The sequence below is a fragment of the Aedes aegypti genome, chromosome 2 (assembly GCF_002204515.2).
Source record: "Aedes aegypti strain LVP_AGWG chromosome 2, AaegL5.0 Primary Assembly, whole genome shotgun sequence".
NCBI lineage: Eukaryota > Metazoa > Arthropoda > Insecta > Diptera > Culicidae > Aedes > Aedes aegypti.
Window position 1 is genome coordinate 92303288 of NC_035108.1, and position 60948 is coordinate 92364235.

Below are 60948 nucleotides of genomic sequence, written 5' to 3' on the forward strand. Positions count from 1 at the left end.
AGGACTCAGACCTTCCTTGAAAAATATCTAAAAGAATCTTTGGAGAAATTCCTGGGTAATTTCTATAGTTATCCTTGTCAAAATCCAGGTTATATTCTTCAAATATCCAAAACAAAATTATTGGAGAAATTCCTTTAAAAAATTCTTGGATGTATTCCACAGGAAATAATAATTTAATCTTCAGAATAATCTCCTACCTAAATTCTGACGAAATTTCTATAAAACATCAAGAAAAAATACATACAGTAATGGGAGCAGTAACACTGTTGTAATGAAGAATAATAAAAAAAGAAAAGTCTGGCCTGATTCTCTTTTCTATTTTTCATTTTAGGTTACATTTTGTTTTTCTGATTCCTGCTTGATCCATTTTTGGTCTATTTGTGTTTAGTGTCTGGTCTCATTTTGGTCCATATTTTCAATTAAGAGTTCTCTGAAGTTCCTATATTCAAGGCACTTAAACGCTATCAGGTCTACAATATGATCCAAAGAATAATTTTAAAAATAAATAATTATATAATAAGGTCCTTTACATGATCTGCAGATATATAAATTGCATTCGAACCTAGTCTTGAACTTCGTTGAGAGAGCTTTCGTTGTAGTTGGAAAAGTCATGTTAAGAATTTCTTTCTTCGTTATAAATTCGTTATAAATGTAAGCAAAAGGATGGTACTCCACTTGTTTATCCAAATCGTTTCTGAATCTTCCTTGATATTCTTATTTCTTGTAAAGACAACAAAATCCCATTCTGAATGTTTGAATATTTTGTTTTAAAAATTTTACATATTAAACTTTATTTCAAAAACTTTCGCCATTATAACGGATTTATTGAAAAAAAAAATTATTTAAAATCATATGATGCGTTTCCTAAAAGTATTTACTATTGCATTGATTCTTATTATTCGTGAAAGTTTAACCATATATTTTTTGTCGAGATTTGTGGGGGCCCGGGGGCCATGCCCTTCGGCCCCCCCGTAAATGCGGCCCTCGGCAACACTGTCATTCTTATTTGGTGAGACTTAATAAGGCAATTATTGACATTTTATGGTGCACACATAATATTTCATTTAACGCAACATGAGTTTCACAGGTGAATTGAATTTACCTGTTCATAAGATAAATAAACACTTTTTAATGATCCTTAAGCTAACATAACCTTAACTTAACCTTAGTCACAACAGAAGATTTTGTAACGCGAATAGTCGCGCATTTTAATTGTACAACACTTTATATTCAACATGAAATATCTCGCGATCTAGATTAAATATAGAAAAACCATCTTCATCAGAAAGTCTAGGGAGTGTAGAACTAGCCCTCGTGCGTTAAAATACACTCTAATAAAGATTTTAAAAAAAAAAAAAAAAAAAAAAAGAAAGTCTAGGGATGACATGCGGTAATCATTCAAATTGCAAATCCCACCATAAGGTGGCGCTAGTGTGAATGAAACTAGTTTTGCAAATATCTCAGGAGTATGTCCACTTAGGTTAATGGCGTCTTCGACAATGTTGATTATTAACACAAGGGCTATCCTTGTTCAAGCTGGTTGATTCTAAATATCGCCTTTCGCTTACCGAACAACTTTTTCGAAAACGTCATCCTCCCAATGGTCAGGCTTCGGAGATATCTGGAAAATAAAAGAATCATGCTCACTAGCGGCGCTCGGTGGCAAAATTATTAATTAAATAGCTCGAAGTTCTTGACTTGCCGAACGCTGTCGCTGAAAAAAAACGCGTTGATTTTGGGGAGTCTTAAATGGCAAGGATCCTGAATTATATGCAGATCAAAAGTTTCATGCTCACTAGCGGCGCCTGGTGGCAAAATCTCGAATTTCTGGCTAAAATAATGATAACTCTTGAGCTACTGAACAAATTTGACGAAGACGCCATCTTTCCAAGTGGTCAGGCTTTTAGAAAACAAAAGATGCATGCTCACTAGCACCGTCTAGTGACAAAGTGATTTTGATATATACCAGTTTCAAATTGTAGTATAATCGAATCGAATATAGTGCGTTCATAATTATGCGTATGTCCTGTAGATACTCATGGGTGATGGAGCTTTCATAGCAATTATTTTGTGTTTCGGTAATTATCTCTGATAATTTAGGATGCTGGTAGATTTTGATAGGAATATGTAAGAAAATCTTTATAATAATTATTGACATTGGCGCAGCTAGGATTTTTCCGGAGGGGCCTAGAAGGGGCCCACCCAAGTAATCATTAGCTCGCTAATTCACCTTTTTGAGCTTATAGGGCTGTTATAATATAGAGCATGTCAGCTCTATAATTGCCCTATATTAGCACGGAGAGCGAATTATAGTGCTATTTAATTACCTGGGTAGTAAGCTCTTGTTTAACAGAAATAATGTCGGTCACAATAACCACGATTTTCACATTTTTTTTAATTTTAACAGATTTGTATTAAATTCATTTATTTATTATTTTGTCTCATTTCGCGGCACATCAGGTATTTTTGTATATTTCAATTTTCGGTACGAAAAAAGATTCATTCTTTTTGTAATTCAATCAAAAATCTTTCAAGAATTATATCAAAACAAACTTGCAAGGAATGTCCTTTGTGTTTCTTCCTTGATCTTTTCAGATATTCAACCATGTGCTTTAAAGAGATTCTTATGAGAATTGTTACGAGAATTTCTTAATGAATTATGTTCGTACTTTTCATTGCTTTCTCCAGTTTTCACTGAGTTGGATCTCACAGAAAATCATTCCAAGACTTTCTGATCTCACCAGAAAATTTCTTGAAAAAACTCTATCGAATTTCACCAAGCAAATGTTCATTCCACCAACAGTTTTTCCAACTTTGCTTTTTAAGTTTATTCTAAAGTTTCTCTATAGAATTGTTTGGAAAAATCGCAGCAAAAATCATCCAGACTTCCTGCAAAACAAATTATATGAGTCTTCCAGTAACACTTTAAGGATTCCTTATAATATTCCACAAGAATTTCATGAAAAATATTACTCACGATTTCTCAGAGAAGCTCTTTGCAAAGCTATCTATATTTTTCCACAGTTCGCATATTTATTTTTTAGATTTATCTGAAACCAAAGAGCAACATCTTGCATTCCTTCAAAACCCTCTCCATTTTTTTTTTATTTGTCAAAAATGCCTCACTAAGAAATGTTTAAAGAATTGTAACATTCCTATAAAATTTCTAGCGGAATACGTTCAACTGTTCTTTCAAAAACTTTTCTGCGTAATACTGAAAGATCTCCTAAGTAATTTGTTCAAGAATTTCTCAGAGAATTATATTATTGTTTCCCTAAGACTTTTCCGAAAAATTTACCAGAGATACATCTTAGCATTTTCTAGAGATTTTTTTTTCTTTAAACCGCACTAACGATTATTTGGGATTTTTTTGGAGAAATTTTTCACCAGACTTACCAAGATTTTGCAATTCAGACTTGAACTTCTCAAAAAAAAAAAAAAAAAAAAAAAAACAGATCTCCAGCATTTCTAACAGGTATTCTTTCAGATTCTAGAAATAACTCCATTGTTTTTAGAATAGTAATCTCAGGATTCTTTCAAAATAACATTTAAAAATTTATCCACTCTCCATTTTTTGGTTCAAAAACTTCTCCAGGAATAACTCAATATTTTTTTTAGGTATTGCTTTACAAATTCCTTTACATTTATATCTATACTCCGTATCAGATTTCTAAGGAAACACATACAAATAAGGGTTTGGAAGAACTTTGTTTTAATCTTTTTAATGATTACAGCTTAAACATTATTCGAAATAAAAATAAAACTCAATTTCTGACGTAAGGTGCAAAAATTGAACCGCAGAATTTCTGAAACTTGTTGATATACCTCACAGAAAGACCTAAGTGGTCCTTGTAGGATTTACTACAAATATTGTTTCTTTTACGTCTTAATATATGAAATATGGAATGTTTGCTGCAAGTATTTGAAACTCAAATCTTAGATAATATTTTGTATGAACTCCGAAGTTTCATGATACTATGGTACATATTTATGTAGAACCCATTTTTTCGTACCTCTAGAAATTCCAAACAAACTTTTTGAAGGGTCTATTATCGACTATTTTATAATATGTACTGTAGAAGTTTAACGCAAAAATGTAAAATTTTAATGAATATAAATCTTAGTGGAAACTTTTACAGATTACTCTGAAAATTTGTTGAAAAATTCTTGTTGGACTTTCAGGAATCAGGAACCATACGTATGTATAAGAATTCTGCAATTTGCAACTCCTATCTTCTTCTTCTTTCTGGCGTTACGTCCCCACTGGGACAAAGCCTGTTTCTCAGCTTATGAGCACTTCCACAGTTATTAACTGAGAGCTTACTGTGCCAATGACCATTTTTCCATGCGTATATCGTGTGGCAGGTACGATGATACTTTATGCCCTGAGAAGTCGAGAAAATTTCCAACCCGAAAAGATCCTCGACCGGTGGGATTCGAACCCACAACCCTCAGCTTGGTCTTGCTGAATAGCTGCGCGTTTACCGTCACGGCTATCTGGGCCCCGATCAACTCCTATAATTTACCTTATTTTAGATTCTTTAAAATGTTGCTTTTTGGAGTATGGAAAGATTTTTGTACGAAGCGCAAAGCGCAAAGAAGATCGCAGTAGGCTGTGCGTACGGATGGATGTGTTTTGCTTTTGCTGTCACGTTTTATCTCGGTTCCTATAGACCAATCCAGTTGCCTGCGTAGTAGTGCAATGTTGACAAAATTTTCTTTGTTTGCTGTGAGAACTGTCACAACATTGCTTTTGTTTGCTGTGAGAATCCAAATATAAACAGAATTGCTGCAAAACAACCACTTCCTTTTTGGCCTGCCGTTGACCGAAAGCTCAATAACGTCAAACAGACATCGATACGTTTTCATTCTGAGGAAATCGACTTGTGTAAGATTGATTGTGCGTTGGTGTTCGTGGCAGTTTGGTTGGAGACCTCTATTTTTTTCTAATTCGGCACGTGATTAAAGCCATTCGGAAGTTTATCAAATTGTGAGAAAAAAGTGTTGATTTACGAAAGAGTTCATATCGATTCCGCGTCATTTACATGTTCGCCCGGATGAAAATTGAAATGCCACCCCGCAAATGATGTGTAGAATGTTGATTTGTGAAGTGACAACAAATGCTTGTGAAAACATGAAATGTTCATAAAAACGAAATTCTGCATAATGTTTAAGTGTTTTTTTCGGCGCTGACATTTTTTTCTCACTGTTTTGTTTTAACTTATGAAGAATGCTTCAGATTAAGTTGTCCGGAATAGCTGAAGCGGCGGGGTTATTTTCGTTTTCCTGTGAGAATTTTCTTCTCGATTACCACGTTTGGATCGTGCATGATGAAGCGTGTTTGCCGTTTGCGTCTCCGAGCGAAACACAAGGTTGTTAGACAGTTTAACGATTAATTTAATAGGGACTTCGAAGGAAAAATTCGATGAGGTTGTACGATAACTGTTTGATTGTTCGTGTTTGTGCTTGCTTTTTAATTTTCGATTCGGGAAATGTGAACTCCTTTTAGATATCCATCTGATATCTGAGTGTTTTCATGCGGGGCTTGCTGTAGTAAAAACGACCTCAGAATGTGTGTGTATGAACAACCATCCTTGAAATGGGTCGTTGGAATTGCAGTAGCCTTCCATCTGTAGGGCTAAAGTTGTATGCATTTATATAGAAATCTAAATGTCTCGAGTGGGGTTCTGGTAATTTTCTCCAGGTTTCTGGAAAAGTTCCATTGTCACACGGACGTTAAACATAAGTCTAGCTTTTTCTAAAGCTTTAATATTATTTAGATCTTTTTTGTTAAAGTTAACTAATTAATATTCTTGAGAAAGCCCTTTTCCGAACAATGGCAGATTGGGTTCTCTTTTTCGTAATGATTACTTGGACTGGGAAAATCCAAGTAAATCATTAATTCCACTTTTGATCTCTTCAGGTGACTTATAGTCACTTGAGAGACCTTTCAAGACGACTTTGAACAAACGTTCAGTTTTGTCGTCATAAGTAAAAAAAAATGTGCTTTTTCTCTTCAAGATGTTTGAGAAGACGTTCGCGAACTTTAAGAGTTGCCGGCAAAACGCGACAGTGTTCTTTCTTTATGATTTGGAAGGAGACCTTGATTCCCCTAACAGAGTTTACGATCTCCTGCCTAAATCCCGCGAATTCGGAACAACTGACCACGATAGGCGGCACTCTTTGTTTCCTCATTTGAATCAAAAAGCCTGGGTTAGAGACTGCTTCGATTTGGTGTTCGGAAAATTTGTCTAGAGCATCGAACTTAACATTTCGACGCAATTATCAACATTATTCATTTCACCATTGAAACAAAGTTCGCATTCTGGAGAAACGTCCTTTCTTCCATTCTTGCCACGTTTAATGACAGTTTTAAATCCCACCAGTGTTGCGATGGATCTTCTTCGTGAACAATGATCGACGCATCTTCGCGATCCAACATTCGCCAAAATTCATTTTTCATTTTTGAGTCACAAAGAGCATCGCAAAAAGCGAACGGATGCAACGCCGAAGAAGCAAATGGAAAACACCGATGGTCTAATCCAGCGGTGTACTAAATTCACTCGGTCTGAGAATTGTGACACTTGAGCGGGCACGCTTCCGTATGCTTCCCCACGTGATCTGGACCCGCTCTAGTGTCAAAATTCTTCGACCGAGTCAGTTTAGTACACCAGTGGATAAGACCATAAGTGGTTCGCGAAGCCTTTCCACTCGTAGGATTCATTTATCCACGCGCTGTTCATTCTGGTGATTCATTGCAAGGTTGCTTCTTCTCGTAAAGTCAAGCAAACACAACACGCTAAGCCAGCTCCACGCAGTGCATGTGTTACAACTACACAGAATGAGGCAACCAATGCAGAACTGGCTGACTGAGTGAAAATTCTGTGTAGGTCGCACTCATTCTGTGAGTTGCCGACGTGTTGGCCTTCGGTTGTGCGGGGATCGATGGAAACGGAACTGTCAATGATCTCCCACGCGGCAGCAAACAGTTGACCGTTGGTAAGATGGGGAGTTTTCTGATATGTTTTCTAGCGAAAAGCCGGAAGATGGTCGCAAATGCGAAAGTTTTTTCCCCATTTGCTTCCACTTCGGCTATTCAAATGAAAAAATCTCTAAAAAACTTTAAAATTGGATCTGAATTCCGCATTCCAAGCGTTCCTCCTCTGTGCTCATTTCACTCATTCAGTATTGTTTACCACCGTTTGCACAAAACTGTGTAGAGTAAAGTGGGGCAAAAGTTCGAGTGGGGCAAGAGTTTCTTTTTAAGATTTCTAGCTCAAACCAAATCAAAACTTAGAAATGTCGAGGTGGTTTGAATGCTATTCAAGTAAGAGACTTTCACTCCAAATATCATAAAAATCGATTGAGATTTGGAAAAGTTATGGCTATTTGTTGTTTTTCGACGTAAATATTGTAATATTTGGTCAAACTTTCGATGCATGGGACCAAATGAAGATAAGATATTTTTCAATATTTTATGTAAGGGCGTTTCTAGGCCTATTATAAGGATGCTTTGACGTGTATTAGTTTTTCCATAAATAGTTGGAATCAATTTTTGGCCCATAGCGGGGTAAAAGTTCGAATCTGCGGGGCAAAAGTTCGACCCATGTATAAACCTACGGAAAATTTTTCAAATTTCCTGATACCTACATATTATCTTCAAATTTAGAGAAATTTGCCTGATCGTGCGAAAAATGTCACAAAAATTTTACATTTCCACTTAGTTTTGCGAAAAACTGCTATTTTTTGGGTGTATTACAATTAACAATTTGGGCATTTTTTGATGAAAATTTAGTGTGTATTTTTCGGCAAACATAAGTTTACGGCTGGTATAAAGTATGCCTGGCATAAAAGTATTGATATTTTGTGTTTTAGCCAACGAACTTTTGCCCCACACTGGATTCGAACTTTTGCCCCACCGGTGGGGCAAAAGTTCGTTTAAGACAATCAATTTTGAAACTGTTATAACTAAAAATGGGTAAATATTTTGACACAAGTTTGTTCAGCAAAATTAAAGCCAATATGTTGAAGGTTCGCTGTATGGTATTTGTTTTGTTTCATCTGCTATTATTTTGCTGGAAACTTTGATTATACCACTAAGGTCGAACTTTTGCCCCACCTTACTCTACAGCCCCTTTGTACAGAATCTGTGCTGCACGAAAAGGGGCCAATTTTGTGCGCTCGGCACTCATTTTTGAGGGGAGCAAGTTTAGCGTGATTGTTGCAAGCCCGTTTGAAGATGATCGAAATGAATATTTTCCTGCTCTTCGCGAAGAACAGGCAGTGTGGATCGTACCGTTCGCATTACCGAGCGATGGAAAATCACCCGATGATACCGTCGGGAGAAACAGCGATCCGAAAATGAAACACGAACGAATGAAGCGCCCGAACGGTTGTTAGTGTTTATTCGCAGATTCTGTTTTGATGCCACGAAAATTCATCGTGCTTCGCGTTTCCGATCGCTGTTCAGCAACATTGAATCCCACTTTTTTGGAAGGAAGATATGAATTCAGAAATTCACCCTTCCTCTTGTTTGTAGTTGCAACCATGTTTAGTGAATAAACGAAAGAAGACGAGACATCCTAAGAGGTTTTTTTTCCCCAAGATGGTGTCCAAGAAGGATTACCACCGCTTGCTTTCGCCAACGGGTTCAACGAAAAATCGAAGGCACGGGTCCAAACAAGGATCGTAAAGGGATCAATAGTAGAAAAAATAGTACTGAAAAGTATTGTTTTAGTAGCACTAAAAATTACTGTTTTAAAGCACTGAAAACTACTGTTTTATTACTTCAGGTAGTTTAAAAAAACTTCCAAGAGAGGAGAGAATTCGTGTACGCACAGCACGAAGGTACGATGCGCACTGATCATCAATCTTATTCTTTACTCACTACTCCACCATTTCTTCGAACAATTGCTTCGCCAATCCAATATAAAGTAACCACATTACCTGATAATGAAGGCTTGTCGTTTGTTACTTAATTGCACTCTTTGGTGTACAAGCCAGTAATGGCGAAATAAGGCCACACATCAAATAAACTAAAGTTATTGCAAAAACTTTCGCGCAACATATGATAAACACCATTCTCTTTGAAAGATATTACGCGTGTTACTTGGGTCATTTTTTTTCGCAAAAAAAAAAACTATTCAAATCGAAATAACTTTTTTGTTTCTCGATATTTTTGCACCATTTTTTCACAAGATTTTAAAAAATCCTTCGAGTTTGAGAACCCGTGCCGATATTGATCATTTGTGATCGAGTTTGGAAGATATTCCGATGTTCTTTGGGGGACCAACATTTTCTATATAAAATGTTTTTGGCGGCCATTTTGTTTTTTGTCCATTAATCAGAAAAATAAAATATGTACTATACAATGCCAGGTAATAAAGAGCTGCTCTGAAAAAATCATACAAATCGGTTCAGTATTGTTGGAGAAATCTGAAAATTACGATATGATGTTTTTTTGAGTTTTCAAGATCTTCATTTGTCCAGCGTGTTACCAGAAACATAAATGCTCATTACTCAAAGACGGCTGCAGTTGGGGGTCACGTGGCGCAGTTGGCTACACTTCTGCTTTGATATGCAGATGGTCATGGGTTTGATTCCCAGCCCCTCCAACAAAAAACTCTCGTCCGGTTACTCGAGATGCATCACGGAGGATAGACACTGTATGGATGGGACAGAATCTCCTCTCGAAAACACACCGAAAGTAATTGCGACACTGGCATTTCTTCGTGAATAATAAAAATCCTCATCACACCGAACTATGGATATGGACCTTCACGCTATGAACGCTGGCAATGCATACGGACGAATGGATTGTGGAGCGATCATCAGCAAAAACAAAAAACAGCTCGAATAATAATTCTTCCTACCTACTCGATAATTCCAATCGAGCGTGGATTGTGAAGTAGGCAAAGTAAATACACAATAGTGTATAAACAAGCAATAGGGCATCTAATAATATAATCTGTATGGCTAGGAGTAATCAAACAGATACAGAAAGAAACTCGGCACAGTAGCAGTTGAATAACATGGAGTGCCTACCAAATAAGGCTGATACAAATATTAATTTTCTTTTTTGTCCGAGACCACTTGGAAGGTACGATAGTTGTTAAACTTTTTCCAATCGTCATCTGGATCATTATTTTACCTGGTTTTTAAACAAAAAATTAAAAAAAACCTAACTGATGGCAAATAAATGATTAATCTTTTTTTTTCTCCCCTTCAAAATTTTCGGATTTTTGAAGGGGGGGGGGGGGTGACATAAAAGAAAATTAATATTTGTATCAACCTAAAGATAGAAAAAAAAGACGGCTGCGCACCACATTGCTTCATTTTTCCCAAGCAGCACAGTTTGTTGCAACTCAAGAATAAAACTATCTCTTGAAACTCATCAGAGTTGTCAATTGTTGCAAATATGACTTACAATTACACTGAATAGCAATGCAAAAAGCGCAAGAGGCGGATCTATTTGCAACATATTTAAGTGATATCGAAATTCCTTATTTGTTGCAAAATACTTAACAGAGGAAAAAAATGAAAACAAAAATATGAACGAGAATCGAACTTCCGAGCTCAAGATCACCAATCTTCTCCTACTCCACCAGTTCTTCGAACAATTGCTTCGCCAATGCACTATAAAAGCGACCACATGGCTCATTAATCAAAGCTTGTTGGTTATAACTTGACTGCACCTTTCGGAATACAAGTTCATTACTGGCGAAATTAGGCCACGCCTGAAATAATCTAAACTTTTCGCAAAAACATCCGCGCAACTGATGAGAAACACCTTTTAAACAAACAAACTGTTGCTAGACCATGTTTCCATTGTTGTGCAATTCAACCATATTACAACTGGATTGAAACAAACAAACTTCTAGCTGTCATACACGAAGTTTATTGCAACTTTCTCGCAACTGGGATGAATCTTCTTGAGTTGTGTATTGGAACGAAAATTGAATGCAAGTTGCGGATGCTTTAAATGAAAGTAATTTGAAACATAACATTAAAACCGGCATTTTGGGAGAAGTTTCAAGAGTTTGTTTGAAAAGTTGCTGAAAACATCTTGATAAATTTGACTTTATTGCTATTTGCAAGGGACATTTGCAGCAAATCTTGTCGCTTCAAAAGTGTTGAACGTCAAACGAGGAGTGGAATGCATGTTCATTGGAACGGCAATTAAACTTTATGAGCCTTAATATTGATATGCAACCTAACTAGAACCAGGTAAGTTACAGATGCTTTTATTGATACGCGATTGAAACCATTTTTGAAAAGCGTTTCTTTGGAAGATGTTTCGCGTGCTACTTGGGTTTTTCGCAACCTACTCGTATTGATAAATCATTCCGAGGAGTGAATATCCGAATACGATAAAAATTCTGTAGCCTGGGATATTTACCCGGGTTATGGCTACGCGTCGGCCCCCCCAGGAATTTGGGAATATCTCCGGATCCAGATAATCAAATATCAATATCGACACAGATTCTAAAATTAGAAGAGTTTTTTTTTGAGAGCTTGTGAAAATGGTGCAAAAATATCAAGAAACAAAAAAGTTATCGCGTTTTGAATATTTTTTTAGTGGTAAAAATAGAGCAGCAGGTAGAGGGGTTAATGACCAAATGCTGTTTTTCTATACAAAATGACCATGATTGAGGCTGTGTATCTCAGCTTATTCTTCTTCTTCTTCTTGGCATTAACGTCCTCACTGGGACAGAGCCTGCTTCTCAACTTAGTGTTCTTATGAGTACTTCTACAGTTATTGTAGATTTCTTTGCCAAAGTTGCCATTTTCGCATTCGTATATCGTGCGGCAGGTACGATGATACTCTATGCCCAGGAAAGTCAAGGAAATTTCCATTACGAAAAGATCCTGGACCGACCTGGAATCGAACCCAGACACCTTCAGCACGGCTTTGCTTTGTAGCCGCGGACTCTGGAAGTCCGAATAAGCTGCATCACTGACTGAATGACTTAACTTAAAGTTTAATCTATTGTGTGTCCATGATATTGCAATAATTTTTCAAAGAGTTTCAGAGGGTTGTATAAAGACAAAATTAATCTATCAAAAGATTTTGAATGTAACACATAAACATGTTTTTGAATATAATTAAAACAAAAACTGATGGCTAACTATTGTCTTTGATTTCATATTATTTAAAATCAATACAATGTAATTGCAAACTAAATTTCAGATGATGTGTAGTTTGTCATTGAAGTTTTAATTACCCCCAGGTAACCAATAAGCATTTGAATAAGCCGCCTAGTAGAATGCTTATAGCACTTTATCTGCTTTATGTTTTATTTGAGCAGTTTGATTGCTTAGCTGTCTTAAATCAGCAGAAGCATTGCTATCTAAAATCACTCTGTTGTAAATCAGCTTTTTCACTGCAAGATGTGTTTTCATTCCTGAGCACCTGAAATGCTAGTTTGTTACTGTACGAGTGTCAGAAAGAAGAGTACAGATTATATGTTACTGATTATATAAGCATTCTGTCTCTCTCATGCCTATGCCTAGTGTGTGGGATGGCTCTGCCATCTGATGAAATAGGAGAAGGAATATTGAAAATAAGCAATATTGCTATTGGAAAAAGCAGCGCGTAAATACTTTTCGTTTTCTCACGCACGCGGGTTCTGCAACAAAATAATTTCGCCTGATTTAAGAGCCCTACAATGAAATAAAATGATTTCTTACTATGAATTGTACATCAAATTCAATTTCATTAATATGCGTCGGCATCAAGCTCACTGAAGCAAATTCTGCATCCAACTCCTAAATCTGCCTTGGAACAAATCAACGGGTGTAGCTTAAGTAGGGTATTAAATCAACGCTGAGCAAAAAATCGTCTGTGGGTTAATCTGTAGAGCGGAGCATCATCATCAGTTCACCAGTTCGTGATTTCGTATCGCAATCTAGGAAAATTCAACAAAAAACTGCACCACAACAACAATACAAATCAAAGAGAGCAACGGTGACAGAAAAATAGAGGAGAAAGAGAAGGAGGGAAATCTACAGTATTTTTGTTTTGTTTTGCTCTTCACGGGTGGCGTTACTCTTTTTTGACAGCAATATGCAACGTTTCTGAAGGAGTAGCATCAAAGCAGCCCGTTATTTCGCCAAAACCTGCATTGGCGAAGCACTAAAGGCAGCTATAAGATCAAAGAGCATTTAATGCATTGCATGAATGCTAGTTGAAATGCTTATTGGTTACTTGGGCCGTCAAACGGAGTATCTTGCGACAGGGGTGAAACTTGCAACACCTCGACATGTAACCGAATTTTCATTTCGTTCAGCATTGAATTAAATTATTATAATTTATTTCGCCGTTTATTGACCTTAAGTATACAACGGAAGATTTTGGCGAGGGTTTGAACATTGTTTAGTTTTTGGTTGGTTTGCTGGAGATGAAAATCAAATTACACATTGGATTGTATGAAATTAATGCTGAAGAACGTTCCTCGTACCACACAAACGGTAGAAATATGTCATTCGAGGCATTTACTATCAGTTACAGTACTTAGTAGTGAACAAATTGACAAAATAAAAGTTTTGATAATTTGATGCTTGAACACTATAAAAATTAAAAACGATATTGTCTACCCTTATGGGGTAACTTGCAACAGCAATTTTGATCTCAATCGTTTGATATTTCTTGCCGGTTGTCATCGAAAGCACATGAAAAGCCAAAGTTGAACATATTTGTTCCGTAACATTAAAATTTTTATACCTCAATCAATTTAATGCACGTTCGGTACTAAATATAATAAAAATATTGAATAATTTGAAAAATCTGTATAAAATTAACTTGCAGATTTGCCATTGGGAACTTTCTGCATGAAATATGATGAAAATTATATCAAAACTCCAACATAGACCATTTTAAGACATAATATCAATATGTGCCACGTCGCTTAGATTTAAATATGTATAAAAAATAAATTATGTGAAGGAAAACCTTAAATACCATTGTATTTGTAGAAACATCGAATTAAAACGTTTTATTGGCTTTCCAATAACTGTCAAGTCAACTTATGATGTTCTGGAATTTCTCCGTGTGGACACCCTATGCAATGCCAATGGAAGGAATTTCAATCGAATTAGTCTAATACTCATAATTCAATCAATAATAATTAGTTTTCTTAGAAAAGAGTAGCCTGTTTCTGATTATTGTCATGCTTTTACTGCAGAAAATTATTAAATGATCATAATAATATACGATATAGGATAAGTTTTTAATAGTGTACTTTAGGTAGCACTGTGTGTTGCATATAATTATATATATACCCACATCAGGGATAGCATTGAAAATGCATATTTTTCGTCTCTCCTGATCCCAGAATACCAAATACTGATAAAATTGATACCGCGTGGTATTCTTTATGTGGCGATTAGGGTAACAAATGGTTTTTGTCTCACATGAATACTAAAATTTTTCATCTATATAGCTTTGAAGTTGAAAATTGTTGCAAGTTACCCCGTTTAACGGTACTAATTTTTGATAATGACCATACCTTTCATTTTCAGATTTCCATTATAGAGCTCATAAAATCGATCAAATTAACTCCCCTGTGGGCTGTGATTAGTTGTTCGAGAAACGCTTTCGTAACTCATCTACGATTGTCTTATTGCTAAACGACCCAACCACCCTGAATCAGTTAAGCATCAAGCGAAATGATTTTTTTTTATCATTGCTAGTGCCCCCTCGTCAGCCGTCAAGCTCTGTGATAAGACACAGTCTTGGTTATGGTGTAGTGTGCCATTGAGGAAGGTTCTCCATTTCGCACAGGTACCACACACATCGTAGGGGAAGGGGGTGCAAAATACTACTTCAAGAAAATAAATCTTCGAGCTATTTACTGCTCATAATCAATAATATTTGTAACATTCGACAAAAGTAGGCATTGAGTAAATGGAATACAAGGTGTGCATTTTTAAGGCAGCATGGGAAGAAACTAAGGTTTCTAAAAATAATCAAGAGCTCAAAGATGCTTCCTCCTTCCTCCTTCTGTCGGGTGTGAGATCACTGCGTCCATTTTTTTTAGAACTATTGTGATATACCCTTTTGCTTTTACAAAGACCCTCAGTGGCGGGAACGCCACCGGAATACTTTGCGCGGTGACTGAACTTTTGGCCATCTGCCATTGATGGGCAGAAGTCCTAAGTTGCAGCATTGTGAATCCCCCAATCTGGTACGATCAGCCTGATAAAGCCGACCACTTCCCTGGGAGATGCGTTCCAAATATCGGCCGGCTCCAAAAAGGGCTTGCCAAATATTTTGGATCTTCGTTGTATATGTGCACTGCAGGAGCAGAGAAGGTGTTGTGAGGTTTCGCACGTTTCACTACAGAAACGGCAATTTGGGTTTTGGATGGCTCCGATCTTTTGTAAATGGTATCTGCTGGGGCAGTGTCCAGTTATAAGACCGGTGTAGGTGCTGAGGTCCCTTTTGTTGAGACCAATGAGTTTTTGTGTTTGTTTCGAATTAATTGTGACGAATCTTTTAGATTGATTCGCATTGGAAACTGTATTCCAATTGGATATAATTTGCCTGGACAACCAGCTGTTCAGTTCAATATTTAGTGAGCAGTTTGATATGCCAAAGAATGGCTCAGGACCAATGAATGTATTGGCCGATCCATTCCTGGCTAGCTCATCGGCAATTTCATTACCCTCTAGACCCGTATGCCCGGGGATCCAATATAGTTTAACTCGATTGCGGATGGCTAGGGTTTTTAGAGCAAGAGCACATTCCCACACTAATTTTGAGTTAAAAGTGTAAGCTTTCAGAGCATGAAGAGCTGCTTGGCTGTCGGAGAAAATACAGATTGTGGCATTTCTGTAATTCCTCTTTATGCTGAGCTGCACACATTCAATGATAGCATACACTTCAGCCTGAAAAACTGTAGGCCACTGTCCGAGAGGGACAGAGATTTTGGTTCTTGGTCCGTGCACTCCAGATCCAGAACGATTGTTCATTCTCGATCCATCAGTGTAGAATTTGATTGAACCTGGAGGAATACTCGGTCCACCTTCTTGCCACTCTTGGCGAGAAGGAATGAACACCGTATATGATATGTCATAATTCACAACCATTTCCATCCAGTCACTGCATTTTTCTACAATTGGATTTATAGAAAATTCGTTTAGTATACTTAGGTGACCGGTTAAATCACCTGGCAGAAGGTTTATTGATCGTTTTAGCCTCAGAGCGCTTTTCTCAGCATCCAGCTTTATGAATTGATCTAGCCGGGGCAGATTAAGCAATGCATCTAGGGCGAATGAAGGGGTGCTGCGAACTGCACCAGTAATGGCGACGCACGCGGCGCGTTGGATTTTGTTCAGCTTGGCTCTAGCCGTAACCTCGCTTGTTTTTGGCCACCAAACAAGGGAAGCGTAGGCTATTCTAGGCCGAACGATGGTTTTATATATCCACATGATCATATTAGGTTTTAGGCCCCACTTTTTTCCACAGGTCTTTGAGCAGACCCACAGAGAATTGAGACCTTTATTTACCATGTTTTGAAGATGTGTGTTCCAATTGAGTTTAGCATCAAGCGTAATGCCAAGGTATTTGACTTCATTTGAGTAAACCAATTGTGTTTGATTAAGGAAAAGAGGTTGCAGCTGTACCTTTCTGCGCTTTGTGAAAGGAACAATCGTAGTTTTTGAAGGATTTATCCCCAGTTTCTCTTTCAGACACCAGGAGAGCGTGTAATCGAGAGCTGATTGCATTCTTGCAAGGACAACGCTTTCAAATTTGCCGCGTACAATGATGACAACATCATCAGCGTAGCCAACAACCTCGAATCCTCTTTTTTCCAGGCTATTAAGTAGATCATCCACCACTAGAGACCATAGCAAAGGTGAAAGTACCCCTCCTTGAGGACACCCCTTTGTGGCCATGACAGTGGCACACGATCCGCTCAACTCGGATGAGATTCGGCGATTTGCTAGCATAGCATGTACCCAGGTAGCAATGCATGGGTCAAATTTCCTCCTATGCATTGCTGACACTATAGACGAATAGGAAGCGTTATCGAATGCACCCTCAATGTCAAGAAATGCCACGATGGCGATTTCCTTTGCATGAAAAGTTTTCTCGATCTTGTTGACTAGCATGTGTAGTGCTGAGATCGTAGATTTTCCACTTTGGTAAGCGAATTGGTATTTGGAAAGAGGCATTGCTTCCATAAATTTTGAATTTATGAACTCTCCTAAGACCTTTTCCATTATTTTAAGCATCACTGACGACAGACTTATCGGTCTGTATGCTTTGGGATTGGTTTTGTCTTTTTTTCCCGGCTTCGGGATAAAGACAACTCGAACTTGACGCCAGTCATCTGGAATATGTCCTAAGACTAAACTGGCCTTAAAAATCTCTATCATGGGAGGAATAAGCGTTTGCTCCTCTTTCTGGATAAGCGCTGGGAAAATTCCATCCATGCCAGCAGATTTGAATGGCTCAAAGGATCTCACTGCCCTTTCCACCCTCTCTCGCGTAAAGGCTTCTTTGGCAACCTTCAATGCGTCTCTTTTGGTACTTGAGTCCCATGACAGGAGCTCTTGTTGACCAGAGACGCCATGTCTGTTGCCATTAGCGTTCACGATCGCGTCAGGGATTGAATCAGGGAAGTGAGTCCTCAGCATTTCACTCAGTGTTTCTGTGGGATCCACAGTGAGCGAACCGTCAGTCTTTCGGAGAGTTCCCAGACCATTGGAGTGGTCTTTCGATAGAGTTTTTTGAAGTCTGGCAGCTACGGGAGTCTTCTCAATGCTTTCACACATGAGGACCCATGATTTCCGCTTAGCTAGCCTTATTTCCTTGTTGTAGTCTGTCAGAGCCTTTCGGTATAGGCTCCAATCAGTAGAGCGTTTGGCACGGTTGAACTCCCTCCGTGCAGTTTTCCTAAGCATTTCAAGATGGTTGTTCCACCAAGGAACATCTCTGCTCGACCTAACAGTTTTAGTCGGACAGCTTTTATATGCATTAAGAATTTTGGTTTTTATAGAGTCAGAAGCCATTTCTAACTCTAGTACTGTTTTGATATTAGGATTTATGATGTAGTCTTCGGATCGGAGAGTGGCTGAATAGGTTTCCCAATCAGTCTTCTTAGGATCTTTAAACGATTTTGCAATAGTTAGACCCCCTTCCCATTCAAAGACTATGTGTTTGTGGTCTGACATAGATATTTCATCAGAAACATGCCAGTTTGTTATTTTGTGGGAGATGGACTGACTACATAAAGTCAGATCCAGCACTTCCTGTCGTATGGCGTTTTCATATGTAGGCTTGTCACCTGTGTGACATATGTCTATGTTGTTTGAGGATAGAAACTGTAAAAGGTACTCACCTCGAGGATTTATATTTGTACTTCCCCATACAGTGTGATGCGCATTCGCGTCACATCCGATGACAAGGGGAATGTTTTTTGTTTCACAGTAAGAGGTTAGCGCAGCAATCTCTGGAGGAGGAACATCTTCCGCGTCGCCTGGAAAATAAGCCGAGACCATGACGATATCAGCCTTCCCTCTATCGGTAGGAACCTCCACCCTGACTGCTACGATGTCGCGTTTAATGAATTCTGTAATTGGAAAGCATTTAGTGTCATTGCGTATTAGAATAGCTGCTCTTGGAGAGAGCTGGCTGTCATCATATACCAACTTGCATGAGTTTACATGAATACCCTGTATTCGAGATTGGTTGACCCATGGCTCCTGGATAAGAGCCACAGTGAACAGTTCTTTTGTGAATCTCCGGCAAAGCACATCCGTTGCGCTTCGAGCATGATGGAGATTCACTTGAATGATCTTAGTCATTTTTAGGTGTGCCGCAGTTTCCAGGACGGAGGTCGTCCTTCTTTGGATGCTGCGGATAATCTTGTATTTGTTTTGGATGATGTTTCGGGTGTTCGTGTTTGTCAATCTTCTTCCCTAGACCAGCCTTTTTTGTCTCTGTAGTCGAATTCAATCTTTTACCAGATCCACTGCTCTTAGATGGCACCAATCTGCCACCGCTAGAGCTAGGAGTTTGGTTGGAGCTTGAATCTTTAGAGACAGGCAGACTGGCCTTTTTAATGGGGTTTGATTGTGGGTTTTTGCTAGAGGCTGCCTTAGATTTCTCTTGAGGCACCCTATTAGTTGAATTTTCGTTCGACTGAGTGGTTTTGCCCTTTATTTTTCTCAGCTGTATTTCGCCAAAGCGATAGTTGAGGATAAAGTTGGATTTTGTTAGGTTCGCCATAGACGGCCCATCAACCGTAAATATCCACTCGACATGGATATCGTTTGGTGTGCTTCTTTGGAGAATACGCCAACTAGAGGTTGTGATCTTGTTTTGACTCTCGATGAGCGTTTTTATGCGCTCATCACAGTATTTTGCACTTTGTGGAAAGAACGCACGAATTGGTTCTGGACGCTGAATTTTCTCCTCGTCCATTGCTTCCAACTCGGCACCTTCCCAAGGGATGAGTGAAGGAGTTATTTCTTTTACCCAGTCTGCAGTCTCGAGATCCTTGCAGACAAGAACCATGTATCCAGACTTGTAGAGCAGGTTGCAGAATTTTGGTTTCATCGGCTCATTACGCTGTTTCTCCACTTTTAGCAGCAGGGCCTCCTGAAGAGCATCAAGCTGAGTCGTGGAAAGATGGGATGTGGGAAAGTGTTTCGGAACAACTCCGACCTTCCTACGATTGGACATGTCACTGTAGCTATGACCAGCCGTTTGGTTTTCTCCACTATTTTGGTGACCGTCACTTGACTGCTGAGCCATTGGGCCATCGTGGTTGGATTGCTCAGCTCGATCTCTGGGATCCAGGCGTTTCTTGGTTCGTTTCTGCTTGGGGACGTCCTCACTGGTAGCCGAGTTGTCTAGGTCCGTCCTGCCACGTTTAGAGGAAGCTAGCTCATCTTTGCCCTTCCCGAGTTGAATGAGGGCTTCAGATCGACTCACGCCGCTCTGCATCAGTACTTTAAACTTCTTCCTTTGTCCTCTCGTGAGGTTTATTTTTGTCGTCTGTTGGTCATTCGCGTTGTTCGGATGACATGAAGGATCCGTTTTGAATTCAGATCCTGATGGTTGAGATTCTGAGATGTTGATGATAACATTTATACCATCGTTATTATCGTCGTCCATGTCCAGTTGGGTGTCCGGATACGGATGGTTTGTTGATTTTTTGTTGCTTACTTCGGTTGCATCGGTAAGCATATCCTCCTGTGAACTTGCGAGTAACTGCTCTTCGGTTAGCTCAGTATTGCTCTGCACGTCCTCCACTACCATTGGCTCCGACTGAGAGAGGCAGTCGACACCTTCAAGATTGTTGTTGTTTTGATTTGTACTCATATTTGTTCCCACGAGTCGCTGGGGAATAACGGTCCGCTGCATCATTGCCCCGCCATAATGCAGTAAGAGCTACATACTGGAGAGTTCGCCCTGGTGCTCTCCAGGCTCCGTTAGCGGTTGAGCATATTTTAAACCCCCTCAACCATTCATCCATCAGCACGGGTCGCATCACACCTTGGGATTGGGGTTACCTGATTAGTAGATTTTTACTACAGGATCAAGCAATCCGTAGTGTTATTCTTAGCCAGTTGAGACAACCACTACCGACACTACACGGCTATCTAGGCTGCTTGGAAAAGAAGATAACATTGAATATTAACTTCTATGGACGACCAAGCAGCCGTCAAAGATGCTTATTTGAAGCTGAAATTTTGAATAGCTCATATAGTATATAGTCATAAAGTCAGAAAATATTTCTAAAATAAATTTCTTTGCTACTAAATACCGAGACCTCCTGATCCGTTTTAAAAACGTGAGGAGAAGGCAATTTCAATGCACTTGCGATCCTGCTATGAAAATTATATGGCAGGATTTGCAGAAAGAAATAAAAAACGATTTTCACAACTAAGAAACATAGATTTTGAAAATAAAGTTTCTCAATTGGACCCTGGCTCTGATCCCTTTTGGAAATTATCTTAAATTAAAAAAAAAACTCAGAAGCCAATACGGCTTTGAAGGAAGAAAACAAATCATTACTAACTAATTGCGAAAAAGCTCAAAAACTTGCTATACAGTTTGAAAGCGCGCACAATTTTAATTTGAGACTGACTAGTCCAATAGAGAATCAAGTTACTCAGGACTTCGAAAACATTCTCGGTCAAGATAATGTTTTCGAAAATTCCTGGGAGACTGATGTGGAAGAACTGAGAACTATTATTAGGAAAATCAAAACTATGAAAGCTCCTGATGATGATGGAATTTTCTACATCCTCATGATGAAACTTCCAGAAAGTAGCTTATCATTCATAGTTTATATATTTAACAAATGTTTTCAGTTGGCTTATTTTCCTGACAAATGGAAAAATGCTGAGGGGAAGACGGGGTAAGAGCGCCCACCGGGTAAGACGGACCACCTCCAGTTTGGCATGAAAATTGTGGTTTTCTTGAAAGTTCACCAAGCACTTTGCATAAACACATGATTGTTGACATTCCAAAGCGTAATGGAAATTTCCTTGACTTCCCTGGGCACAGAGTATCATCTTACCTGCCGCACGATATACGAATGCGAAAATGGCAACTTTGGCAAAGAAAGCTCTCAGTTAATAACTGTGGAAGTGCTCGTCAGAACACTAAGCTGAGAAGCAGGCTCTATTCCAGTGAGGACGTTAATGCCAAGAAGAAGAAGAAGAGATACAAGAAATGAATGCAATGATTGGAATGATACTAAAAAATACAAATCATTCGAAAGTGTATCAATCTACTGAAAATGTTGGAAGACAATTTTTTAGGTTCTGTCCACCCATTCGCTACTGTGCGTATTGGGCCATCCCACCCTACCCACAGCTGGCTTCCTCTCAACACACACACGAGGGCCTCCCATAACCGCAACAAGGCGGCACAGTCGATGACAGCTTTCGTCGCGAAGTGGAAGAACCGATCAGTGTTTACCGCGGATTTGTAACGAAGTGAGGTGTTGAAATGTATCGCCGCTCCAACCGAACCGCCGATTGACCTTGGAGACCAATTGCCCTGTGCGCTGATTGAGAGTGTTAATAACTGTGTTATTTTTTTCCTAAGTGGAGTGAAGCTGTAATTTTCGGTGATTTGAAGTCGGAGTGGAAATATTTACAAACGATTGAGTAAACAGTTGATAATTGACGCGTGTGTGATGATCTATCTGAAAAAAAAAACAATTACTAGTTTGGAAGATTTATATTGTTTTCGTTAATCGTGGTCTGAGTCATCTTGACATCAGTGAGGAGAATCGTTTTACCGGTTGAAGGTGGTAACAGTCTTTAAACGTGAGTAACTGACGATCGTTAAATTTGAATTTATTAAGTATGTGCATGCAAAGATTTGCTTCAACTCGGATATTCAAATTAATAGTACGATGCAGTCATACTTCTGGGAATGGATGGCTATTGGCGTTCGAAGAATACTTATCAGAGGAGCACCGTGGTGAAAAGTTAGACCGAAGGTACCCAATGATAAAACGTTATCTCGCCTATCTCATTTTGCTCAACCCAACAACAAACACATTGCGTTGCCGTCTGTACTTAACGGTGACGGTAAAATGGGAACCCCAGCCATGAGATCAATAATAAATTACGAGTACCGCTCAGAATATGTGATAAAATTTGATTCAAACAAACGTTTGCCCGCAAATAACTATAATGAATCTATGCTGTTTTTGGGAAGCACCCAAATAGAACGTGATGCAGTTTCTCTATCGAAACATTAGCAAGGTTACAACAACGCTATATAGAGCTGCGATACAGAACTGCAGTGAAGCCTTGGGTCGTGCTTCACGACGTTGACAACGTTCAAGGGGAAGGTTGTCACGCTGTCACCGTGTCGTCCATATGGTAGAACTCCATGCAAGCACTGATAGATAGAGGTGGTGAGAACACGGCCGGCGTATAAGGGTAGATACAGTACACGTCAAAAGTATGTAATCGCTTATTCGAGTATGGCCACATTAGTTTTAAATATTCAGGCATTAAATTTAGAATAACCGGTATGCATAGGTTACCGTTGTAGTGATTATCAACTTTTCGAGGAGTATTGCAATACTCGGTGGAGTGAATCCAAACTTTTGGCAGGTAATGTATATTGATTCAAGGTGTGCAATTTGAAACGGCTTGCGGAATGTTATCGTTTTACAAGTGGCGTTAGAGCGTTGTAAGTATGGCATTTAGGTGAAGAGGTCAGGACATGTGGTTTTATGTTTCACTCTGCATGCAGCAGATTAAATTTTGCAGTTTAGATATGATTGGGAGTTAAGATATATTGCCAAACAGTTTTAATGTAAAAAAATAAGTACAAAAACTGGTCAGATCATCTATTGGTGTTTTAATATATGTTAATAATACTTATGAGTAGGTTTAGGAAATACTATTGTATTTCAGATTATATTCAAATTTACTCATTGCAGTTCCTTTAAATTTCTTTTATCAACAAAAAAAGGTAAAACGGTTTCTGATCGATAAATTTTTTTTTGAAAACTTTCATTGATGAACAAGCAATTTTTGAAAAAAATAAATAAAAAAATTGTCAAATTTATCAGCCAATTTCAAATAATCATTGATTTTGATAACCTTCAAAATCTACCATTCTAAACGTTGTTCCTTATTCCTGAGAAATTCTATTATTTTGGTGGCAACATCGTACATTTACAAAACATCGAACTATGTACAGAACATCGACTGCGATTTCATTGGTAAATTGAAAAGATATAGCATGCGTAAGGTGACAACTTGATAAAATAAACAGTCCTTACATGGAAAATTACTTACTAAGTACTTATTGGAAATACGGTGACATACGTATGAAATCCACACACAAGCACATACACGTACATGCACAACACATACTTGTTTGCGCATACAAACTTTCATATATGCGCACAATTAGCCGTAGTAGTCGTATTCTCCTCAAGAATAGTTAGTATAAAATGGTTCCAGAATCAAAAATTATTAATTTACCATGAATATAGATTGGCTTTGGAAAAAATGCGACACTTAGTTTTGGGTGTAACTTTTTATCGCGTGGGTAAAAATAATGATTTTTGGGTAATGGTAGTTTAGAGTGCTATGTTGTTTATGTGTGTAAAATCGTGATCTGTCAAGTAGTTTTCAAGATGAATTCGATAAAAGAAGAGCTACGCCAGCAAATCTTGGGCGCGGTGATCGATAATCCTGGTCAGTCGCACAGATGGATCGGCAAAAGGCTTGGAATCCACCATTCCACCGTGCCCCGCGATGTGAAGATGTTCCAGGAGATAAAGACCATCGAGCAGCGCGCATGAAGCGGCTAAAACCCGAAAACGGAATACCCAGAGAAGGCGCGGAAAATAAGGCAGTACATTGAGAATAACCCGAACCTTTCCACCCGAGACGTGGCCAAAAAGGTTCATTCGTCGAAGTGGTTCGTCCAGCAGACCATGAAGCGGGCTGAGCTACATGTTTTTAAGGTCAGGAAGGACCCACAGACACGGACTGACAAGCAAAATACGGTGGCCAAATTGCGTGCGCGGAAGCTGTACCGTAAGTGGCTGGTCAATCCAAGCTGTCACGTCATGGACGACGAGACATATATCAAGGCGGACACCAAACAAATTCCCGGCCTCGAGTTTTTTGTCGATCCGTCGCGCATGGAGGTTCTGGAAGAGAAAGATGGACAAATTCGCGAAGAAGTACCTGTTGTGGAAGGCGATCTGCGAGTGCGGACGGTATAGCAAGCCGTTCGTTACAACTGGCTCCATAAACGGGCAGATTTATCGAGAGGAATGCTTGCAGAAGCGCTTGCTGCCCATTCTTCCACTCTCACCGTGGTCCCACGCTGTTCTGGCCAGATCTCGCTTCGTGCCATTACGCCCAGCCTGTGATGGATTGCTACGAAGCGAAGGGCATTAATGTTGTCTTGGGCTATAATGAAGATGTTGAAGAAAAGCGGAAAAAACATTCAAAACCGATGAAGCTTCGAAAAAAAACTGGGAGAAATTGTGTAAGAAATATGGGCTAAGCCTCGCCCAAGAACTTATGCGAAGTTAATAATAATGTACGAGCATTCAGCTTGGGAGATGAAATTCAATAAAAATCATTCTCATGTCAATATAGGGCGCAGAGCTACTTGGGCACTTCCATGATTCACTTTGGCATGGGGAGTTTTTCTCGGCTGATTAGTCTGAAACTTTGCAATAAGAAGCACTCTAGTACAACAAACAAATACAAGCTCTGTACCTTACAAAAAACCCCACTGCCGAAGTGAATCAAAAGTGCCAAGAATAGGATCCGGCTCCCTATATTTCATTCGATCGCACAAACGGCAAATGTTTGCGAAGCAGGATTGAAATCCTGTAGCAGTAAAGTTTAAGTATTGTCTCACCAACTTTTCAAAACTTAGAAAACAACAAATAATTTCACCAACCATTTAAAAATAAGCTGTCAACCAAATTTCCATTCAACTAAACGTCATTCCAGAAAAAAAGTTCCAGAGCAATTCGACCAAATGTCCATTTGACCAATTGTCCTTTCGACCAAATGTACTTTCGACCAAATGTCATTCAACCAAACGTCATTCGACCAAATGTCATTCGACGAAATGTCCGAATTTTTAAACATAGTCAACTGAAAACCAACAAAAATGTCACTTAAACCCTTCCACTTTGGGATTTTTCAAGTTTAGTCAAATGCAATTTCCAGCCTCCCAGGGTTAAAAATTTTCTTAGCTTCACTGTGCACAAAATATTTGTCAGTGTTTGTGAAGTGGACGCACCTCTGGTTTAAACCTGAAAACTGGATCGAAAATTACAACTTTCACTTGAAACAAAAACAAATAGCCATAACTTCTCCAAATTGTCTTATACTCGAAGCATATCGAACCACCATGCAATTCATAACATTTGTTTCGAATTGAGCACGGAACCTCAAAAAAAACTTTTGAGCCCCAAAAAGTCTTACTCTGTAACCCTGAAAGTGCATCCAAACTATAACAGAAGGTACTGTAAGTATATCTTTAACTCAGTTTAAATGGTGATTTAACCTTTCAGTCATCGCGCGCTCTACCACCTCCAGAACCACCACGCTGATGCTGTGTATGGAGAGCGAGCTTTTTTCACCAGTGTTGTACTAAACACAGCAGCGTGACGACCGAAGTGTTAAATTATCATCTATCGATTAACGCACCGGCGTTTATTGATGATTGACGTTAATAAGCTTGTGAGAAACTGTTAATTTTTCATGGATCAGTATGATCTTCATTGCTCTTAGAAAGCCGCTACTCCTCCATGGCAAATGGTGTTTTAAAACAATGGACATCGCAATAATTTTCTACCGTGTAATTAACATATTTGCTTTGCACTTCATCCACGTATCAGGAAAATCAACGGCATTGATAAATCTAACCGTTCCCACCCAAAACATTCCATCATAAGCACCTCTCCTGTACAGACGTTGATTATTCCGTAGACGTTGATAGCAAAGCAAGTTCAGTGTAACCAAACAAGCATGAAATCTCAGCACTGATAGAACTAGTGTGTTTGGTGATGCCATAAGCATTCGTTTGGTACAACCAAGAACGCAAAGAAAAACACCCCTCACATACTCTCCCATATATATAGCAGGTAAGCAATATTTACTTTTTCCAGTGGACGTAATTAATAGAGCATGAAAACTTCTATTCATCTCGTAGCGAGGAACCTACCTAACAGATCGATTGTTGGTGCTCTCCTAAAATAGACAACTCGTACAATATGTCACGAGAGGCAGAGGACATAAAACGATGTATCTGTGCACTACCTTCCCTTTGATTGCTGTGGATGCTCTCATTAAATGTATGACGAGAAATATGTAACGTTGTTTGAAAGTTATAATTGACCTGCCACCAATAGTTCAGTATCATATACAGAGATAGTCTTCTTCTTCTTCTTTACATTGCGTCCTCACTGGGACAAAGCCTGCTTCTCAGCTTAGTGTTCATTGAGCACCTCCACGGTTATTAACTGAGAGCTTTCTTCACCAAAGTGGCCATTTTCGCATTCGTATCTGGTGTGGAAAGCACGATGATACTTTATGCCCAGGGAAGTCAATGAAATTTGTTCCGTTGTGATAATACTTAAAAGCTGCTTTTCCATGCTGCTCCATGAACAAGCTCTAATCGGTCCTTGGCGGAATCATACCACGGACAATTCAAGCACAACCAGTGCAGGGAAAATTCGATTTTATCTATAAATAAACATTAATCCATTATCGGCCTTCTCCCCATCGAACGTTACCACTGCTATCAGGAGATTGATGCAAAACCGACATTCTCTCAGCACTTTTATGATACCGTGCACCCCCGCTAATCTGAACGGTACCTCATGCAAACCATCGGGGTTCATTTTGAATTTGAACTACTAGTCACTCTACGAACAACAGAAAATCGTACTTTTGGTTACCCTTTTGGCTGTTTTGTTTTGATTCTGCGATCCATTCAACAGCGTTCCATTTCACTTTACTCCGTTCCATGAGCTGAATGACGTTTGAACCATTTTTAATCTGAACGATGTGGAAATTAGCGGCGTACAAATTAAATAGTGATCAGATTAAATGTGGTCAAACCAACGGGGGTACTCGGTACTATCGGGACCTATCCCTTCGTACAATACTCGCGATGTTTATCATGCGGTCGTGATTTCGACGGACCTACGACAAAAGGTCTAAAATCTAACGGTCGAAATGATAAAAGGTCGAAGAACGAAAATCTTTTGTTCTTTCGAACTTCAGTCCATAATCCTTCCTTGTACCATTTAATTCCAACTAGAATTTGTATTCTTTAACGTATTTCGACTGCAAAGCCATACTTAGTTCATTAATTCCACCTCATTATATTTTGTTGATCAATATGGAGGATTAGGTTGCAGCACTCCTATACAACTCGGAATCACAATGGGCCGATTTGTGACCCTACTCACGTTTTCAAAGGCACCAAACTGAAGCAATCGTTCACTTGAATTTAAAGCTTTCTAGTGCACTAATCCAAAAAAAAAGTGCACTGTTGTCGGATGCTTTCTTAGCGAGGTAAGTGCCCTTGAAGTTTCAGTGCAATCTTAGAAGTTAGATTCAAAACTGCTTCACCTTAAATGATCCATGCAATTGTGATAAAAGTAAAATGTGACGAAGTTTATTTTAAATTCACATAAACGTCGAAATGATATTGCACTCGAATATCGTCATTCACAAGCTCACATAGACCAAAGCGCGAAGCAAACGTTTGTTTGGGCTTGTGATTATTATCCCTATCACGCCTCTGCCATATCACGATTGGCTCGTGTTGGATGGGATGCTCCGTTCACAAGTACCTAAGTATAGAGTCACAGTTTAGTACATTTCGAAGGGATGTCGTCATTCGATATTCGCGACGATGATTGGAGCTGAGTAAGACTTTATCGATTTGGTAGTGATGTTTGCGATCTGATTGCCGGTATCACTATCTTGAATGGACGTTTGTTTATCACGCGACAGCAAGTAGACATGGGAGTAGTCTGGTTGTAGGCTGAGATTGAGCGTAGTAAAATGTTAAAGCTGTGAAATCTAGGGTTGTTTCAATCATAAACTGAGTGTCTCTTTGAAAAAAACATACCTCTGTTGTGGAAAAAGTTTACCCATAAGCACCGTCGTCCAGTTTTTGAGAATCTTTCCGTTCTGTTGACTATTTACTATTTCAAAATGTGTATAGATCGTAATGTTTTGTTGTCGAACTTTACTGCTTGAACTATTCGTGTCATTCAAGTGTTTGTTTATTAGGTCCCCACCCTTCAATCGTGACAAGTTCATTTATCAAGATGATCTCATTCTTATCTTTTCATATCTCGCCTTGCAACAAGTAAACTTTGCAAATAAGCTTCGTTTTCCTCATTTTTTTTCTAATAATGTTTTTTTTCCGAGCGTTCTCTAAGAATTTCCCAAGAAATTTTCATAATGGAACTGACAAACATGCATAATGAAACTCCCTGGTTTAAGTCGCTATTTCTCGCAGAGATTTAAACAGTCTACTTTCCGGGAAACATTCCCAAGAATGATTTAAGCGATGCTTAAGACATTTATACATCGGGAAAGTACTGACCTGTAATCGAATTCCGAAGAACAACACCTACAAAAGATATCATCTGAAATCGTTACAAGCAGTTTTCCTTGGGTTATCTTTATAATTTATACATTTTTTTCTTTGCAAATAATTTGGGATTTCTGTAAATTTTAATATGTAATTTTTAAGAAGTCTGAAATTCAATATTATATGAATTTATCTGAGAATTCCATCAGAGATTCTACTGAAAAGTTAAGCCAAATAGTTAAAAAATATCATGTATAATATGATAGTATAATATATGTTAAGGATCGCAGATGGAGATGTAGAGATATAGGGACGAATGTCCCTTAATTGACCTAAATTTTGAGCTCTTGATTTGTCCACATTGATAATGATAAGCTAATCACAACCCAAGTAACCGTGAAGTCCTATATGAATACACTATTTCTGCTTTACATTGCACTATAAAATTATGAGTTAGGGTAATATTATCCTATAGAGCTCAATAAAGTACAAATAAAGTTGAAAAAGGCCCCACAATAGTTGTTTTAATGCAATACATGCAGGCATGATTGCTGCCATTGCTAATGCAATATAAAAGCACAAGCTTCAATAAAACTTTTGAGTATGCATACTTAGTGCATGACGTATATGTGCTTTAGAAAGTGCTCACTTAAAGTTAACCAAAACAAAATAAACAAAAAATGCTCTCACTGTCGTTATTCGATCTGCAAGTATTTATTGTTCTTCAAGTAAGGCTCGGAACGGGATTCGAACTCAGGTTGCTGATGTGATGCTGATCGATGTAGTGAATTTCTGGTGCGCTGTTCCTCGATGCCATAAGTGCTGCTGGAATCTGATGTTCTAAACACACTATTTAAGTTACGTTCTTTAAACAAGGGTTGTTAGAATTATTATTCTGAGAAAAAAATAGAGAAAGAAGAAAGTTCAAACAAATTGAAATTGTGATGTCGGGTCCATTGATTTTCATAGGTTTCTCCATTATTAGGCCTCCGTTTAAGCCTGTTACGATCTGCTATGTTTCGGAAAAAATCACGATACAAAATCGCCAAACCATTTGGCTATCCCGTTTACGCCAGCAAAATCAAATGGGCCATGGATTTGAACGAATAGGGAATAGGATTCGATCGAAAATTGGATCCGCCGTGAACATGAATGAAGGTGCACAACAAGCACCCTACAGAACTTTTCTGCAAGCAGGGGTCAATTAATTTTCAGATTAGTTCGGCTTTGGCTTCAAGTTCAACCACTTCTAACGAACGGGTTGTACAAATTATGTCAAATGTCATGTTAGTATGAGAAACTGTTCTTCAGCGTTTTTGTTTTGAACATGATCATAATTTTTATTTTTTCTTTCATTTTTTTATTATGCTAAATATAAACATTGAAAGCATTAGCTATGGGTTTTATAGTGCAATAAATGCATGCAAATTTTAGGACGATGAAGCATTAATGCCATCATGCAATGTTAATGCAACTAAAAAACATGCAACGATTTGACACTTTTGTAATGCAGTTTTAAAGTATCATTGCTAAACATATGCTAATAAAAAGCAACTTGGCAATACAGATGCTAATTTAAAATCAAATTGGGGCAATGATATAATGCATGTGGTTACTTGGGAAGTTCTAGTCCATCACGGAATGCAACTATGAAGCGGTCATCAATGCTCGTGCTCATGATCTCCAACATAAACTGAATTTTTCACGTGATTTAAAAAAGAACAATCTATTCCCAGACAACCAGAATATACATGTAACGAAATCACGTTTTGCGTTATGGGATGCTTGTATGTTTAAAGTTTCCGTATATGAAGTCTTCGATAGGCCTTCTACGTACAAAATTGGAGGCGATATTTTATGTGATGAAAGTTGGCATGCAATGCGAGTGTCTAGATTTAATTATGATACATCACATGATTTGACTGATGCGACTCAATTTATGATAAAAAAAGTTCATTGCTACGGATTGATTCGATTTTTTTTGGACATGTATACAGAGCGAAACAAAATGCACTGATGAACACATAAATTATCGTCTTATGCGAGGAAATTCGCAAACAATCTCAATCGATTTTCGCCACCGTATTGTGCGGGTGTGATGTTATTTGTACAAGTAAACGAGTTTATACGTTAATTCTTATGCGACTTCCGGTTGTCTGGGTAATGTCTTCATCCAAAGCATAAACAGACTGAACGATTACTAACTTAAAGCAACAGTCAACATCAAACACACTGTAGCCTAGTGAAAAATTATCGCGTAACTTTTTGAAACGAAATATGTAACAATAAGAAATTCTCCCATCCTTCGACAGTTCAATACTAAAGCTTATGGCACTAAGGCCTGTACTCGAAAAAAATGTACCATTTTTATTAGTGTGTAACTTTTTTGTCCGTGGGTAAAAATTGATGAAAATCTGGGTATAACTAGATTGGAGTTTATTATTTACATGTGCAAAATTTTATAACAATCGGTTCAATGATTATTGAGATGGCATCGAAACAAGAAGAAAATCGGCGGAGAATTTGGCGCGCCGTTATGGAAAATCCGAATGTGAGCATGGATGGACGACAACTGTATATCACCCATACAACAGTCTCTCGGGTGGCAAAATCTTTTCAGGAGCCCCAGACGACCGAGCAACGGGCTGAAAGTGGAAGAAAATCGAAGCCAGCTGACCCTGTGAAGGCCCGGAAGGTGTTGGATTATTTCAAGCGTAATCCGAACCTTTCGATTCGAAACGCGGCTCTGAAGGCCAAGTGTTCCGCCTGGTTCGTTTAGCAAACCATGAAACGAGCTGGGTTCGTATATTCAAAGCCAAAAATACTTGCTCTGGCAGGCCATACGCCAATGTGATAATCTGAGTGAACCCTACATTACAAGGTACCCGTTCAACAGCGAAATTTACTGCACCAAGTGCCTCCAGAAGCGTCCAGAAGCGTGAACATAATCAAATTTTTATTTGATTTTACATTTCAAATTCGTCAAATTCATATTTGTGAAAAGTGATTCCTTTACGGAAAGGTCCTTGTCCTGATGGATTCAAACCCACGATTGTCAGCTTGGTCATGCTGAATAACTGCCCGTTTACTACTACGGCTATCTGGGCTTCCAAGAATATAAAAATTGCACTTTCCTTGTATTTGTAGGGGGTAGTCTTATATGATATATAATAATGATATTAAGATTTTAGTATTCCAGCATTATACTAAAACGCATTTTTGCAATGTATACAAACTCTGGCGTTTTCATGTTCAAACGTAAACAAACAGTAGCTGTCAAAAGTTTCACCCTGATTCGATCCATTGAAAAAAATTTAAACGAGAACATTTCATACAAGTATAGCCACAAATGTTTCTTATTATTTAACCTGAATTGATATCGTACGTTGACTTCAGTGAGTTTTGCACGATTCACAATGCAACATTTATTTGAAAATGTAGATTTTTTAAGAAAAACAACATCTTTAGGAAACCATTGCAAGTCCTATATGACAAAATAGTGAAAATGTTAGCTTAATAACTGGGATCTAATTTATGATTCGCTTTTTTCATAAAATTAGGATACAAATAAAGAACAGCAACAAAAATGAAGCATAAACAACGAAGCTTTCGGTCTTTGGAGGCCCTTTTAAAAAGTGCTATGAACATGATGCATTTAAGGCAAATGAGCACACAAGAAGCAGTTGCAAGATATGATCTGTCCATAACTGCAAAACAGTCACATTCGACATTTTTGACAAATTGGAGTTAATACCATGGAGAGTCATCAAAAGACAAATACTTTCGATCAACTTACTGATTGATTGATTGATTGACTGATTGATTGATGATTAAGTTGATCGAAAGTATTTGTCATTTGATGACTCTCCATAGTATTAACTACAATTTGTCAAAAATGTCGAATGTGACTGTTTTGCAGTTATGGGCAATGATGTACAGTTGAGGAATGCAAATTTTGAAGTTTTGGCTTCCCTATGCTTAAATGATTTTTAGTGTGATAAATAGCATCCTCCCGAAGTTTAAAGTGATTCAGAAGAAATTTGAATGTGCACACGCCATTTGAAGTTTATATGGAAATTACTATGGAAAACGCCAACCTTCTGTGCAATTATATTAGGCTTTGTTACAAATAACAAATTTTATTCAATTTTCGTTAGAAGCACTTCGAGTTGATGAAAGAAATTATAACATAATTAAAACAAAATCAACACAATTTGTTATGAAGTTTCTGCTAGCAACCGATTATAATACATTTGTTATAAGTCATTTTTGTTTAAATTGTAACATATTTTGTTTCAATTTAGTTTAGTGTAGAGAAAATTGTGTTATAAATTTTGTTATTGCAACTTCAAACCAACCAAAATGATAACATATTTTGTTAGAAAAAACGCGCTAACTGAGTAATAAAATCTTTACAAGTCTGTTATAATCCACTGGTCGAGTAAATTGGCATTCATCATCATAAAGTGGGTTTGCATGTACCATGCTTCACCGACTGTGCGGCAGGCAACAGTGGTGCTCCTAGCGGGAAGAACAGATCACAGTAATCCAGGCTACAATGTTCTACAGCAAAAGTGCAGTGTTGCTCTGAAAGTAATTGAATGGTCATCTCAGAATGATTTAGACTTTGTTATCAATAATAATAAATATCCTTACGTCCAATCGAAATGCAATGTTCGGCACAGTTGTAGCTGGGAAGATTTCACATGAGAAGAGTTTGTTCACTTCCCCATAAAATATTGTGAAGGAGAGATAGTGAGCTGAACACAAAAGGATGGCGTTTTCCGTAGTAATCTCCATAATATTATAAACTTCAAATGACGTGTGCACAGTTAATTTTCTTCCAAATCACTTCAAATTTTGGGAGGATGATTTTAAATATAATTGTGAGCTGATTAAAATCATCCTTCCAAAATTTGAGGTAATTTGGAAGAAATTTGACTGTGCACAGGTCATTCGAAGTTCAAAAACTGTACATCAGTCTAATGTACAGTTATCTCTCCATAACTCGATAATGAAGGGACCTTCGAGTTAAGGCTCCCCCAAATCAAAACGATTTCTAAACGCGATAGCGACAAACAATCACCGCGAGGGCTTGCAGCGATACAACGACACAATCGCGGCGATTTTTTGTCGCTGTTGCTGAAAAAATCGCGTTGATTTGAGGGAGAACACCTAATATTACTATGATTCTCTAACTTGATATTCAGATACGGTGTATCGAGTAAGGCAGAGTTGACTGTACCTAAGAGCACACTTCAAGACCACATAAGAAAACCTTCGAGCTAACAAAGAAATTGTCAAAACTACAAACGCGTTAGATTTCCGAAGACATTCTCATCTAAATGCGAGCAACCGCTAGCGCATCCTACAACTGATATGGCAAATCGATGTATGGCGCTGACCAAGAAGAAGTTTATGGAACTGGCGAGCGTTGGGCGAATTTGCCCAGAACATCGATGTTACTGAATCGATTCTCATTTGAACTGCCGAATTAATTCACCAATTTGATCGAATCTTTTGAATCGATGTTTCCGCATCGATTCAAATCTGATTAAAATTGACATTTATGAAGCTTGAAATGAGACCAAATGTATTAGCATTCGCTTTCAACATGTTTCAATCAAATAAGTTTCGAAAATCAATCGAACAGATTTACTACTTCAAGAATAGTTCAAAATATGGTTTCTTTTCCACAAACTCATGAAGAAATATTCAACGATTTCAACAAAATGAATCGAATGAAGAGAATTGATTCCCCCGATTTCAGCTGCTCCAAACATCGATTCAAAAAATCGATTAATCGGAAAGCAAACAACAATTTACTGAACATCGATTCAAAATCGCCCAATGCTTGAACTGACCTATGATCTCGCTAATATGCTTCATACGCTGTTCATCATGATAAGATTGAACCCTCCCACTAGGCATGTGCTGACATAAAAGCACCCTTTGGCCTTTCTGTGGGTTTGGTGTAAACTTTAATGGTGCAAATCATAGTGTCCGAGCATAGGAGACATATTTCGGTGCATACAATTTTTGGTACAAATGAAATGTAAAGATTTTTTTCTTATGTTATTTTTTACTTTAAATATTGCTATTTTTTTTAGACTGTACAAAAACAAACGGTAACACTGCGGAACACGTTTTTGTCTCAAGCACCAAAATTCCGTTATTTATTTAATTAGGAGTTGCTGAATCCATTGCCGTTTTCAAAAATATCATAGCACGTCTAGTTTTTGAGATATTGACTGCTGAAAATGCTAAATTTGACTATTTCAGCCAACGTGCATGCAAGTTTGCCAGCTTGTGTGGCAACTTATGCGCTATGGCCATAGATTTCAAATTTTATGTGTATAACAATTATTATCAACAAAATTCGTAATACTTTCGATGCTCAAAAGTCATTTTTTGATGGTTTTGAAAAGTATTGTATTTTGCCATATAAGAACACGAAGAATTTTGTATGGAGAGAGTAAGTATGTTTGAAAAATCGATTTAAACTAATTTCAATCGTGCAATTTCAAACAAATTATATCTCAAATGAAAGTTATATTCATATATTGCACGCTTAGTGGATTAGATCATGAAAAAATTGATAAATCATACTTTAAATATCATGTAAACATCAATGAAAACTGTGTTTTATACAACTTTGATGACCTGTAGCTGGAGGTGCCAGGAGGTTTTGAAGGAGAAGAATGCAGCGCGGGCGGTCATGCTGCAGCAAGGGACCCGGCAGAACGTGGAACGCTATAAACGGAAACGGCTACAGCAGACCCGCCTCTTTCGGGAGAAAAAACGCCGCCTGGAGGAGACGGAGTGCGAGGAGATGGAACAGCTGTGCCGGTCTCAGGAAACGCGTAGGTTCTATCAGAAGCTCAACGCATCCCGCAACGGCTTCGTGCCGCGAGCCGAGATGTGCAGGGATAAGGATGGGAACATTTTGACGTACGAGCGTGAGGTGATCAAAAGGTGGAAGCAGCACTTCGACGAGCACCTGAAAGGCGCTGAGAGCATAGGCAATGAAGGACGAGACAACGGAGGAAATGCCTTCGTCAGTACTGCGGAAGATGGAAACCAACCAGCCCCCACTTTGAGGGAGGTTAAGGGTGCCATTCACCAGCTCAAGAACAATAAAGCTGCTGGTAAGGATGGTATCGGAGCTGAACTCATAAAGATGGGTCCGGAAAGGCTGGCCATTTGTCTGCACCGGCTGATAGGCACAATCTGGGAAACAGAAACAGCTACCGGAGGAGTGGAAGGAAGGGGTAATCTGCCCCATCTACAAGAAAGGCGACAAGTTAGATTGTGAGAACTTTCGAGCGATCACCATTCTAAATGCGGCCTACAAAGTATTATCCCAGATCATCTTCCGTCGTCTGTCACCCGTAGTAAACGAGTTCGTGGGAAGTTATCAAGCCGGCTTCGTTGACGGCCGATCGACAACGGACCAGATCTTTACTGTACGGCAAATCCTCCAAAAATGTCGTGAATACCAGGTCCCAACGCATCACCTTTTCATCGATTTCAAGGCGGCATACGACAGTATCGACCGCGTAGAGCTATGGAAAATCATGGACGAGAACAGCTTTCCCGGGAAGCTCACGAGACTGATAAGAGCGACGATGGAAGGTGTGCAAAATTCTGTGAAGTTTTCAGGCGAACACTCCAGTTCATTTGGATCCCACCGGGGACTACGACAAGGTGATGGACTTTCGTGCCTGTTGTTCAATATTGTGCTAGAAGGTGTTATGCGGAGAGCCGGGCTTAACAGCCGGGGTACGATTTTTACGAGATCCAGTCAATTTGTTTGCTTCGCGGATGATATGGACATCGTCGGCCGAACATTTGAAAAGGTGGCAGACCTGTACACTCGCCTGAAACGCGAGGCAGCAAAAGTTGGACTGGTGGTGGGGCCGAGCGCGACAGGGCTCGCCTAGGTAGCAGTGTTACGATAGACGGGGATACGTTCGAGGTGGTCGACGAGTTCGTCTACCATGGATCCTTGATGACGGCTGACAATAACGTTAGCCGTGAAATACGGAGGCGCATCATCAGTGGAAGTCGGACCTACTATGGCCTCCAGAAGAAGCTGCGGTCAAAAAAGATTCACGCCCGCACCAAATGTACCATGTACAAAACGCTCATAAGGCCGGTAGTCCTCTACGGGCATGAAACGTGGACGATGCTCGAGGAGGACCTGCAAGCACTTGGAGTCTTCGAACGTCGGGTGCTTAGGACGATCTTCGGCGGTGTGCAGGAGAACGGTGTGTGGCGGCGAAGGATGAACCACGAGCTCGCCCAACTCTACAGCGAACCCAGTATCCAGAAGGTGGCCAAAACTGGAAGGATATGATGGGCAGGGCATGTTGCAAGAATGCCGGACAGCAACCCTGCAAAGATGGTGTTCGCTTCGGATCCGGTTGGTACAGGAAGGCGTGGAGCGCAGCGAGCTAGGTGGGCGGATCAAGTGCGTATCGATTTGGCGAGCGTGGGGCAGAACCGAGGATGGAGAGATGCGGCCACGAACCGAGTATTGTGGCGTGAAATTGTTGATTCAGTGTTATCTGTGTAGATGTTAACTAAATAAATGAATGAATGACCTGTAGCTAAAAATTGTGACGTGCTGGAATATTTCTGAGAACGGCATCAGATACAACCACCCCAAACCTACTAGAAACACATAATTTGATCATTGAGACAGGCAAAAATGTAAATTTTTGTTACGCTGTGTAACTAATGTAGATTTCGAAATATCACCAACAAACAAAAAGTGTTCGGGCCTACAGGACTCCCCCCCCCCCTAAATAAGTTATACCGTTTCGTTCCATATTACGGACACTTACGGCATTTGTGGAGTTCGGAATCGAAGTGAGCAAACGGGAGCCCCACGAAAAACTTGACATTTCACTCTGATGTTGCTATAGGAGTGAGTCGTCGAAGTTGTTCCATGCCTACTAGATCGTTGGATGTGCGATTCAATGCTACATTATTCTAATAGGCTTTTGGTGGTCGCCCATCATAACAGGTTTAGAAGCCAAGATCCATAACAATGTTTATTCAGTGCCACACATCCTCCCTCTTCTCCGGAATGAAAATGTTTGAAGTGATTGAAGACTCAACATTTTGTTGATTCCCACATGTTTAATGAAACTTGGTCTGGGATCTTAAAACATCTCTATTCTATAATTCAAAGGTTTCCATGCATGAAAACCGTCATGACAGGCATTCATGAATCAAATGTTCTACGTCATCGCGAATGCTTCTAAGAGTTTAGGATATATCTTCCACATAGCTAAAAACTTCACCTTTATATATTGTCTCAAGTCTCTCAATTGTTTACTTGTGCATGCGACTTCGGAATATTTTTCCGCTGTATGGTACCCACTCAATCAGAACGGCGTTCAAAATATTGATTGGCTGAATGTCTTTTCCATTCATTAGATCCGGCAAGCTACAACAGTATCTAAGACGAACTAATTTTGGACAAAATATTGCTATTAATGGACTGCAATGCGTGTTCAACAGAGTAGCATCTGCGTTTGACTTTCATCTTGCTAAACATACAATCCGAAAATACTCACTCAAAAATTTGTTTGACTTTACTTGTTTAGTATATACTTTGTTCTATTTTATTCTATACTAGTGGTCCCGGCAAACTTTTGCCTTGCCATCAAGTAGGCTGTAGTAAAACACCATGCCATCCCCTATACAAAATGACATATTAAGTTCTATCCCGAATTCCTGATTTTTCCGGAGACTTTCTCTAACTTTCTCTTCGCATGAACATGTCGCATCCCTTGTCGAATTCAACAGTAAAAAAAGCACGTCAATTCGTGATCCGTTCTCAAGTTATTTCATGACATATAAACACCACTCCATTTTTATTCATATCGATGTAAGATACCATACATCATGGGGCTTACATTTTTTTTATCCTTACATTAACGACCGCCAGTCGCGCACGCATGTGAGTGTCGCTTTTGCTAGGAACAAATATGCGACCACCAGTCGCACTAGCTACATCAATAACACTTGCTAAGAACAAATTTGCGACCACTAGTCGTAATAGAAAGTGAACACCACCATTGCTTATAACACATATGCGACCACCAGTCGTGTTAGCAACATCAATAACATTTGCTAGAAACAAATTTGCGACCACCAGTCGTGATAGCAAGTGAACACCACCATTGCTTATAACACATATGCGACCACCAGTCGTGTTAGCAACATCAATAACATTTGCTAGAAACAAATTTGCGACCACCAGTCGTGATAGCAAGTGAACACCACCATTGCTTATAACACATATGCGACCACCAGTCGTGCTAGCAACACCAATAACACTTGCTAGAAACAAATTTGCGACCACCAGTCGTGATAGCAAGTGAACACCACCATTGCTTAGAACAAATAATATGTGACCACCAGTCACGCTAGCAACATCAATAAAACTTGCTAAGAACAAATTTGCGGCCACAAGCCACGTTAAGAACTTAATTTCGTTGCAACCACCAGTCGGGTTAAGGGCATATTTTTTTATTGCAACCACCAGTCACATTAAGGACATTTTTTCATCGCAACTATCAGTCGCGTTAAGAACATTTTTTCATAGCAACCTCCAAACTTAATTTATTTTTAAATATAATCATTATTTTTTTTGTTTGTGGATTATTACATTTCAACAGCCACTGTATAGTAGTATTTTTAGTAGAAAAGTCTTTTATTTGCCTCAAAACAATAGTCATATGATACATGGTGCTAATTAATAAAGGACATTAGGTAATAATCAGCTCGATCTTACGGATTATCGATGCAACTTTTTTTTTCAGTCAGCTTTATATTCAAGCTGTTAGGTGAGACATTACTGTATACGCAATGTACTGAAACAAGGGTAAAAGACAACAATCTTTCAGACTCACCAACATTCAATTTTCATTCGATTCATTTCAATTCTATAGAAATATAACCACAAAAAGTAAACAAATAATTTCTTTCGAAATAGTAAATATGAAGGGATTTGTAATTGTGCGGACCTTTCGGACATATTCCGTCCTGCGGTAGCCGCATAGATCTATCGCAGGCTTGAGAATCTTTCCATAATTGAATCAAATCATTCAATCACGACAAAATAGTATAACAAGATGCGCATAAAACAGCAAAAAACAACAGTCATCGGTGTGGTTTCCAAAGTATTCTTGCATTCGATTGATGATGCTACGTAAAAATCAATAATATGACAGCTGCGGTAGCTTTCTGTTCAACCATAAAACGGAAAGTTATCTCTAAAATAGCAATTGAAATGAATATATTAAGACAAAATCGACGATAAAAACAGCACACATGCTACAAAAGAATTTCAAAACGCTACGAAACATATCAAATTTATTTTACAAATTTTGCACGGACATATCTAATCGACTCCTTTGGAAAAATAATTCTGCTCTAAAATTCTCTTTCCATTAAACTTACCTTTTGTTCAATAAACCAATGCTATAAAATAAGCTCCCGTTTTTTTTTGGCAGAATGTTTTTTTTTTTTGTATCTGAGGTGAATTTGCCCCTTTTTTAAAATGAATATAATTTTTAATTGATTAAATTGTTCTGAAATAATGTATGTGCTTTTGTCATGTATATTCGACTATTTCAATCAAATCAATCTGTTTGATTTTTTTTTTCAAGCACAACAGAAGAAAACCCTTTGAAAGCACTCTTGCGCAACTGAAACTGTTGAGAAGATGCTGGTTTAGAGCAAAAAATACTGGTTCAACGTGTTGTACAGCGGTTAAATAATTTTCTCACCTTTTCTCCTCAGTCAGCCGTAGTACCGTTTTGATTCATATTACGGACAGCTTCAAATTCCGGACACTCTACTTTGTATGGGAAACATTTCACACGAAATGTTTCAATTTTTGCCATTTAAAAGTTCTCACTTTCGAGGCTCGATTTAATAAGGTTTTTCCATTAATATCTATGCAAATTTATAATGCCCATCTACCTTAAACGTCTCTTCAGTGGATTGACGATTTCAATTTATGATTCAACTGTTCTATTAATGATTATAATGAGCTGTCCGGAATTCGAATCAAAGTGTCCGGAATATGAGGCAAAAGTGAGGAAGCGTCCGGAATAAGAATCATGAAAAGGCCACACATTTTGATTTATTTAAAATTGTTCAAGTTGCGGAAGCGTATTCTTTACCCACCATTCGAAAGTTTAGGGATTCTGACGCTCGATAAAGCTAAGGAATAATACCGAATGATTGATTTTGTATGCTCTATGCTGGGTTATACTTTACTGAGGGCTTAAGTGTCCGTAATATGAATTAAAACGGTATTTTTTTAACTGTTCTCAGAAAACAATAATTTTCCCTACTTACAGAATTCCTTCTTTTTTCAAATCTTTCTCAGGCTGAAAATTCACTCCACAATCACTCCACAAACACTGACTTTCACACGCGGTGTCGGAATAAACACATTTTCCTGTGGACACTCCCGTTTGCTAACAAATCCAGGCTCTCGAGGAACACGAAAATTAGTTTTAAATTCTGGCAGGATCGCCAAATGTGGAGTTCGGAATCGAAGTGAGCAAACGGGAGCCCCACGAAAAACTTGACATTTCACTCTGATGTTGCTATAGGAGTGAGTCGTCGAAGTTGTTCCATGCCTACTAGATCGTTTGATGTGCGATTCAATGCTACATTATTCTAATAGGCTTTTGGTTGTCGCCCATCATAACAGATTTAGAAGCCAAGATCCATAACAATGTTTATTCAGTGCCACACAGCATTAATGAAGAATAACTCATCGAAAAGCATATAAAATCAATCATTCTGTGTTATTCCTCAGCAAACTTTGAAAAAATTTTGAAATGGTGACTAAAGAGTTTATTTTGGGAATTTAATAAATTTAAAAAAAAAATGGAAATGTGTGGCCTTTCTATGATTCCTATTTTGGACGATTTCTTACATCTTCATATTTCAAATACATGAATTCGAATTCCGAACAGCTTATGAAAAAAAATGTTGTAAAATCTGGAGGTTGAATCAGAACGGTACAATCAGATTTCCTATACAACATAATAATCATTAACATAATCGAAGTTACTACAAGTTTACTGCGATGCTTTAGTTTGAATCATCCCTACATCCTAGTGTTAGCCTAACGTTCTGAGAGCGAGAAGTCGTCGATATGCAGGCGATATATGAGATGCTGAGCGGCTTCAGTTTCGTTCCGACATCCAGCGTGAGTTGACGTGCGCGGGCTCCGCAATACCGGACGGTCTAGGCAACAAGTTGGCTCCATAACGCGCGGCAAAACGAGCAACAGTCTCCGCGTGTTAGTCGCATAAAACGTTTCAATTAGATAATCACCTGTAAGAATCTTTCGGACCGGCGACGGTCGTCTTGAACATGCTTCAAAAACATTGAAGTGCTAGTTTTGGGCCGATTGCCTTTTTCGGAATATGGTTATTTGAAGAATTCTACACCGCCGCCGTAAAGGAATAGAAGCAAGACACGCAGTAAGTGAAGGAACTTCCGATCCCACTCGGTGACAGCATATCCCAATCGTAAAAGGAAAGGCATTCTGGCCATTATTCAAATGATCGTTTACCTTGTAGTGCGGCTGCCGGAGGATTGATGAGCGTGTTTCGAATGAATATGATAATGATCCGTCGCACTAAGTGGTACTGGGACAATCTAGCTGGCCAAAAGTATTTCGAATTTCTGAAACTTCCATTTTCGATTTCATTACATTGTTGTTATTATCCAAGATTATATTTTTTCTAATCATGTTAGCACAATGAGTTATTGATATTAGTGATGAAATAAATAAAATAGAGAATGTTAAGCATTTCGTATAATATTGAGTATTAAGTAACTACTTCGAAAATAAGGGGAATTAATTCAATCGTCTCTAAGAATCTGCAAACTAATGGATGACATTTGTAAGGTTTCTATAAAAGAATTAGGCTTATCAAACACAATAATTTAAAACATGATAGCTCTGAAATATCTTGATCACACAGTGGAACAAGTTTTTGTCTCAAGCTCCAAATTGCCGTTATTTTCTTTATTTGAAATCGCCTAACCTGTTGCCGTTTTCAAAAATGCCATATCTCGTCATATACTTTGGCCACCTATATTAGCTAAATATTCCTTTGTGCGTCGCTCTGTGCAAATGACCGGGAGAAGTGAGTGAGTTTGTGTGGCTACAGTTAGGAAATATTTCACGGCCCAACGGCAGTTAAGCAAATAAGCCAGTAAGTGGTGAAGCACGCGTGAACAATGATTGTCTCCTATATGGGAACGACTGCTTGAGATTGCAGTCTGTTTGCACTGCGTGATATACCTACTCTGGTGTGGAAGTGAGAACGTGAAGCTGACAATGTTAGAACAAATAGGAATACGAATGGGAAATATACGAGTGGAGTGATGCGTAACCAAGTGTTGGGTGGCGTTTGTTCGGTGTTGCTGAACGATCGCTGCGAGCTCAAGCAATTGAATGCAAAACAATTACTCGGATCGTTTGTAGTAATAATAGCTATCAATTAATCTCATAAAGCTCTCAATAGACGGCGGTTGTGGTTGGGACGTCTATTTATAGTCGTTCTGTTACTTTTAAAACAGAAAATGGAACAATGAAAAATACTTTACTACAGAAAACGAAAAATAGTGAACAATTATTTAATGAACGATACAAAACTTTCTGATACCTGTGTCATCTGCAAACAAAGATTTTTGACATCCCTGAGGTAACTCAGGTAAGTCAAATGTGAAAATATTGTATAATATTCATCCCAAAATGCTGACTTGGAACCTGAAGTGTACGATTTGACAGATAACTTTGAATTATTCTAACAATGTATGTTGGAAAATTTAAGTCTTTTAATTTTACAATCAAGCCATCATGCCAAACACTGTCGACTGCTTGTTATATGTCTAGAAGAGTAAGACCAGTAGATTAGCCTTCAGATTTGTTGGAACGCATCAAATTTGTGTAACACAAAAGAACATTTTCTCGGCTTCTTAAGGCATAGAATATCTTGCTCATATTGCTCTATTTTTCCAATTAATTGTTATTACGTTTTTTTAAATTGTCAACGACTGAGCAAACAATTTGATTCAGGTACAAAACTATAACTGTTCCATTTTTGCGCCACGATGCAAGGGAGGCGCATTTTGAACTATCAAAAATAGCATCGGAGTAAACTAATGCGCGTCTCGATGTATGCTCCTATGCATTACGAGCAAGGCATTTTGCACAATAAGCATCCAGCTCGAGGAAGAAGCACCATCCCCGAGAGTAGGAAGATGTCGCATGCCAATGTCTAGACGAGTTTGCGAATGCAATAAAATGTATCGATTGGAGGTTATTTCTGTTTATGGAACGACTTTCCCGGCCACATTGGAAGTTAATTTGGGGGCCTTCCTTAGCCTAGTGGTAGCGTCCGAGGCTACAGAGTGAAGCCATGGTGAAGGTGTCTGCGTTCGAATACCGGTCGGTCCGGAATCTTTTCGTAATGGAAATATCTTTGACCTTCCTTGGTATAGAGTATCATCGTATGGTGCCACATGATATACGAATGCGAAAATGGCAACTTTGGCAAAGAAAGCTCTCAGTTAATAACTGTGAAAGTGCATGATGCAGAAAGAAGAAGAAGGAAGTTAATTTGTACAAACAACATTGAACCGATATTACGTCCTACCTATATGATCTCACTAAATGCGAATCCTTTGTTACTATCATTGCAGCATCCATCATCACCTTCCGCATCGGATCCCACTAAACTTGACGTGAAGCAACCACCCAAACAGAATGATTCACCGTCGATTGATGAGAATCGCGTGTAATCAGTAACGATCGATCATAACAAAAACCCTCCACCTGAGGTCATCAGTCTCTGCCGCTTGAAGCCCAAGCTGAAGTCATCAAACCCGCAGCTTCCCAGTATCACGCTAAGACAAAGGTACAGAAAATTGTGTACGTTTTGCACAAAATTGAGCTCTCCTGGGCCAATACATCAGGTGTGTAGTTGTAATTCATGCTGAAAAACCCGATGTGCAATATTTGGCAGAAAACCGTTCGCCAGAAAGTAGTGCAGTGCTACTTGGTCACTTCCATAACTCACTTTGGCATATGAGGTTTTTCTTGGTCGAATTGTCTGAAAATGTACAATGAGAAGCACTTAAATACGACGCACATTGCGGCAGAATATAAGCCCAGTAGTTTAAAAAAAAAACCTCTGCCGAAGTGAATCAAAAGTGCCAAGAATAGGAGGATCTGACTCTCTACCCCAGAAATATCTTTCTTCTAGATTTTGACAAATTAATTAATGGTAAAACATCCCGGATTCCAAAGATGGCCGTCACAATAGTCTACTTGTGCTATTCACATCTTCAAGAGCCCTAAATTGAACTAGCTTTTATGTCTGCTACTAGTGCACAGAGCGGAGACAATATACAGTGCCGTAGCAAGCGGTTGGCCAGGTTGGCCCCCGCCAAGGGCGCCAGCCTTTAGGGAGCGCCAAATTTCATGACGTACTTAGAAAAATTTCTAAAAATACATATCCAGAAAGGGCGCCTGTGAAATGACAGTCATTAAAAAAATATCGTAGACATAAGCATTATAGATTGTTTTTTGTTTTCGATCGAGTTTCACAAATTATGTTGGAAGCATTCCAGAAGATGTTAAAAATGCCTCAATTAAATTCTTGAACTTAAATAAGAGTCATTACTTATTTAGAAGACAGTTAACTATAGCACCTTATGCACGGTGCCGGTGTTAACAGTTATTTAAAACAACATCAGTTTCTACAAAACAATCACAAATCGAATGTCTAGATTTCAGTAGGATTATACCAAAATATTGCTAGGATTCTCAAACAACTCAAAACAAAATTGCATAAAATCTTGGACAGATTTTTTAAATACTCAATTAATCAAATACAGGGTGTTCAATAAGTTCGAATACACTTTAAAATGTGTTAAAAAATGAAAATACAAGATATTCTTTTCTAAGCCAATTTCTATTGAAGCAATTTTTTTTTCTTTATTAGTACCATTCCAAACATTACATTCATTATTTCTTATATCTAGGTGTTCTGTGTTATTAGACAACACTATCATCCTAATTTGGTAACACAAATCTAAGGTTTTATTAACATTTTGTTAACAACAGTTCAGATTTTTTACAGGTGAGTTGCTTTCACCTACTTATAAGATAAAAAAACGTTTTTAATATACTTAACCTAACTTAACCTAAACATGTAACGCATTAATCGTGGCAATAGAAGATTGTAATGATTTTTGCCTGAAATTTTTAATTATTTTATTTGACATTTGTTCCAATGTTTCAACATTGGATATTCTATGTAACTCATTGGTACTATACCAGAGAGGAAGCCTCAGAATCATTTTCAAAATTGTATTTTGAATTCTCTGCAGAGTTTTCTTCCTGGTATTACAACAGCTAGTCCATATTGGTACAGCATACAACATGGCTGGAAATTTGTTTAAATATCAAAAGCTTGTTCTTAAGACAAAGTTTTGATTTTCTATTAATAAGGGGATAAAGACATTTTACATATTTATTACATTTGGCTTGAATGCCCTCAATGTGACTTTTAAAAGTTAAATTCTTATCAAGCATGAGCCCTAGATACTTAACTTCATCTGACCAATTTATTGGAATCCCTCTCATCGTGACAACATGTCTACTTGAAGGTTTCAAATAAAGAGCTTTTGGTTTTTGTGGGAATATTATTAGTTGAGTTTTGGAAGCATTAGGAGAAATCTTCCATTTTTGCAAGTATGAATAAAAAATATCCAAACTTTTTTGCAATCGACTACAGATGACACGCAGGCTTCGACCTTTGGCGGATAGGCCTGTGTCATCCGCAAACAAAGATTTTTGACATCCCTGAGGTAACTCAGGTAAGTCAGATGTGAAAATATTGTATAATATTGGTCCCAAAATGATGCCTTGAGGAACACCAGCTCTTACAGGAAGTCTTTCAGATCTGGAAATCTGATAATTAACCTGAAGTGTACGATTTGACAGATAACTTTGAATTATTCTAACAATGTATGTTGGAAAATTAAAGTTTTTTTAATTTTACGATCAAACCTTCATGCCAAACACTGTCGAATGCTTTTTCTATGTCTAGAATAGCCTTCAGATTTGTTGGAACGGATCAAATTTGATACACGTAAGAGTTGATGAGTGGTCGAATGTCCATGGCGGAATCCGAACTGTTCATTGGCAAAAATTGAATTTTCGTTGATGTGGGCCATCATTTTGTTCAAAATAACCTTTTCAAAAAGTTAACTGATGGAGCGTAGCAAACTGATTGGACGATAGCTAGAAGCTACTGCAGGATTTTTGTCTGGTTTTAAAATTGGAACAACCTTAGCATTTTTCCATTTGTCAGGAAAATATGCTAATTGAAAACATTTGTTAAATATATCAACTAAAAATGATAAGCTACTTTCTGGAAGTTTCTTGATGAGGATGTAGAAAATTCCATCATCGCCAGGAGCTTTCATGTTTTTGAATTTTTTTAATAATAGTTCTCACTTCTTCCAAATCAGTCTCCCAGGCATTTTCGAAGACGTTCTCTTGATTGAGAATATTTTCGAACTCCTGAGTAACTTCATTTTCAATTGGACTAGTAAGTCCTAAAATAAAATTGTGCGCACTTTCAAACTGCATTGCAAGTTTTTGAGCATTTTCGCAATTAGTTAGTAATAATTTGTTTTCCTCTTTCAATGCCGGTATTGGCTTCTGAGGTTTTTTCAAGATTTTAGATAATTTCCAAAAGGGCTTAGAGCCAGGGTCCAATTGACAAATTTTATTTTCAAAATTTTTGATTCTTAATTGAGCAAAACGTTTCTTGATTTCTTTCTGCAAATCCTGCCACATTTTGGAATTGCAATGCTCCGGGCTTCAACAATGGAATTTGTTAAAGTTTCAAGAGCATTGTCAATATCAAATTTAGTTTCTAAAGAAATGTTACGCTTCACGGGATATTTGAAATGTAACAGGGACATGATCAGAATCAAAATCAGCATGAGTAATCAGTTGGCTACAAAGATGACTAGAGTCGGTAGATGGATTTCTAGAAGAGGAAAAACATGTGGGGCTATCAGGGTATTTAATTGAGAAATATCCTGAAGAGCACTCATCAAATAAAATTCTGCCGTTGGAATTACTTTGAGAATTATTCCATGACCGATGTTTGGCATTAAAGTCACCAATGACAAAATTTTTTGACTTATTGCGAGTCAATCTTCGCAAGTCAGTTTGGAGCAAATTTACTTGCTATCCAAAGCATTGAAAAGGCAAATAGGCAGCTATGAAAGTATATTTACCAAACTGTGTTTCAACAGAAACACCAAAAGTTTCAAAAACTTTAGTTTCAAATGACGAAAACAGTTGATGTTTTATACGCCTATGAATGATGATTGCAACTCCCCCACATGCCCCATCAAGTCGATCATTACGATAAACAAAAAAGTTAGGATCTCTTTTGAGTTTAGATCCAGGTTTTAAATACGTTTCGGAAATAACTGCTATATGCACGTTATTAACCGTAAGAAAATTAAACAGCTCGTCCTCTTTACCATTCAGAGAACGAGCATTCCAATTTAAAATATTTAAATTATTATTTGGATCCATTAGAAAAACGTAATCCAATAACAATTTGATTTGTAAATTTTACACCTACTTGGACTGCTTCAGTCATAGTGGTGGCTTTGAACATTGCATCAATCATTAGATTCAATTGTTCAGTTAGAAAATTAAAATCAGAGGCAGACATGTCATGTGATTTCCCATTAGAATTTCCGGTAGACGAAGAAGCGGAATTACCTGTGACGGTAGGGTTTTTTCCATTTGATTTGAAACAAGTAGAATGGGTACCCATGGATCGAACAGGGGAGGAGTTCAAATTTCCTGCTACGATATCGGCAAAGGACTTACCGTGGGTAGATACATTCGAAATTGAAAGATTCGAACGGCTACCCGACGGATTAAAATTAGTTTGTGAATGAGCATGATTATGATCTTCCTGATGGGTATGATTCATGATCAAGCGATCGTTAACTGAAAAATGAGCATTGTTCGATACTCTACCAGGCAAATTGCGGAAACGACCGTTATCGTAACGGATATTATCTTTCATCTGCCTGGCACGAGCCTCAATGACCCTTTTGCGTGAAGGGCATTCCCAAAAGTAAGCTTTATGAGGGCCCTTGCAATTGGCGCATTAAAACTTTCTGGTATCCATGCGACAATTTTTTGTACCATGACCCCACTTTTGGCACCGACGGCACTGAGTGGGGTTCTGGTAATTTCCTCCAGGTTTCTGGAAATGTTCCAACGTCACACGGACATCGAACAAAAGTTTTGCTTTTTCTAAAGCTTTAATATTATTTAGTTCTTTTTTGTTAAAGTGAACTAAATAAAATTCTTGAGAAAGCCCTTTCCGAACAATGCCAGATTGGGTTCTCTTTTTCATAATGATTACTTGGACTGGGGAAAATCCAAGTAAATCATTTATTCCATTTTTGATCTCTTCAGGTGACTTATAGTCACTTGAGAGACCTTTCAAGACAACTTTGAACAAACGTTCAGTTTTGTCGTCATAAGTGAAAAAATTTGTGCTTCTTCTCTTCAAGATGTCTGAGAAGAAGTTCACGATCTTTAAGAGTTTCCGGCAAAACGCGACAGTCTCCTTTTTTTGCGATTTGGAAGGAAACCTTGATTCCCCTAATGGAGTTCAAGATCTCCTGCCTAAATCCCCCAAATTCGGAACAACTGACCACGATAGGCGGCACTCTTTGCTTCCTCACTTTAATCAAAGAGCCTGGGCTAGAAGCTGCTTCGATTTGGTGTTCGGAAAATTTGTCTAGAGCATCGAACTGATTGCTCATTTCGATACAATTATTCATTTCACCTTTGGAAGAAAGTTCGCATTCCGGGGAAGCGTCCTTTCTTCCATTCTTGCCACGTGTAGTGACCGTTTTAAAACCCACTTTTTTGGAAGGAAGTAGTGAATTCAGAGATTCACCCTTCCTTTTGTTAGTTGTTGACACCATGCTTAGTTAATAAACGAAAGAAGACGTGACCTTCGAGAGGTTTTTTTCCCAAGACGGTGTCCAAGAAGGATTACCACCGCTAGCTTTCGCCAACGGGTCCAACGAAAATCGAAGGCACGGGTCCAAACAAGGATCTTAAAGGGATCAATAGTAGAAAAAGTAGTGCTGAAAAGTACTGTTTTAGTAGCACTGAAAAGTACCGTTTTTAATTTTAGCACTGAAAAGTACTGTTTATGTAGCACTGAAAAGTACTGATTTATTGCTTTAGGTAGTTTTTAAGAAAACTTCCAAGAGCAGAGAGAATTCATGTACGCAAAGCACGAAGGTACGATGCGCACTGCTTATCATCATATCTGTTAGCTTACCTATCAGCCCATTTCCCTGAAAAGTTTTTGGCAGTCATAATTGTCAAGACCTTATACATTTCAGAGTAGTGAACGTATTGTTCATCTGATATGCACTCTTCTTTATTTGATTGGCGGTTCTTGTGTAAAGTCGAGAATAACCAAACACCTCCTTCTTTTAATTGCTCATCGTTCTAGAGGCAGGAAACTAAAAACTTTTATAGCACTTATTTGAACTACACCACTTTCGGGGAACTGGCGTTCGGAGAACCGAGGAAACGACGTTCGGGGAAAAGAAGCACAATCCACTTGAATAATATTGCAAGACCAGTAAGGATGAAATACAAAGCTTGAAATCATCCATTGACATAATGACTCCCAAAGAAACACAGATTTTCGACAGTTAGAAAACACGTCAGGTTATAATTTTGACTATATCTTAAGTAACAAAAATCTGCAATCCGGGAATTATAAGTTCTACTGAATTGCTGAATGCTGAGAGACTCTTCAAATCTATTCAATCAACATAGAAAGTCGTCATCTCCTGGAGATTCAAAATCACGACATTTTGCAATTTTCACATTTTTCCTGTATGTTTCATTTTGTCTTAAAGTCCGAATCTCACTCATGATTCGAACACCAGTCATTTCGAAGGTTTTTTTTTATTTATTGTTTGAGGACTTGTATTGTAAAAGAATCTGCACAGGATGATGATTTTTTTTTTTTGAGAAATCACTGTGCAAAAATAATTGTTCTGAATATTCCGAATTTGAGTCGAATCGTTTTTTTATTAGTTTTAAGACTGTGTTCTGTTGTTGAGTTAGTCACAAATGGTCAGCGTTAAGTCAGAGTGGACCAAGTACAAAACTTGGAAAAATTGAATTATTCTTTCATTAGATGCGAAATAACCTTACCTCCATTTCACTTTGATCAGATTTGATGAATGTTGTAAATTGCGACAGATATGTAACAAATTTACTTTGGATGATCAATAAAAATCCATGAAAGCATGCAGTCAGAGTGGACTAAGTGCTTATTACCATCACAGTGAAAATGATAAGTGCTCTGAGGAATGCGAGGAACTAAAGGATATTTTAAGTGATTTTTAAGAGTAGATGAAAAAACGAATTTAGTACTATACCATTTAATTCCACTAGAGTTTGTATCCTTTAACAGATACGCGTATTTAGACCTCAACTGTAAGGCCGTCTTCAGTGTCGTGTACTAGACTTAGTCGAGTCTAGTACATGACACTGAAGACGGCCTACAGTTGAGGTCGAAATACGCGTATCTGTCAAAGGATACAAACTCTAGTGGAATTAAATGGTATAGTACTGTTCATGAAAATCAACACTTTGGCCGGATCCAGTGGGTTTCTTTTTATTGAAAAAGTTTCATTTCAAACAGACACTCTGTTCTGCTACCTACAGATTTTATTTCAACTGTTACGTTTTTCTGGTTGTGTTTTGATTCTTAGCGTTAAATGTCTATAAATAAAACATGAGTGTGCTTGTCTTTGTATTATTCCCTCCTGTGCTACCCTCTATGTTCAATGTGAATACTATTATAGCTCCGTTTCGACTAACTGTTATACTGTGAAAACAAAATTCAAATTTTTAAATTATTTTTAATCTAGAAGCTACTAAACATACCGGTCGCCTATATTTTGACCTAATTATACCAAACAAATATACTAAAACTGCCTAATGTTTCAAATTCAACTTGATTTTTGTAACGAAATCTTGTTATTTCCTCCTCTAATGTTTTCTAATCAAATGTCTTCTACTCTCTGAATGACCCTTTCATGAATGTTTTGTTCTTTACAGTTCATTTATCTATTTTTCTGTATTGTTTGCCTCACAATCAATTCACTCTATTTTTGTCTCTCTACTTCTTAATTGTCTGTTCTCTGTTTGTCTCACCACCTTTCAATTCATTTATTTTTGTAGTTTGTCTCGCCACTTATGTATTTATTCTTACTGTTTGCATGTCTCTCCTCGTATTCATTGTCTCTTCGTTGTTACCTTTTGCCTCACCACTTGTTTTCTTTGATATTTGACTCTTCATTTATTCGTTGTTTCGTCCTTGTTGCTTGTATCCTTATTGTTTGACTCTCCACTTATTCGTTGTCTCTTCCTCGTTGCTTGTACTGTTATTCATTGTTGTGTTGTTGCTAACGCCGGCCGCCGTGAAACGCACAGGACTCAGTAGTACTTGTATAGTTGCCTGTTGACTGTAAAACCGTTGCATATCCTTGAAGAAAGCTGGACATATCACTGTATTTCGGCATTTCTTGGCAGTTACTAATCCCCATCTCTGACGATTGGACATCGTAATCTTTTGTATCAATCGCATTACAGTGACGATCCCATTCCATCCTAGTGTTTGAATGCAACCGAATATACAAATCATTTTCCAGACTGGAACTCCATTGTTCATCTGGTTCGCCGAGCTTCCTTAGGCCCGAAATATGCTCCTCGAATGTGTCCACAACTCGCAATAGCTCTTTACTCGTTTCGTTGACCATCGGTTCAGTATCATAAAGGCTCTTCAAGTGACTCAAAATTAACCGCCGTTTGCTTTCATACCGCTGACACAACACCTTCCATGCTCTTGCAAATCCTTCGTTGCTTAGCTCAATTGACCGACCAACCTTGCCGCATCTCCGTCCATCAATCCCTTAAGATATTGTAGTTTATCAATTTTCGCAATTTCTTGTCGATTGATAACCGCTACAGTGAAGCTTTCACGAATACAGCATAATACCGATTCTCAAAGCAATGTCGGTCCCTTTTCATAGAAATTGGAGCAGTTTCAGTGGAGTATGATTCTAACTCTGCTACCATATCGAAAAACTGCCGGAAATGCTCCTCCAACTTTATCAACCGAACATTGACTTCTTCAATATTAGCTCCAGGTTTCAAGTTCATGGCGAACTCTTCTAGAAGAGTCAAGGACTCCATGAAATTAACAACGCGATGCTGCAACTTCGCGATTAACAGCTCCCGATCTTCGTTTTTCGTCATACTCTCTACAGATCTATAGCAGCAATTGGCCCTCACTGTTGCACGACGCAATTCTTCTCGATCACTTCAGGAAATTGTTTACAGGTCACTGAACTGCGTATCTGGTCACTGATCTCTGACCGGAGGCATGCGTATTATCCGTATGCGTATTGTCCGTAGTTCAACGTTTGGAGCACTCGAACCGTTAAATCTCCGCAAACTTGGTCTCTAAACGCTGGGTCCGGCTCGAAGGACCAAAAAATGTTCATGAAAATCAACACTTTGGCCGGATCCAGTGGGTTTCTTTTTATTGAAAAAGTTTCATTTCAAACAGACACTCTGTTCTGCTACCTACAGATTTTATTTCAACTGTTACGTTTTTCTGGTTGTGTTTTGATTCTTAGCGTTAAATGTCTATAAATAAAACATGAGTGTGCTTGTCTTTGTATAATTCCCTCCTGTGCTACCCTCTATGTTCAATGTGAATACTATTTTAGCTCCGTTTCGACTAACTGTTATACTGTGAAATCAAAATTCAAATTTTTAAATTATTTTCAATCTAGAAGCTACTAAACAAGTACTAAATTCGGTTTTTTTTATCTACTAAACAGCTCGGTATTCTACTAAACAGCTCGAAGATTTATTACCATCATGATTTTTAAGATTTTTACACATCGAATGATTCTTCTTCTCATTAATCAATAGAAATTCATAAATATTACTTAATTCGAAGCATTTGATTTAGATTTTCGACCATTTACCGTATTTGGATGGGTGGTCAGAAATTGCAACAATTTCTGTGCAGACAGAGCGGACCAAGTGTCGAAAACCAATAAACTGAATGATTATTGCATTTTTTGAGTCGTTTTCAGAGTCCAATAGAAGTATTTGGTAGTTCTATGGTGTCTGTATGAAATGTCCTAAAACCCGCTTATCGGACCAGTATATTTTGGCCGGTACTGAAGATTTTCACTTGGTCCACTCTGATTGAACACATATTTGAATATTTCTCATCTTCACAACCCTGACCCTGCAAAACTTTCATTTTAAAGCTATTGTAATGCCACTGATTTTGTGATTGAAGATTAGATTATTGAAGTATTTACGATACTGATATCGAAGGATATTCATAATCTGTTTATCTCAGAGATAGGCACCCAGTTCAACCATGCAAGCATTAAATGACTGTTATTTTCTTAGAAATTGTTCAGTCAGAGTGAACCAAATCACTAAACGGTGGTCTTTAGTTTAGTCAGAGTGGACCAAGTACACATTGCCCATCAAAAAATCGTTCTATTAGAGTTTTGGATAATGTTTTTCCATGATTACAACTTCATATTATATTGTTTGATAGTAACACAAAGATGAGTAGAAATATTGAACCAAAATTTTAGCGACTCAAAACATTACAAAGTGTTAGACTTTTCTCAAAATATGACTTGTGACTTGGCCCACTCTGACTTAGTCGGCGCTAAGTGAAACTGAAATGTCATTTTTTCCTCATATTTATAATTAAAAATACATTGATTGTAATTTCTCCAGCTCTTTAAATTATCTGTCGTATTTCCCGGAAAACCTCGAGAAACTTGCTACACGATATACGAATGCGAAAAATGGCAACTTTGGCGAAGAAAGCTCTCAATTAACTGTGGAAATGCTCCTTGAACACTAGCCGAGAAGCAGGCTCTGTCCTTGTATGGACGTAATGCCAATAAGAAGAAAAAGTGATTTAACATCCGCTAAAAACCTTTTCAAAGATTTATTGAAAATGCAAGGGAATGTCGCTAGGATTCCTCCAATTGTCGTTTTACTAAGAATCTGCTAAAAAATTTTCGGAGATTTCTTTCATTCTGACAAAATTAATGTTTTCATAAATTCAAATTATCTTTAACATTTCGTGGAGTTCGGCATGCAGGACAAATCTTGAAATATAAAAAATAAATCAGAATTCCTGAAAAGAATCTCAAAATCAAGAGATGTACTGCTTACTCAGGATAAATAGTAACCTTTAACTATAGCCAAAATCGGTACATCTACCCAGTATTGCACATAAAGGAACTCTGCAATAATAAGCATCTTTGTACGTTGTAAAAATTAACAAAAGTAAGCAGAAAATTACACAAAATCTAATTTTCAGAATATATGAAAATAACACTTGGTCCCGAAGAGCCCGATTTTGTGTAACTTTATTTCAGCGAGTGAGCAACTAGACATCATTGACATCATTCTCGTATTTCCCCCTTCTAGTTCGCGCAATGAACAAACTGAAAAACTTGCTCCACCATCCAACGGCAATCTCCACCGATGGAGCAAAAGCGTCCAAAGCCAACAACAACGAGCGGCTAGAGCCCGTAGTCGGCTTCAAGCTAGTGCTTGATCCAGGTTCGAGCTTTAGCTACAGCAACACAGAAGCCGATGGGGAGAACAACAATCGACAGTCGTCATCATCGCCGCCGCCGCCATCAGCGAATGGAAATTCAGCGGCGGCTGTTCCGGAGTTGCAAGTTCATCTGGTTGGAGCACGCCATCTACCGGGCAGCTTTGGGCTGAAAAGCGTCGAGGGGTACATGATAAAGATCAAACTGTTTCCCGGCACGGCCAAGTTCGACTCGTCCATTCAGACCACCTCGTGGCCCATGTTCGGAGAGACGTTCCGGTTTCCCCTGGTTTCTAGTCACAAGTAAGTATACTCACTAATCTAATATATTAGATTGATTAGGGGGACACGGGGCAGTATGGACACCCTAAGGAATTTGCCAATTTAGACAGTAAAGATATGAATATTATACTGTTTTTTATGTGCAGTGTGCAAGGATGGAAATCTAGTGATCATGAAAAAACAAATGATGCATCGCGGTTGTTCTTTGTCGTGCGATCCTAGCAACAACGATAAACCCTTAGTCGTCAAGCCATCACAACAAACTCCGCTCCGCGAAAAATGAATTGGTCGGCATGTGAGCTGACGATAAATTGTTCGCGAATCAAAGTCATAATTCTGGAGGATTTTTCTGGTTGCACTCCACGATTTGTCACCTAGCTTGTCGTTTTTAATCTGAAAGTCAATGATGCATGAAATGTGAGAAAATTTATCCTTGAATTTTAAATTGATTCACATTAAGGCGAAGTAGGCCGTCATTGAAATTTGTACGCGTCGTTGATGATTGTTGCTAATTCATCTTACGATTTCGAATCAAAGAAAATCAGTTGGTTTTGCACTGACACAGCTGAAAAAGTATCAGCATACTTTATGCATGTTAGCGCGCACAGTGATACTTTATCAAATCAAAATAAACTATCAAGACTGAGGTTTATCACTTTGAAATGTAAGCTGAAAAGTCATCATTGATGCAAAAACGAATGACGGGCTACTTAGCCTTAAGGTGATTATAAAACGAAGCCAAACTTCGAATTTTCAAGTGCACAAGACTGGAGAATCTAACAACAGTTCGCGTTGAAAATCAATCAAATTACTTGCTAGCTGGCGCTGACCAATGGGATAAATTTTCAACGCAGAACGCTGTTTGGTTCTCAAGTCTCGTGCTCTTGAAAATTTGAGGTGTGGCTTCGTTCTATAATCACCTTAATCGCAACATGTTACAATATCCGACAAACCCTTTGTCCTACGATAAACAGTTCATCAGATGCACGATATATCTATGATTAGCGCGCGTGGTGAGGTGTTGAAATCATGTTGCTGCAAGAGCGACGGCCCTCTTGGACCATTCGAATACCGTGTTGTTTGTCGTTAGAGCTGATTTTTTTCCATCCTTGGCAGTGTGCTTTTCAAAGCTCTTAAGCATTTGTTGAACATTGTTGCATAATTTGGAAAAAAATATTTTGTTTCCAAAAACAAAGGTTTAAAAAAAGCTTGTATTTTGTAGGTACCATCAAGCTAGCGGGGAAAAGTGGACACCCACATGGGGCAGTATGGACACCTTAACGTTTATTTGAAAATTGTCCCGCGATCATTCCCAGAACCTCGAAAAATGAAGTACATATTCAGGAAACCATAGTGACAGGTCACTGTGCCACTGAAAACATGATTAAAACCAACTTTCGACATTTTTCGTAGACATGCTTTCAATATTGCCTCCAGGTTAGTTTTAATCCAGAAAATTGATTTTCAACCGATTTGTGGTTCCGCATCATAATCATTGCATTAAATACTAAATATTTTTGGATAATTTTGTGGTTGAAGTTATATTTTTTTTATTTAAAAGTGTCAGCTCTACTTTGTGACCCGGTGTCCTAATGATAATTTCTTGTATCTAGGAGATTTGATAATTACTTATATCTTATATCTGGAGCTTTCATTAACATTAAAGAGAAAACAGGGTAGTTCTGGATGTCCTTCAACGTTTAACGGTTTATGCCAAAAAATACAACCTTTTTGCGTGAAATTCGTGAATGCCCTTTCAAGGTCGCTTGAACCATCTTCTTTTGACTGAATTTTTTTTTCACATGTTTTCTTATATAGATAGAATACCCTATTGAAATTGTAGGCCGATGTTTTAATTATTTACTAAGATATTTAAAGTTATGTTTACTACCTACTTTGAGTATTTGTACACGCAATTCTGTTTTTGAGTTCATTTGTAAGTTCAAAGGATATTGAATAAATGTTTACAAATTAAATTACCTTGTAACTATTATTGAGTTTGGTAATCATGCAAAAAAAATCTTCTCATTTCTAAATTTCAATATTTTTCAAACATTCAATAGATCTTCATTTCGCGTGAAGAAAAACCAGTCTCACAAAGGGAAACCGGAAGAAACACCACCAGAGAAGCTGTTTCACGGCAACTTTGTCGTGTTCACAGTGTTTGCTCTCTTGGAGCTACCACCAGGGGTAACATTTACTTTGCCATTCAAAATCCAAGAATAAAGATTTCTAACAAATTTCCTTTCACAGTTCCAATCCACGTTAAAGCACAAAACGATGACCTTCATTCGGCAGGGCAGCCAGAGGCTCAAAGACAAACCGGTCATCGGAAAACTAGTCAAAGATGTGGAACCACCCGATTCCAAAACGGCCAACTTCGACCAGAAGCAAAACCTGAAAAAACTGACCACCAGCGAAAGTCAACGGAACATCGGCTCGGTAACGTACTTCCTGGACCCGAAGGCCTTCCAGGAGCTCTGCCGGGGACGATTGTACCAAACAGAAGAAATGTGGCTGCCAATCAAGGACATCACTGTGACGCAACCGGTGGAAACACGCACCGTGGTAAGAGCCCTTAACCCTTTGTCTGGTTTATGGGGTCAATACGACCCTCATTTTTAAACTTTCTTATATTTTTAAACAGATTGGAAATAAATTTAAGTTCCAAAATAGTAGGAAAATCGAACATCGGTTAAAATTTCAAGATTTGAATTTGCAAGTGATATGAGCGTTAATAGACAATTTCGTTTCCAGATATTCCAAAGCCCAAAAGGACAGGTGGAAGTGACCCTGCACCTGTGTGACTACACCGAGGTGCACCTGGACAGCGAAAAAACCTCCCAGGAAGACCTTTCGTTCAACATCGAGGGCCCGTACTCCCCAAGTTCTGCTTCCTCGTCGTCTTCGCTGAGCAATCCATTCCGGTTCAAAAAGGAACAACCGGCGTGTGGATCACCGATACCGGCCTCCAACGCGAACAAAAGTCGATTCAGCTTCAAAGGAGTGAAAAAGATCGTGAAAAGTGTCAAAAACAAAGAGAAAAATCAACAAGGTTTGTGTCTGAAGATCTCCACCGCCAAGATTCGCTGCGGTATCAAGGTGAAGGAAGAGTTCGAGAGGATCAGCGAAAAAATCTATCTCAAAGCGACGGTTCTGGAACATGAGATTTTGTCGGCGACGTGGAAATCGGAACCATTCCGACCGGCGTTGTCCACGAGATGGAATCCAGACGATTGCACAATTGTGTTGCCATTGACCAGCGAGAGCAACCTGGATCACATTTCGATTCGGGTCGCTTTGGCAGCCAAGAATAAAATGGGGAAGAAGGTGTATTTGGGGCAGCTGTTTTTGGGTCCGAATGCGCCCAACTCAAATCAAGTCAAACAGGACCAGTGGAGGAAGATGATCGCTTACAAAGGCTCGGCCATTCCGGTGTGGCATAGCTTTGAGTGACGAATCGAGTGATAGAAGAAATCGTTTGTGTCATTTAGTTTTTAAATCCTTAAACATTCAGTGGAGTGTCATACAGTTTGTTTAAAAGACCAAATCTTAAATATATGTTAGTTAGATTATATTTACAAACTATGCTCATTTATGAAATGAATATCACTGTTCCCAGATAGCCGTAGCGGTAAACGCGCAGCTATTCAGCATGACCAAGCTGAGGGTCGTGGGTTCGAATCCCACCGGTCGAGGATCTTTTCGGGTTGGAAATTTTCTCGACTTCCCAGGGCATAGAGTATCTTCGTACCTGCCACACGATATACACATGCAAAAATGGTCATTGGCATAGTAAGCTCTCAGTTAATAACTGTGGAAGTGCTCATAAGAACACTAAGCTGAGAAGCAGGCTCTGTCCCAGTGGGGACGTAACGCCAGAAAGAAGAAGAAGATCACGGTTCCCAAGATTGAATATGTCAGGTATTGGAAGGGCGGTTCTAGATACACGTTGTCCGCGAGTTGGGAGATTTGTGTCATCCCCATATTTGAGCCCTCCATCATCCATCCGATGGGGAAGGATAGGAAAGGGATAGATGAGAGGAATGAATGAAATGAGAACATGTTGTAGCTCCATACTACTATGCGTTGAAACAGTGCCCTTGAAAGGGTACTTCAAAACGCATGAGCGTAAAAGGAGCATATAGCTCTCTACCCCAATGTGTCAAGAATCACAGAATGTTCTGAAAATTCAGACTCCTGAAATCAGTTTCAGTTTCAGTATTTAACAAGTTCTGAAATCCAGTTTCAGTATTTAACAAGTAAGGAAAGTGGTGGTAAAATGAACACCTGAACGATATCGTCTTGTTTCTGATAGAAAAACGAGGAATTTGTATAGTTCTATCTCACAGCATCTAAAGTAGGCATGTTATCTATAGCAGCGACACGAATTTAGACTAAAATTGCTAAAATTTCACATATTTTTATTGCTAACAAAAAAAAAACGATGCAAATGTTCATTTTACCTGCACTATGTGGGTAAAATTAACAGCTGTTGATGGTGAAATGCACACCATGCAAAAAAAGTGAGCCAAATGAATGTTTTTGAAATTTTTCATTGCATTTCCGAAAATATATTCATTAATGATTGTAACCCATTCAAAAAGAAATCTAGAGGTATCCAATATCGGATTTACAACTATCACACAAATAAGTCAGCTCGCTGAATATTTGTCATAGGGGAAGTGGTGGTAAAATGAACAGGGGTGATAAAATGAACACCGTGCCTTTTACCGAGAAAAAACA

General features: G+C 38.4%; 1 protein-coding gene across 1 annotated transcript; it reads left to right on the forward strand.

The window, feature by feature from the left end:
• The first annotated feature begins 44990 nt into the window (after window positions 1-44990).
• On the forward strand, window positions 44991-59783 carry LOC5574706. The gene is made up of 5 exons (XM_001661553.2): window positions 44991-45121; window positions 55791-56223; window positions 58266-58392; window positions 58456-58770; window positions 58960-59783. The coding sequence occupies exons 2-5, from the start codon at window positions 55799-55801 to the stop codon at window positions 59656-59658; spliced, it is 1566 nt and encodes a 521-aa protein (XP_001661603.1). The 5' UTR covers window positions 44991-45121; window positions 55791-55798; the 3' UTR covers window positions 59659-59783.
• The last annotated feature ends 1165 nt before the right edge of the window (window positions 59784-60948 follow it).

What these genes read in the sequence shown, in the direction of transcription:
- LOC5574706 (XM_001661553.2), top strand. Translation starts at nt 55,799, where the DNA reads ATGAACAAACTGAAAAACTTGCTCCACCATCCAACGGCAATCTCCACC. An exon ending in CCCCTGGTTTCTAGTCACAA is followed by an intron (nt 56,224 to 58,265) that starts GTAAGTATACTC and finishes AACATTCAATAG; the next exon opens with ATCTTCATTTCGCGTGAAGA. An exon ending in CGGTGGAAACACGCACCGTG is followed by an intron (nt 58,771 to 58,959) that starts GTAAGAGCCCTT and finishes TTTCGTTTCCAG; the next exon opens with ATATTCCAAAGCCCAAAAGG.